A 72089-nucleotide genomic window follows, 5' to 3' on the forward strand; every position below is an offset into this window, starting at 1 on the left:
GTCGATGTCGGTAATCAGGCCTACCACTGTTGTGTCGTCTGGAAACTTAATGATGGTGTTGGAGTTGTGCCTAGCCATGCAGTCGTGGGTGAACAGGGAGTACAGGAGGGGACTGAGCACGCACCCCTGGGGAGCTCCAGTGTTGAGGGTCAGCATGGCAGCTGTGTTGCTACCTACCCTCACCACCTGGGGGGCGGCCCGTCAGGAAATCCAGGATCCAGCTGCAGAGTGAGGTGTTTAGTCCCAGGTTCCTTAGCTTAAATCAAATCAAATCAAATTTTATTTGTCACATACACATGGTTAGCAGATGTTAATGCGAGTGTAGCGAAATGCTTGTGCTTCTAGTTCCGACAATGCAGTAATAACCAACAAGTAATCTAACTAACAATTCCAAAACTACTGTCTTATACACAGTGTAAGGGGATAAAGAATATGTACATAAAGATATATGAATGAGTGATGGTACAGAGTAGCATAGGCAAGATACATTAGATGGTATCGAGTACAGTATATACATATGAGATGAGTATGTAAACAAAGTGGCATAGTTAAAGTGGCTAGTAATACATGTATTACATAAGGATGCAGTAGATGATATAGAGTACAGTATATACGTATGCATATGAGATGAATAATGTAGGGTGTGTAACATTATATAAGGTAGCATTGTTTAAAGTGGCTAGTGATATATTTTACATTTCCCATCAATTCCCATTATTTAAGTGGCTGGAGTTGAGTCAGTGTCAGTGTCAGTGTGTTGGCAGCAGCCACTCAATGTTAGTGGTGGCTGTTTAACAGTCTGATGGCCTTGAGATAGAAGCTGTTTTTCAGTGCATCTGTAGAAGTGTGTGAGTGCTTTTGGTGACAAGCCGAATTTCTTCAGCCTCCTGAGGTTGAAGAGGCGCTGCTGCTCCTTCTTCACGATGCTGTCTGTGTGAGTGGACCAATTCAGTTTGTCTGTGATGTGTATGCCGAGGAACTTAAAACTTGCTACCCTCTCCACTACTGTTCCATCAATGTGGATAGGGGGGTGTTCCCTCTGCTGTTTCCTGAAGTCCACAATCATCTCCTTAGTTTTGTTGACGTTGAGTGTGAGGTTATTCTCCTGACACCACACTTACTCACATCGGCTACAGAGAGTGTGATCACACAGTCGTCTGGAACAGCTGATGCTCTCATGCATGCCTCAGTGTTGCTTGCCTCGAAGCGAGCATAGAAGTGATTTAGCTCGTCTGGTAGGCTCGTGTCACTGGGCAGCTCGTGGCTGTGCTTCCCTTTGTAGTCTGTAATAGTTTGCAAGCCCTGCCATATCCAATGAGCATCGGAGCCGGTGTAGTATGATTCAATCTTAGCCCTGTATTGACGCTTTGCCTGTTTGATGGTTTGTCGCAGCGGGATTTCTTGTACGCTTCCGGGTTAGAGTCCCGCACCTTGAAAGCAGCAGCTCTACCCTTTAGCTCAGTGCGAATGTTGCCTGTAATCCATGGCTTCTGGTTGGGGTATGTATGTACAATCACTGTGGGGACGACGTCCTCAATGCACTTATTGATAAAGCCAGTGACTGGTGTGGTGTATTCCTCCACATCAATATCGCAACTAAAATCTTGAGGAGTCAAATTTGATGTCTAACAAATAAGTCCCGTATTCTATTATATATTATTATATTCATGTAGACTGTGGTCATATACCATACAAACTCTTCATAATTTAGTGGATTTGAGCAGTGAACTCTTGCCAAGATCACAAAAGAAAATTGCTTTGGTATCCCTTTGGCTGTGATGCCATATGTGAGAATAGGTAATACTTATTATTTTACAAAGACAATAAAACAAAACAAACAGCATTATGGCCTCTCTCTGTGCTTGATGAAATGCTCTCATAATCTCTGTCTTTGGGACCAGAGACACTTTTTAGTCTAGCCCAGAAGCTCTATAAACCAAGATTTGTGGCGAGTACCATGCACAGACAAATTCACAATCGTGTATACAAACAAACAAGAAGCAGAGTATTCCATGCTCTCCATGTTTGACATGACGCTAGCGCTAGCCACACCCAATAGCCAGTGTAGTAGGATTCAATCTTAGTCCTTTATTGACACTTTGCCTGTTCGGAGGGCGTAGCGGGATTTCTTATAAGCGTCCGGTTTAGTGTTAGGCTCTTTGAAAGCGTCAGCTCTAGCTTTTAGCTCTGTGCCGATGTTGCCTGTAATCCATTGCTTCTGGTTGGGATACGTACATACAGTCACTGTAGGGACAACATTGTCGATGCACTTAAGTCAGTGATTGATGTGGTAAACTTCTCAATGTCATCGGATGAATCCCGGAACATATTCCAGTCTGTGCTAGAGAAACAGTCCTGTAGCTTAGCATCCTCTTCGTTGGACCTCTTCCATGTTGAGCGTATCAGTGGTACTTCCTGGTTGAGTTTTTGCTTGTTAACAGGAAGGATAGAGTTATGGTCAGAGTTGCCAAATGGAGGGCAAGGGAGAGTTTTGTGTGCTTTTCTGTGTGTGGAATAAAGGTGATCTAGAATAATTTTGCCTGTAGTTGCACAGGTGACATGCTGGTAGAAATGAGGTAAAAACGGATTTAAGTTAACCTGCATTAAAATCACCGGCTACTAGGAACGCCACCTTTTGGATGAGCATTTTCTTATATGCTTATGAGCATAGGCAGGAGAGCGGTAGTGAATGGGGATCTGGGCTATTTTCTACATGTAAACACAAAAACACAACCCCCTTATATTGGAACAACGCACTGAGATACCTTGTTAGATTCAACCCTGCAGCTGTTTACAGTCTGCATATTTCTGAAGGATAATTTAGGGAAACAAAAAAAAAAGCCTGTGAACCCTAAATGAAAGTGTTACTCCAAGAAAAGTGTTACAGAACACAAAGCCACTCCCCTTGCAGTTTGCTTAACTAAGGGAGTATTGAAAGAATGTGGCAAAACATGGCATTTGAAGAAGCTGGCTGAAAAGAAAACTTGGAAGAAGGAGGACACAGTCTCTTCAGCCCTTGCAAGGGGGTGTTTTTGGACTGGCCAACACATCTGCAGCTTTTTAGTCTGGTGGGGAAAAACACTGAGTGGGCGCCCTTGATGTCACTCTCCCTATATCCGAACACTCCAAACAAACCCATGAGGTTCAGCTTTCACTCCCTCGGAGAGAGAAATGTGCACATATTATGTTTGAATTGATGAATTAAGCATGAGCTGTGCTTCACTCAACCTGCAGTGAGGGCCTATCCGCTCAGCAAGTGTGTTTTGAATTTTTTATTTAACTAGGCAAGTCAGTTAAGAACAAATTCTTATTTACAATGACAAGTGTGTGACAAAGAGGGAAATTGTTTGTGGCTGGTGCGATGTGCCGCACGGAGCGCCGAGCTGCAATTACATATTCATCGATGATAAACTCTAATTACACAGAGATCATAAAAACAATCTGTGCATTAGCATATGAAACCCAACTGCATTTGACATGTCTATGAAGAGCCTAATATAAACTATAACTTGGCAAGGAAGTCGTGTGTTGCAAATGTGCAGGCTATAGCCTTTTGTGTTGCAAATCCAACAAAGACATTCACAGTGCGAGTGCTCTGGTTGTATCAATGAACGCATACTTCTATTTCTGGGTTGTCAGTTAATGTGTTCAAAACCCAGTGTTATCAAGCTCACAGAATGGACGCGAAAAAAAGGTACTACCTGATGTGAGGCAAGGGTTACGAATATATACGGGGGTGGTTTGAAACCAAGCTCTCGTAATGAGTAACCTTGCCTGAGACTTGGAAGGCTCCCTAAAGCTAATGTTTTGGATTTAGCTCAGTGAGACCGAGCAGAGCTAACAGTCTTGTGAGACCAAGTAGACCTGGGTTCAAATCCCAGTCAGTCAGTCACAAATGCAGGCTAATCCAAGGGCATTTACCATTGTATGTGTTTTGTATTTTTGAGTGCAATCAATGAAATCTAATGAAATAACGATTGATTATACCAGTTCAGTTCTTAGTCTGTGTAATAATCCAAAGGAAAATAATCAGTGAGAAATGGTGTTCTGGTGCCCTTACCTGTCCAGTGATGCATCCTAGAGTGACAGGGAGTGAGTGAGGCACTCCATCGTGACAGTGCCTTAGCGGCCCCACACCCACCGCTCAGTGAGACTGAAGTTGGAGAGCCACCATGAATGTTTCAGAGGGAAACTTACACAGGTGAAATAGGGTCATCAGACAGCTTTGGGTGTGTTTCAATAGTCCAAATCCTTGGATTGTCTCCCACATCTACACTGATCTGATAACACAAATGGAAGTAATATGACAGCAGTGGTAGGCCACACAAGCTCAAAGAACGGAACCGCCGAGTGCTGAAGCGTGTAGCAAGTAAATATCGTCTGTCCTCGGTTGCAACACTCACTACCTAGTTCCAAACGGCCTCTGGAACCAACGTCAGTGCAAGAACTGTTCATCGGGAGCTTCATGAAATGGGCTTCCTTGGCTGAGAAGCTGCACACAAACCTAAGATCACCATGGGCAATGCCAAGCGTCGGTTGGAGTGGTGTAAAGCTCGCCGCCATTGACTGTTGCCGAATGCCAGGAGTACGCTACCTGCCCGAATGCATAGTGCCAACTGTAAAGTTTGGTGGAGGAGGAATAATGGTCTGGGGCTGTTTTCATGCTTCTGGCTAGGCACCTTAGTTCCAGTGAAGGGAAATCTTAACTCTACAGCATACAATTACATTCTAGATGATTGTGTGCTCCCAACTTTGTGGCAACAGTTTGGGGAAGGTCCTTTCCTGTTTCAGCATTGTTTTTATGTGTATGTGAATAACTCACTTAAAGTTCAAGCATAATCCTTTACTCAGGTATAACATGTTACAGGTCACAACATCCTAATAAGACACTCATAATGCACCTGTTTATCCTATATCCTAGATAGGTGCCCCACTAGTGCCATCTCTGTGTTGGCATTATGCCCATTATCATAATAAGCATATGACAATGCCCCCGTGCACAAAGCGAGGTCCATACCGAAATGGTTTGTCAAGATCGATGTGGAAGAACTTGACTAGCCTGCACAGAGCCCCGACCTCAACCCCATTGAACACCTTTGGGATGAATTGGAAAGTCGACTGCGGGCCTAATCACCCAATCTCACTAATGCTCTTGTGGCTGAATGGAAGCAAGTCCGCTAGCGGAACCCCTCGACAACATCCGCTGAAAAGGCAGAGTGTGAAATTCAAAAATATTTTGGGTAAATATTTAACTGTCATACATTCACCAGTGCAATACACCAAATTAAAGCTTAACTTCTTGTTAATCTACCCATCGTGTCCGATTTCAAAAAGGCTTTACAGCGAAAGCACACCACACGATTATGTTAGGTCAGAGCCGAGTCACAAAAACACATACAGCCATTTTATAGCCAAAGAGAGGAGTCACAAAAAGCAGAAATAGACATAAAATGAATCACTAACCTTTGATGATATTCATCAGATGGCACTCATAGGACTTCATGTTACACAATACATGTGTGTTTTGTTCGATAAAGTTCATATTTATATCCAAAAATCTCAGTTTACATTGGCGCGTTATGTTTAGTAATGTTGTGCCTCGAAAACATCCACATCAATTTACAGAAATACTCATCATAAATTTTAATAAAAGATACAAGTGTTATGCATGGAACTTTAGAAAAACTTCTCCTTAATGCAACCATTGTGTCAGATTTCAAAAAAGCTTTACGGAAAAAGCAAACCATGCGATAATCTGAGTACAGAGCTCAGAGACCAAAACAAGCCATACAGATACCCGCCATGTTGTGGAGTCAATAAAAGTCAGAAATAGCGTTATAAATATTAACTTACCATTGATGATCTTCATCAGAATGCACTCCCAGGAATCCCAGTTCCACAATAAATGTTTGTTTGTTCGATAAAGTCCATCATTTATGTCCAAATACCTCCTTTTGTTAGCACGTTTAGTTCACAAATCCAAACTCACGAGGCGGGGCAAGTCCAGTGAAAGTTCAGACGAACAGTTCAAAAAGTTATATTACGGTGCGTAGAAACATGTTAAATGATGTATAGAATCAATCTTTAGGATGTTTTTAACATAAATCTTCAATAATGTTTCAACCGGAGAATTCCCTTGTCTTTAGAAATGCAATGGAACGCAGCTACCTCTCACAGGCATACACGTGATCAGCTCATGGCCTTCTGCCAGACCTCTCTCAAACAGTTCTCATTCTCTTCTCCTTCACGGTAGAAGCCTCAAACAAGGTTCTAAAGACTGTTAACATCTAGTGGAAGCCTTAGGAAGTGCAATATGACCCCATAGACACTGTATATTCGATTGGCAATGAGTTGAAAAACTACAAACCTCCAGTTCTGAGGATTTTTATTTTCAATCAACAGCATACAACACCTTTTATAAACATATTTTATTAAGTATTTATTTGAGAATTGATAAGAATCAATTAAAAAGCATAGTATAATGCAGAATGCAACCTTTAACTGGTAAAAGATAAATGTTTATAGCCAAAATGGTCAACGTTATCGGATTTAAGAGCCGTGTCAATGTTTCTCAGCAGCCATAGATTGATCACCAAAGGCTAATCAGTGGTTATATTTTCAACATGGAGTGTGTGTGTGTGTGTGTGTGTGTGTGTGTGTGTGTGTGTGTGTGTGTGTGTGTGTGTGTGTGTGTGTGTGTGTGTGTGTGTGTGTGTGTGTGTGTGTGTGTGTGTGTGTGTGTGTGTGTGTGTGTGTGTGTGTGTGCAGTGTCATTAATGAAGTCTACTAAGTCCCGTTAAATGAAGACACATGATTGTACTTTCATCTTTTAATCTCACAAAGATAGTTAGGATGGCAGTGAAAACACAAATCAGATAAATCAACCAGCTCTGCTTTTAAGCAGCATGATTTTTTTTTATTTTAGATGAGAAAAAGCACTGTTGGCAAAGAGATTCTCCCAGAATAGCTTAAAGGGGAATTCTTTGAAGAGTCAATAGATTGGACCCTAATTACTAAAGTATAGCAGCTTGACTCCACTCGTACTAGAATGAATAAACCTCTGCACTTGTCTAATAATGGTTCATATGAGTTCTATCATTTAATTGTTTCTTGAAAAGGTTGTTGTAGTGACATACAACCACACAAAGTTGACTTCCTTATAATGAATGAAGTCTAATCATAAACAACGGGCGCAGAAAATTCAGTGTAAATAAATCACAGCATGTCAGGTTAAGTGTATTTTTAGAAAACACCATCCACCCCATAGAATCCAGAAGTGCAGAAGTACAACATCCTTACGTATATTGTATACCCTCATCAACGATTGAAGATGTTTCACTCAAACATGCATAGCTAGGCTAACAACACACAAATAACTCCCTCCCTCACGCACACACACACAGAGGGAGAGAGAGAGACACACACACAGACAGAGAGACACATGATCAGACTCAAGAGCACTTCATCTGAGAGTTCGCAGTGAGGGAGATGGTGGGTTCTTCTATATAAAGGATGCCATCAATCATTATGAATTCTATTGAAGTTGGCATCTTAGTGAGATGGATTTCCACAGCTGTAGATGCATATTCAGGGATGTTCATAGCTGACGAACAGTAAATACAGCTTTGGTGCTATTTTCTCAAGAATGTGGTGAATTTTCAAAAGTACAACACTCCAAACTGGTAACACGTGTAACACAGCAAGTCTTATATACAAAAGCATTTATTGTGCATTCATTTAGTATGGAAACGTCTTTCACCACACAACCATTGATCCAAAACTGTGAAATACCATGAGAATATTGATTTAATCACCAAAACACAACATCACATTTTCTCAATGTAATTGTTTTAACAACCGGTTAATCCAATAGCACAGAAATGCAAGATACATGTTTCAAAATTGCTCTTTGAATGTAATATACTAGAGTACTGTAAGTTACAGTACATTACCCTGTTTTTTACGTTAGGCAATACACTTCCATTACACATCAGAATTGACAAAAATGTCAAATAAAATGTCAATTTCTATCCAATGTGTGATCAAAGGTCATTGAGGATATCTTTCACAATCATTGATGCAAAAAAATATATTGTGCAGATATAATTACAACATACAGTACCAGTCAAAAGTTTGGACACACCTACTCATTCAAAGGTTTTTCTTTATATTTTACTATTTTCTACATATAATAATAGTGAAGACATCAAAACTATGAAATAATACATATGGAATCATGCAGTAACCAAAAATAATATATTTTATATTTGAAATTCTTCAAAGTAGCAACTCTTTGCCTTAATGACAGCTTTGCACACACTTGGCATTCTCTCAAACAGCTTCATGATGAATGCTTTTCCAACAGTCTTGAAGGAGTTCCCACATATTCTGAGCACTTGTTGGCTGCTTTTCCTTCACTTTGCAGTCCAACTCATCCCAAACCATCTCAATTGGGTTGAGGTTGGATGATTGTGGAGGCCAGGTCATCTGATGCAGCACTCCATTACCCTCCTTCTTGGTCAAATAGCCCTTACACAGCCTGGAGGTATGTTTTGGTTCATTTTCCTGTTGAAAAACAAATGTTAGTCCCACTAAGCGCAAACCAGATGGGATGGCGTATCACTGAAGAATGCTGTGGTAGCCATGCTGTTTAAGTGTGCCTTAAATTCTAAATAAATCACAGACAGTGTCACCAGGAAGGACCCCCACACCATCACACCTCCTCCATGCTTCCCGGTGGCTACCACACATGCAGAGATCATCGGTTTACCTATCTGAGTCTCACAAAGACATGGCAGTTGGAACCAAAAATCTCAAATTTGGACTCATCAGACCAAAGGACAGATTTCCACCGGTCAAGTGTCCATTGCTCGTGTGTCTTGGCCCAAGCAAGTTTTGGGCGAAGTAGTGGTTTCTCGACCATGAAGGACTGATTCATGCAGTCTCATCTGAACAGTTGATGTTGAGATGTGTCTGTTACTTGAACTCTGGGAAGCATTTATTTGGGCTGTAATTTCTGAGGCTGGGAAACTCTAATGAACTTATCAATCAAATGTATTTATATAGCCCTTCTTACATCAGCTGATGTCTCAAAGTGCTGTACAGAAACTCAGCCTAAAACCCCAAACAGCAAGCAATGCAGGTGTAGAAGCACGGTGGCTAGTAAAAAACTCCCTAGAAAGGCCAAAACCTAGGAAGAAACCTAGAGAGGAACCAGGCTATGAGGGGTGGGCCAGTCCTCTTCTGGCTGTGCCGGGTGGAGACTATAAACCTAGAGAGGAACCAGACTATGTGGGGTGGCCAGTCCTCTTCTGGCCGTGGACCGGTGGACTTCTGAGCGGACGCCCGAGGGAGATGACACATCAACAGAAATACGAAATAATGAGAAAAAGTTACAAAAACGAAGCTTCGGATGAACATCATTGACTGTTGCAGTTGAGACTATAAGAGGGGCGAGTTTGTTGTAAATGAGTTTGTTCTTTAAACTATCAGTCAACTGGAACTGATGCCTAAAACACGTTTCACCAACAAACAAAAAAAGTTCCAAATGGTAGAAAGAGCTTTCACCCCCCCAAAAAATAAATAAATAAATAAATCCCTCTCCTCCACAGTTGTTCCTTTAGTTGCTTATTCAAGATGCTGAGAGAATATTTACACTATATTCACATAGTGCCGCAGGTATAATGGACTTTTATGCGCTGACGGTCACCATAGTGACAGATTTGATCCACAGCGCGCTGACCAGCTGATCATCCTGATGTGTAGACTACAGGTTAAATTTATCCTCTGCAGCAGAGGTAATTCTGGGTCTTCCTTTCCTGTGGTGGTCCTCATGAGAGACAGTTTCATCATAGCGCTTGATGGTTTTTGAGACTGCACTTGAAGAAACCTTCAGAGTTCTTTAAGACCTTCATGTCTTAAAGTAATGATGGACTGTCATTTCTCTTTGCTTATTTGAGCTGTTCTTGCCATAAGATGGACTTGGTCTTTTACCAAATAGGGCTATCTTCTGTATATCACCCCTACATTGTTACAATACAACTGACTGGCTCAAACGGATTGAGAAGTAAAGAAATTCCACAAATCAACTTTTAACATGGCACACCTGTTAATGGAAATGCATTCCATGTGACTACCGCATGAAGCTGGTTGAGAGAATTCCAAGAGTGTGCAAATCTGTCATCAAGGCAAAGGATGGCTACTTTGAAGAATGTCAAGTATAAAATATATTTTGATTTGTTTAACACTTTCTTGGTTTCTACATGATTTCATATGTGTTACTTCATAGTTGTGATGACTTCACTAGTATTCGAGGTTATAGAAAATAGTACAAATAAAGAAAACCCTTGAATGAGTGTCCAAACTTTTGACAGGTCACTGTAATAAAATGCAGAAAATGAAAGAAATGAAAGAAACAACGATTTGCAGGCAATAGTTTGCATCAAGCCTGTCTAGAGCATGTTTCCCTAGGTTCTCATCAACGTGGCAGTAAATGTCCTCATTGTTCATGCACCTGGGGAAAAACCTTTTCGCTTGCAAATCCAAGCCTCACATAGGTTTAGATTGATGTCATTGCGTGGCCTGGCCACAACCATGGCCCGGAGAAGGGTGGCACACTAATGGGGATGGCAATCATACACCTTCCACCTGTTGTCGTGACGTGACTATAATTAATCTGATGACTGTTATTTATTTGAGCAACTAACTATGTTTACTTGTGTCCTGACTCTCTGAGGTCATTAAAGATGCCATGGCACTTAATTGTGAGAGTAGGGGTGTTAACCCCGGTGTCCTGGCTAAATTCCCAATCTGGCCCTCAAACCATCACGGTCACCTAATAATCCCCAGTTTACAATTGGCTCATTCATCCCCCTCCTCTCCACTGTAACTATTCCCCAGGTCGTTGCTGCAAATGAGAACGTGTTCTCAGTCAACTTACCTGGTAAAATAATTAATAAATAAAACATAAAAATAAATTGTTACTCTATTAAATTAATCATATAACAATTAACTCATTGGGAATTTGGGGCACCACGGAAGAAGTTGTTTAACGAGTTACCATCACCTGAATTAAACTCAAAATATATATAGAGATCTCTTACATCAATAACAGTCAATTATTCATTATTACCGCATCAGTCTCATTCTGAATGTCGCATTTCCTTGGATCTGCAAGAACCCTAGCCCTTATTGATGATTCGCCCAATACACAAGTTGGTTTAATTATGTATTTACTAACTAAATAAATAATAACACAGAATACCCATACACACTTACATGAGATAAAAGTCCCTAGGTGACTGACATGATATGGCGGCTTGTTACACAATGGAAAGGGGTGGGGAAAGATAAAGAGAGGGAGAGACAAACAAGAGTCAACTTATCATACATACATTTGGAAACTACGCTCACAGTAACCAGAATACTTAGCACCCTAACCACCGCTCATTCGGATTTGAAATGGAATATATATTTACACGCAGATGTCTTTCACTGTCGTCTCTCTTGAAACCAATTGATCCGTCTATGGGTAGTGGCTCGATGTAAGGCTCTGATTGTCCACCAGAGGTCACAATGTCCTTCTTAGTAGTAGAGTTTATCTGGTCTTGGACTGTTCGTTAGAGTAGATACTTCAGATGTACCAATAGTTGTATCAGAGGGGATTGTCTTCCTTCCCCCCTTGTGTTTTTAGGCAAAGTTCTAGGAACACTTTTTCACAACATTTAGATGTAAACCTGATACATAGGACGCGTAACCTTTCAGAGTTACCTTGATATACCATCCTTAATGTCATCACAAAATAAAAAACAATGTGACAGGATTGTTCTTTAAGTTTCCAGTGATCATTTTCCACATAAAAGGGATTTTTACCTTCCCATACTAGAGAGCCAGAGGGAGTTTCTGCAAACTATTTATGACCGGCTGTTAAGTCATAAAACCAGCCCAACTCCCTGATCTGGCACCTTTGATTCTCACCAAGGAAAGGCCTAGTGTCTAGTGCCTAGTGTCACGCCCTGTGATTTGGGTGGACATTCTGTGTTTTCTTGTCAGGAACATCGTCAGGGAAATGATGGCCGAGTGTGGTTCCCAATCAGAGGCAGCTGTCTATCGTTGTCTCTGACTGGGGATCATACTTAGGCAGCCCTTTTTCCCACATTTAGGTTGTGGGATCTAGTCTTTGTTTGTTGCATGTGTTGCACTCCGAAGCTTTACGTTCGTTGTGTTTTTTTTTTGTGGAACATTTAATAAAGAAAATGTACGCCTACCACGCGGCACCTTGGTCCGGTCATTCTACCACTACCGACGGACTTAACACCTAGGCACCATACCCCATAATGTCAAAGTAAAATTATGGATTTACAAATTAATAAATAAACAATGAAAAGATGAAATGCCTTCATTCAATAAGTATTCAAACCCTTTGTTATGTCATAGCTAAGTAAGTTCAGGAGAAACAATTTGCTTAACAAGTCACATAATAATTTGCATGGACTCACTGTGTGAAATAAGTGTTTAAGATTGACATTATTTTTGAATGACTACCTCATCTCTGTACTCCACAAATACAATTATATATAAGATCCCTTAGTCGAGCAGTGAATTTCAAACACAGATTCAACCACAAAGACCAGGGAGGCTTTCCAATGCCTTGCAAAGAAGGGCACCTATTGGTAGATGGGTAAAAAAAGCAGACAATGAATATCCCTTTGAGCATAGTTATTCATTAAACTTTGTATGGTGTATAAATACACCCAGTGTCACGTTCGTTGAATGGATGAGACCAAGGCGCAGCGTGAGATGAATACATCTTATTTGAATGAAGAAACACTTAAACAAACTACAAAAACAACGTGAAGCTAAATATAGTGCTGACACAGGCAACTAACCATAGACAATGACCCACGAAATAACCCAAGGAATATGGCTGCCTAAATATGGTTCCCAATGAGAGACAACGATAAACAGCTGCCTCTAATTGATAACCAATATTGGCAACCATAGACATATAAATACCTAGACTAGTGAAAACCCACAGACTTACAAAATACCCTAGACAATATAAAAACACAACCTGACCTAACCAAAATAATAAATAAAACAAAGCAAACTAAGGTCAGGGCGTGACACCCAGTCACGACAAATATACAAGCGTCCTTCCTAACACAGTTGCCGGAGAGGAAGGAAACTGCTAAGGGATTTCACCATGAGATCAATGGTGACTTTAAAGCAGTTACAGAGGCTGTGATATGACAAAAACTGAGGATGGACCAACAATGGATGAAATAGTGAAAAGAAGAAAGCCTGTACAGAATACAAATATTCCAAAACATGCATCCTATTTGCAGTAAGACAATAAAATAAAACATAAATTAAAATGTGCCAAAGAAGTTAACTTTATATCCTGAATACAAAGTGTGATGTTTGGGCCAAATCCTACACAACACTAGTACCATTCTTCATATTTTCAAGCATATTTTCAAGCATGGTTGGTGACTGAATCATGTTATGAGCTTGCTTGTCATCGGCAAGGACTATGGAGTTTTTTATGATAAAAAGAAAATAAATAGAGCTTAGCGCAGGCAAAATCCTAGAGGAATACCTGGTTCAGTCTGCTTTCCACCAGACACTGGGAGAAAATTCCCCTTTCAGCTGGACAATAACCTAAAACACTAGGCCAAATATACACTGGAGTTGCTTACCAACACAACATTGAATGTTGGCTTGGTTACAGTTTTGACTTAAATCAGCTTGAAAATATGTGGCAAGACTTGAAAATGACTGTTGAGCAATGACCATCAACCGACTTGACAGAGCTTTTTTTAACTTCTCTAGGATAGGGGGCAGCATTTGGAATTTTGGATGAAATGCATTCCCAAATTCAACTGCCTGCTACTCATCCCCAGAAGATAAGATTGAATCATGTCTGTGAGTATAACATAACTTATGTAGCAGGCGAAACCCAGATGACGAACCATTCAGATTTTTTTTTTGAGGTCACTCTCTTTTCAATGGGTTTTCATTGGGAATCCAGATTTCTAATGGACTTGCTTGCAGTTCCTACCTCTTCCACTGGATGTCACCAGTCTTTAGAAATTGATTGAGGTTATTCCTTTGTGTTATGAAGAAGTACAGCCATCTTGAACGAGGGTCACTTCATGTGTACTGTTTGATAGAGGCGCATGACCAGAAAGCTAGAATCAGTTTGTTTTCTTCCTGTATTGAACACAGATCATCCAGTCTTCAATTTTATCCATCATTTACTTTAAAAAAATACCTAAAGTTGTATTTCAAAAGTAGTTTCAAATTTTTTGGCAAAGTTTACAGGTAACTTTTGAGATATTTTGTAGTCAAGTTGCGCAAGTTGGAACCGGTGTTATTCTGGATCAAACGCGCCAAATAAATGGACATTTTGGATATATATGGACGTAATTAATCGAACAAAAGGAGCATTTGTGATGTTTATGAGACATATTGGAGTGCCAACAGAAGAAGCTTGTTAAATGTAAGGCATGATTTATCTGTTTATTTCTGCGTTTTGTGTCGCGCCTGCAGGGTTGAAATATGTTCTCTCTTTTGTTTATTGAAGGTGCTATCCTCAGATAATAGCATCGTTTGCTTTCGCCGAAAAGCCTTTTTGAAATCTGACATGTTGGCTGAATTCACAACATGTATAGCTTTAATTTGCTACACATGTATGATTTCATGAAAGTTAGATTTTTATAGGAATTTATTTGAATTTGGCGCTCTGCATTTTCTCTGGCTTTTGGCCAAGTGGGACGCTATCGTCCCACATATCCCAGAGAATAATATTGTACAATCCAGGTGTGGTAAGCTCTTAGTCTTACCCAGAAAGACTCACAGCTGTAATCGCTGTGTGAATAATTATGTAAATTAGGCATTTCTGTATTTCATTTTTTGTAAATTAGCTAAATGTTCTAAAAACCTGTTTTCACTTTGCCTTCATGGGGTATTTTGTATAGATGGGTGTGAGAAAATTATCTATTTAATACATTTTGAATTCAGGCTGTAACACAACAAAATGTGTAGTACGTCAATGGGAATTAATCATTTCTGAAGGCACTGTACAGTACATTATTTATGTATATTATATTAATTTGGGGTATAATTAAGCAATAAGGAACCTCGGGATTTGTGGTATATGGCCAATATACCACGGCCAATGGCTGTGTCCAGGCACTCAATGCATTGTGAATAAGAACAGCCCTTAACCGTAATATATTGGCCATATACCACACCCCCTCGTGCCTTTGCTTAATTATACCCCAAATGATTTCCTGAGTATTATAACGAACAGGGACACGTATAAATAAAGTAACACATTAAGATCAGAAATCTTGCCTCAGTAATTGCTTAGCACATCTGTTTACAGCCTCCAGTATTTTGTAATAGCAGGTATTTGTTCAAATAATTTAGAATTATTCCATTGTCATTGTATTTTTCTTATATTATTCCTTCCTTTCTTCCACAAGATAACATGTAATTGGATAGGTGCAAAGTAGAATGGTGGAAAATGTGAATTCTCCCTCCCAAATCAGTCAGTGATCCTTTCAATGTTCCATGGTAAGGAGAATGCATTTCACTGGCCAACTCCCCGACAATAAAGGTTTGCTGCCCCCATGTGTTTGTTGAACTGAAGTAGATAGGCATTGGGCAAGCACAAAATGTTTGCAATGTGGTGGTAATATTACTAAAGCTCTTAATAAATAGTAACTATGAACATTTCATTGTATGAAAACAAAAAACGGATATTTCCCAGTAGTGTACTGTAATTAAATCCTCCAGGACCTTCATTGGCTCCCAATGAAGGAGAGGATAAACTTCAAAGTTCTACTTTACACTTTCAAGGCCCTACATGACTCTGCCCCCCTCCTACCTCCCACAGCTACCACTGCCCTGGCTGCTCCCTACGCTCCTCTAACTCTGGCCTCCTCCTTCTGTTCCCAAAGACCAGGCTTCACACAAGACCCCCTCAAACCAGAGAAACAAACTCGTAAAAACATTCAGCTAACTTCAATAAACAACCAGAAATAACTGTTGATGTTTTTGTTTGTTGAGTGAATTAAACCATGCCCATTTTAAGCTTATCTTTCTGAAAAACTAAAACTTATGCTAACACTTTAAAATAACACCTTGTAATAAAGCATTATAATGAATTAGTAAATAGTTTATTCATAATGTATTAATCATTATTCCCACATTTGTAAACGTTAGTAAGATAGTTATTCACAAATGTATAACCCCTTTTAAAGTATGTAATAATGATTCATAAAATGTTGAATATATATCCTTATAAACCATTTACTAATCATTAGTTAAGTATTTTTGCAGGGTTTCATCTAAATTGAGGACTATTTATACATTATAAATATTTTGACCAGTGGAATTTTTCAAAAAAAGATGGCCATACCATTGGTAGACAAACATTTCAGCATTACCTGAGGTAGAACAGCCTTTGTCAAAAGTCTCCTCGGGGATCCCCAGCCATTCCAGAGATAGCACACCTGATTCAACTTGTCAACTAATCATCAAGCCCTTGACGAGGTGAATCAGGTGTGCTTGTTCAGAGCAACAACAAAATTGTGAAACATCTCGGGGTCCCCAAGGAGAGGTTTGAAAAACAATGCAGTCGAACATATCAATGGTTAAACAATAATCATAGAACACAGATTGTTTAAAGGCCAAATGCAATCAAAAAAATGTTTTTCACGTATTTTATATCATATTGTACAACCGATTGTGGCTGTGTTATCTAGTGGAAACCCAGTGCACACAATTTTGACTTTGTGGCTGTGGTAATTGAAGATAACTCGATTCCATCTGAACATGTACTAAAAATGTTATAAACTCAGCAAAAAATGAATCGTCCCTTTTTCAGGGCCCTGTCTTTCAAAGATGATTCGTAAAGATCCAAATAACTTCAGATCTTCATTGTAAAGGGTTTATGTGTTTTTGCTTGACTGCAAAAAGAGAGGCTGGCCTAGATGAAGGTTATAATACGAATCTTTCACCTGGACTCACTCTTCACCTGTTATTACCTCCCCTATATTTGTCAGTTCCTCAGCTCTGTTCTCCGCTTCCTGCATTGATTGTCTTTTGTTTGTGTTTCCTGTTTGCGGACGCTGCTCCTGTCTCGGTCCATGTGCGTTATTTATTCAATGTTTTACTCCCCGTACCTGCTTAGTCTCTCCAGCATCATTCAATGTGACAGAGAGGTGCTGGAGCTGGCCGCTTCCCATCTACCTGGAGTTATTTTTTACATCATGGAGTACCAAAGAGCTATCCCAGGGTCTCTGGATAAACTTGCTGGTGCACCTGCATGAATTGCAGGGAGATTCCTGAACTTTACAAACACACTCAGTGGCTCAGTTGGTAGAGCATGGCACTTGCAATGCCAGCCCTCCCCAGTACAAAAAAAACAATAATATGAAAATGTATACACTCCCTACTGTAAATCGCCAAGTATGTTTACATAACAGTTTAACACTTTCCACGACTACACTGTGCTTTATTTTTTATTTGGATCCCAATTAAGAAAAATACTCAATTTGGTGATAACTTCGTGTCATTTTCTGTTCATTTTTCCTTGGTCTGGATGGGATCAGGTCGGGACTTAATCAGAATGTTTCCCTTACACTGTGCTTTTGTTATTTTGAGGTAGGTTACAGAGACTACCTTGATTCTTGTTTATCTCCCTAATAAATCTATTTGACCTGATCTGTGTAATGGGAGTGACTGTATTAACACCAGGGTAGTCCATCCATCTTTCTGGATATCTACCCACCTGTTGGTCTGCTAATTTGAAGTGTAAACCATCAGGACCAATGTTATCTAGTAAGAAGATTTGTATTCATTTTTTAGGGGGTAGATCAGCTTTAATATTGAAGATAGATTGTAGCTTCGATCGATGTAATAGTCTGCATCACTTCCAATCCGCCACATACGTTTTTTGTTGTAATGCCGCAATTGGTTGGTTGTAATTTTGGGTAGAGCAGACATTTCCATATGTTTTAGTTAGCTGCATGTATGACATAACTCCACCAGTCGCATTTATGATATCATTTACAGAGATTATACCTTTGTTAAACTACATGTGTGTTTATATATACAGTTGAAGTCAGAAGTTTACATACAATTAGGTTGGAGTCATTAAAACTCGTTTTTCTACCACTAAACTATAGTTTTGGCAAGTCGGTTTGGACGGACAAATTATTTCACTTATAATTCTAATGCAATTCCTCTTCTTCAGAGGAGGAGTAGCAAGGATCATACCAATGTGCGGCGTGGTAAGTGTCCATAATGATATATTTAATAAATTAACAGAACACTGAACAAAATAAACAAAAGTACAAACAACCGAAACAGTCCCGTATGGTGAAAACACTAACACAGGATACAACCACCCACAAAACACAATAGAAAACAGGCTACCAAAATATGGCTCCCAATCAGAGACAACGACTGACACCTGCCTCTGATTGAGAACCATACTAGGCCAAACAGATAGAAATATAACAGAATAAAACATAGAAAAACATAGAATGCCCACCCCAACTCACGCCCTGACCAACTAAAATAAAGACATAAAAAAGGAACTAAGGTCAGAACGTGACAATAATTCACTGTATCACAATTCCAGTGGGTCAGAAGTTTACATACACTAAGTTGACTGTGCCTTTAAACAGCTTGTAAAGTTCCAGAAAATGATGTCATGGCTTTAGAAGCTTCTGATAGGCTAAATGACATAATTTGTATCAATTGGAGGTGTACCTGTGAATGTATTTCAAGGACTACCTTCAAACTCAGTGCCTCTTTGCTTAACGTCATTCGAAAATCCAAAGAAATAAGTCAACACCTCAGCAAAAAAAAATAATAATAATTTTTAAAAAAATCGAAGACCTCCGCAAGTCTGGTTCATCCTTGGGAGCAATTTCCAAAGGCCTGACGGACCTTCCAAAGGATCTTGTTAAGATGCTGGAGGAAACAGGTACAAAAGTATCTATATCCACAGTAAAACGAGTTCTATATCACATAACCTGAAAGTCAGCTCAGCAAGGAAGAAGCCACTGATCAAATCCGCCATAAAAAAGTCAGACTACGGTTTGCAACTGTTTGGAGGAAAAGGGGGAGGCTTACAAGCCGAAGAACACATCCCAACCGTGAAGCACAAGGGTGGCACCATCATGTTGTGGGTGTGCTTTGCTGCAGGAGGGACTGGTTCAATTCACAAAATAGATGGCATCATGAGAAGGGGAAATTATGTGGATGTATTGACGCAACATCTCAAAACATCAGTTTAGGAAGTTAAAGCTTGGTCGCAAATGGGTCTTCCAAATGGATAAAGACCCCAAGCATACTTCCAAAGTTATGGCAAAAGGGCTTAAGGACAACAAAGTCAAGGTATTGGAGTGGCCATCACAAAGCCCTGACCTCAATCCTATAGAACATTTGTGGGCAGAACTGAAAAAGTGTGTGCGAGCAAGGAGGCCTACAAACCTGACTGTCATTTTTGTCAGGAGGGATGGGCCAAAATTCATCCAACTTATTGTGGGAAGCTTGTGGAAGGCTACCGAAACGTATGACCCAAGTTAAACAATTTAAAAGGCAATGCTACCAAATACTAATTGAGTGTATGTAAATCTCAACAAGCAAGCAAGTCGCAGCAATGAAGAATTGAGTATGTGGCACATTCACGCGACAGGAGGGGAATTCTGGCAGGGGGAGATTTCCGGCACAACAATGGCATCGTTTTGCGTATCAGTTCATAAACCATGTGCAATGGAATCGGTACATCAAAAATCTCTTCCCAATTATTTTACAATCTATATGACACAGCTGTCAATTGTTTTGTCCGTAAATAAAACTGCTATACTTTATCACAATTTTCTTCAACCATTAATGCAGGCCTAACAGACAAGTTCCTTACTTACTCCCCCTTCCCTCTTACATTTTTGTGGTAGTGCCACAATTGGTTGGTTGTCATTTTGGGTAGAGCAGACATTTCCATATGTTCTAGTTAGCTGCATGATGACATATCATAAATACGATTGGTGCAGTTATCATTTACGAAGACTATACCTTTGTTAAAAAATAAATAGAATGGTTTATTTATCATTTAGTATTTGAGTTTAACCACAATATTTGTTGTATTATTTGTTCTGTCTTTTCTGGTAGATTAAATTGAAATTGCAACGAACTTTCTATGGCTTGTTTTGAAAATATAAATATTTGGGAGATGATTTCCTTTTCAAATAACTGAAAGTGAGAGGTTGTGATCTGAAAAGGGAAAACTGCCTTTCTTGAACACAGGGTGAGACATTCTTACTAATTTGCTAGAGAACTCGTTTGGATTCAAGTATAACTTTTGTATGACAAGCCTTTAGTGAGAGGTCTAATGCTTTAATATTTAATCATTTCTGCCCTCTGAATTCATATTATAAATAGGCCCATTTAATTTTGTCTGTCGAGAGAACAGTTTAGTAAATCATTTAAAAACCATTCCAAAAGTACAATAATGAAAATAAATTCACAAGTATTGTTGCCCACACAAACTTCCCTGATTTATATCCTCGGCTGTAGGCCCGCCTCTTTCATCAATTCTGAGTACTCTGTAGGTTCTCACTTCCCAGGAATGACCACGTCTGACAACAAGGAAAGCTCAGGTCCTTCCCAGCTCAACTATGTGCTTACTGCACCCTGTGTTGCATGGCGAAGTCTCCTCGAAGTTGTAGCTGCTCAGCCGTTGTTGGTGGTGGCACTTCAGGAAGTCTTGGGACATCTGCTGTCAGGATCAATCTCTTTGGTAGTCCGATTTGAGAACCGAGTCTTCTAAACACTGCTCTCCTGAAGTTCTGGGATTTCGGTGTAGACCTTTGCAGTTTTCAATGCGTTGATACTTCACCTTCGACATTGTTATTGTAATCTCCTTTCGCTGAAAGATAGAATACTATTTCATAAGAATTTTGTCTATAGAATTAACTATCACACCTGATTAAACTAATTGCATTCTAAACTGAAAATCATGATTAGTTGATTACTGAAGTCGTGTTAGCTGGGGCAAAGGTGTGGCACCAATCAAGCCCCCGAGGACTGGAGTTGACCATTCCTGACCTAGATCAGAGATAAAAACTACCTAGTTTTAGAATGTGTTGTACAACAGCTGACTTAAGACGAGATATTAAGATCACGTGATGTGCAGTTGAAAACGTTTCCATGATAATGGTGCCGCTTAACAATTCCATGACGAAACTTTGAAACAAAGTTGCCAATTGTTGTAGCAAACGAGTGTCATGAAATACATGCACCAGAAACAAGGTACAATTTTTGACTTGTCCGAATTGTCAGCAAGCCAGGCAGGTTGCAGTAACTTCAAAAGTATTGACACCGCTTGATTTCCCCCACATTTTGTTGTGTTACAGCCTGAATTTAAAATGTATTAAATTCAGATTGTTTTGTCACTGGCCTACACACAGTACCCCATAATGTCAAAGTGGAATTATGTTTGTCAAATCTTTAATGAATTAATAAAAAATGAAAAGCTAAAATGTCTTGAGTCAGTAAGTATTAAACCCCTTAAGTTCAGGAGTAACAATTTGCTTAACAAGTAACATAAGTTTAATGGACTCACTCCGTGTTCAATAATAGTGTTTAACATGATTTTTGAATGACTACCTCATCTCTGTAACCCACACATATAGTTAGTTATCTGTAAGGTCCCTCAGTTGAGCAGTGAATTTCAAACACAGATTCATCCACAAAGACCAGGGAGGTTTTCCATTGCCTCGCAAAGAAGGGCACCTGTTGGTGATGGGCAAGACTTAAAAATGGTTGTCTAGCAATAATCAACAACCAATTTTGACAGACCTTGAAGAATTGTTTAAATATGAATGGGAACATGTTGCACAATCCCGGTGTTGAAAGCTCTTAGAGACTTACCCAGGTGCTTCTACAAAATATTGTGTGAATACTCATGTAAATAAGATGTTTCTGTATTTCATTTTCAATAAATTTGCAAACATTTCTAAAAACATTTTCACTGTCTTTATGGGGTATTGTGTATTAATGGCTGAGAAAAACCTATATTAATTCAATTTTGAATTCAGGCTGTAGCGCAACAAAATTGTGGAATGAGTCAAGGGGTAACTTTTGTTCTCTTTTTTAATTAAGAGCAACGGGTCTGGCGGGTAAAATTGATTTCATCCCTGGCCCAGACTCCAGTACAGTAGGTGGCGGTAATGCACCTTAACGTTGGATGCCAATCACCGATAAACGCCACCGAAGAAGAAGAGTTCCACGTGTGTGAGTGCTCAGCTGCCATCATGGCAGATCTTCAGATGAGGCTTCTTCGGCAGAAAATCCAGAAAAGAAGCGTAAAGAACAAAGAGCGAAAGCTACTTCAGAAACGGAAACAGGAGGAAGATAATGGTAACTGTTTTTCCAGTACTGAAATCATTGTCGACAAGTTGTATTGACACTTTATCGCGCTAGGCCACCTCGAAGCAAGGCTAGGTAGCTATTACCCTTGTTAGCTACCCTAACTAGCTAGTATGTCTCTGATGGATGTTTCTATATCGGAAATCACGCATTAAAGACAGTATTTTCGTTCATACACGTAGCTAAATCAACGATCGTAAAGAAAATGATCCCCATTCCGTTAGCTTGTGGTGTTTTTATAGCTAGCTACTTACTACACTACTGCTTTTGAAAAAAAGCTAACCTTAGACATAAGCGAAACATTGTAGTACATTGTTGGCTTTGATACGTTGATCTCTTCCCGTTATTGATATCTGCCAGATTTGAATGAAGTTCCCAAAACAGTCAGTCAGGTAGCTAAGGTTTGCTGCCACCTAGCTAGTTCGTTGAATGATAGCCTAGTTGGTTTTTTAAAATCACATATATATATATATATATAATTATTCTGTGTAACGTACGTTGTTCACAGACGACGCAAACGGACTTCCAGAGGAGTGTTGTGATGAAAGGAGTCAGGTGGCCACAGCAACGTCAAAGCCACAGAATGCCAAACCCACGAATAAGCAGCAAAAAGAGAAGAATGGGAAGGCAGAGGTGGACACAGAACATTTTGTCAAGAAGAAAAATAAAAGAAAGCTCAACACCACTGAACAGCCAGGTAATGTTGTGTACCACTCAGTCATTTATTAGAATGGTTGTTGGACCGTTCACAGGTAAATGGCTATAAGTGTCAATTTCCCAAGTTAGTGAATCTTGTCCATGTCAATGAATATTTAATGTTTCTAATGTAGGTGTGAAAAAAGCTAAGAAGGAGCAGGAGGATGTGACAGAGGAGGAGGAGGATGCGACAGAGGAGGATGCTGATCAGACCACAGACAAACCCACACAGCCTCTTGAACAGGGAGATGAGGGGGGTGATGATGAAGAGGGAAGTGAGGATGGGGCAGAGATGGGGGAAGGAGAGAAGTTTGAGGATACTGAGGAGGAAGATGAACCGAAGCTCCCATCTGGCTTGACAGGTATTCCATGTTTAATGATATAGAAGCCTTTGCACAACCAAACGTTAGCCTTGTCAGTTGTGCATGTTATGTGTAGCAATCATTTCTCAGTCTTAGATATGGGCCAGGAACTATTTACAATTGAGCTTCTGCCAGCATACAAATATGTATAATAGTCTGTGTTTTATCTTCCTGGTAACCATGGTCCTTTACTGTAGGTAATCCCCAGTCAGTCTACTTGCTGTGTTCTGTGTTAGTAGGGATGGGCATTTAAAATGATTTCACTATTTATAATAACAGAAGTTAGTTTAAAAAAACAACTTTTAAACAAGTTGGGCAGGGGCCAGCGGTGTGTGAGACACCAGAGGGAGAGGCAAAAAAGTAGCCACTGACTCACGCTAGTTAGACAAACGTGTAAATGGCATAGGTTATCTATCATCCCATCTGGCAGTGCCTGTCTCTACTGTATCAAAATGATGTAAATAAGCTAGCTAAGATAGTTAGATGTTAGCCAGCCAGCTAGAATAGTTGAGGCTATTTCACTGCACTCCCCGTTCCTTGTCTATAACATTCCATTCAGAATCAACCACAGCCTACCTGTCGGTTGCTCATTGTGGCCTGCGCCTTCTCATTTATCTAACTTAATTCTGGAATTTTACGTCCATTTTTCATTGATTAGTGATCTCCCACTTCACATGGTGTCTCTGACTGTAGTGCGAACAACAACAAGCTACACGCAACGTGTGAAACTTGTGTAGGCTATACGGAAGCCTGTCTTTTTATTGGGCGCATGTCTTGAAAATTACTTTCAAGCGTTTGTTTTATTAAATTAAGCATTTCAAATGTCATTGTATATCTGTGTTTGTGTAGCAATGTCACATAGATAATTTTATTTAATTGAGACGAAACCTTTTCATTGTTAAAATAGGCCTATGATTTTAATTTTTTTATGAATAGACCTGCTCTCGCAAGTAGGCCTATTCAAATACCAATGTCAGTTTGGATATTAGAATAACCGTGCCCATCCCTATGTGTTAGTGCTAGACTAGAGCCTTTCCATGCCAAAACCCACAGAGGTGTGGGAACTGTTAACTGTGGTTTCTGTATCTCAGGTGCGTTTGAGGACACGTCGTTTGCCTCTCTAGCGCCTCTGGTGAGTGAGAACACTCTAAAGGGTGTGAAGGAGATGGGCTTTGAGCACATGACTGAGATCCAACACAAAAGCATACAGCCCCTATTGGAGGGAAGGTACGCCTACAGTTTATCTCCAAGTTTCATGTTAGGCAGAATCGCCACCTGTTCACGTATCCCTGCATCTCTAAAGCAGAGCTCTGTAAAATCCATCCAGAACCACCAAAAGTTGGTGACTTGCATCCTAGAATCAGCCCTACAGGACTGATAAAGGACTATGTAGGCTAATATTGTTTTGACTTGATGGATGACTCCCCCTTTTTATATATATATATATCTTTTGACTCTTCTAGAGATATCCTGGCTGCTGCTAAGACTGGCAGTGGTAAAACCCTGGCCTTCCTCATCCCTTCCATCGAGCTCATCTACAAACTTAAGTTCATGCCCAGAAATGGTAAGATTAGTAGATTACTTCAACCGTCTATATTGGTTCAATGTTATGAACATTGTGCATCATAATGCTACAAGCTTCGCGTGCATATCTATGGATTTTTAGAGCAGTGGACACATTTTGGTAACATGATACCTCGCCGGTCCATGCATTTCTCCCAGATAGCAAAGTTCACAAGGGGGTGATGGCAGAGATTTTTCTGTTGAAAACATCATCACAACTGTAAGCTAATTCAAGAGAACTAACTGCATATTTAAATAATAGCTAGGCCTACATGTAATGAAAGTTAATGTTTGATTTACATGACCATGTTTTGTGCCTGCTAGTAAGGTGTAGGTTACTTAGCATCCCACATGTCACCCATGTGAAATAATTTAATAATAATAATCTTCAATTTATTCGCTCCCATATCAGCTAAAAATAGAGAAGGCACGTGGCTACCCGCTGTTTTTACCGTTTAGCTGTAGTTATTACTTCACAACAAAATGCCTTTTTGGGTGGATTCCAGTAAGGCTACAATGTTTGGTTTATTGTTTGAATAGTTGCTGAGGTTATATTTGGTTATCAATGCTACTTTCATGCGCAGCCTGTTGATCAGATCAAGGAACCAAGTGACACCACTGCCCCCCCCCCCCGAAGCATATTACAAGGAGCCGCCCCTTTTTGTGACTAAAAACGACATTTCAACACTGCGCTATGCTCTGTCTCTATTGTCTCCGTAGAGTGTGTAGGCATTCACAGATATGAAAGGACTGGGTAGGAGTAAGAAATATGGCAATGTTTTGACTTAACTCTCCTGTAGACTAGGCACAATGTCCCTCATTCCCTTTCACCCATCCAGTCTTACTAGCTCTGCTAACATCAAAGGTGTAGGATCTAAAGAAAGGGCCTAGGAACTGAACTGAAATGTGCCTGAGACGCGGCCCTGCTCCCCACTATCCTAAGGTACAGGCGTGGTGATCTTGTCCCCAACGCGCGAGTTGGCCATGCAGACGTACGGCGTAATGAAGGAGCTGATGACCCATCACGTGCACACCTTCGGCCTGATCATGGGCGGCAGCAACCGCACGGCCGAGGCCCAGAGGCTGGCCAATGGCGTCAACATCCTGGTGGCCACGCCCGGCAGACTGCTTGACCACCTCCAGGTAACCATGGTGATAAGAACCGTAACTGTATTCATTTATATCTAAGTTGGGACCAGGTAACCTCTGAGCACCGCAATGTTGACTAAGGATCAGATTGAACACTGAAAAAATATATATATAAACGCAACCCATTCAAGGTTTTACTGTGTGTTAGTTCATATAAGGAAATCGGATGACTGGGAATACAGATATGCCTCTGGGAATACAGATATGCATCTGTTGATCGGACCCCCCCACACACACACAAAAAAAAAGGGTTAGGGAGTGGATCAGAAAGCCAGTCAGTATCTATCTGGTGTGACCATTTGCCTCATGCAGCGCATAGAGATGGCAATAGCAATATAAGTTACTTTAAGATGGAATTTTGATGAACCACATGACATTGATTTTTAGATATGAAGGCTTTATTATAAATTAAACTGTTCCATGAAAATCGTAACTGGCACGCAGATTAGTAGAAATGGTACGATAACTTGGCACTCCAATTGGAAAAGGTTGGTGGAAACTTCAGAAGCGTAATGGCAGAATCTGCGAAGGCCAGCCGCAGGGGGAGGATGGTCAGGAACAGTTTTTCTTTCCCCTTTCTGATTAGGCTATATTGATCTCTGCTCCCTCTTCAATAATTTCTTACTTTAAGCACTGCAATTAAAAGTTATCAGCCAAACATATCGTTTATTTTATATTCAAACAAAGTTATGAAACAATGAATGTGCAAAAATTGGCAGGAGAGCACATTCTGGGGAGAGACGCGCCTTGTGCATCTTAGCCACACAGCCCCTCCTTGACTCAACTTTTTTTTATTATACCAAAGACACGTCTTCACATACTTTAGACCTTAGGAATACTCTCAAACAGTGTCATTTCCAAAGCAGTAGCCATTTATGGAAAACCAATGCAATTTTGAAACCAATGCAATTTCACTTGTTTCCAAAATGTTATCAAATTGCTTGGCATGCCAAAGCAAATACCCTTGCTTGCGGTGCCTGTGCTAGACTGTGCCATCCCCGCAGCCTCCACAATGGATCAGTCCACTGAGACTGGTGTGAATCAGACAAGTGTGTCTGCCATAAAATAAATACAATTAATTTGCGACCACTCAACAAAACAAATCTGGCGACCAAATAATGGACCAGTCGACTAAATGGGACCTGGATTTTTGCACACATTCAGTCCTGGACTCCTTTTCATTTGTTTCTCTCCACCCCCTTGCTCTCTGTAGAATACTGCTGGCTTCATGTATAAGAACCTCCAGTGTCTGATTATTGACGAAGCTGACCGTATCCTGGAGGTCGGCTTCGAGGAGGAGCTGAAGCAGATCATCAAACTCCTGCCAAGTATGTACCCACCTCATGGCTATAACCGTCCATGCACATACTGTACCATGGAGTTTGATGATGCTATTTGTCTGTATGTGTAACTCCCAGTGTTTAACATGTTCAACGTGCATTCCTCCTCAGAGCGGAGGCAGACAATGCTGTTCTCGGCCACCCAGACCCGTAAGGTGGAGGACCTGGCCCGTATCTCCCTGAAGAAGGAGCCCCTCTACGTGGGTGTGGACGACAACAAGGACAACGCAACCGTGGACGGCCTGGAGCAGGTAAACAAAACGACAAACTGCTGCAGAGTGACGATACTCATGCATGATGTGCCAGGGGGTCAGCTTGTTGTAGCTAGTTAAGTGGATAGTCGTCACTTGTCCCAAGACTCAAAGTATCTGAAAGTAGCAAAGCTTTAATGTTTTTGGTTTGAGTATTGGGTCGTTTGAGACCTTGCCGTGTCTCATCCACGGCAAGGTTATAGGTAAACCTCACATCAGTTAGAATGTGTACATCAGACAGGGATGTGGTTCTCTGGTTGTCTCTGGTGCTTCAGGGATGCGTGGTCTGATATATAAACATTGTCTTGGTTTTCAGGGCTATGTGGTGTGTCCTTCAGAGAAGCGCTTCATGCTGCTCTTCACCTTCCTGAAGAAGAACCGCAAGAAGAAGCTTATGGTGTTCTTCTCATCCTGCATGTCGGTCAAGTTTCACTACGAGCTGCTCAACTACATTGACCTGCCTGTCATGGCCATCCACGTGAGTTGTCACCTCTGTCATTAAGAAAGCTAAACTATTATGCGTGTTGGGTTCTTGAGTCTATTAAACCATGCTCATTTCATGCTTATCTTTATATTATAAAAATAAATTTAAAAAACATGTGTTTTATAACATTTAGGCAAGTTATCTGGCTAACTCCTTTGTAGTATACTGGTCAGGGTTGTAAACATTAGGGCACACCATAGCAAAGCGTTTTGCAAAAGTAAACAAAATTGTGTGTTCTATAGGACAAGTTCAGATAGTACCTTCCCGTTTCTGGCGGTTTATCTGTTTAGTGCCTGCTGAACATGACACAACTCACTTTATTCACTTGTCTCAGGAAGTTATTCTGGGCCCTTTGAGTCTAAAAGACACTCAAGCCATATACACCACAGGTGATAATTACGCCAAAACTAAAATATGATTAATCTGTGTCTCGGGTAACAGCAAGATAGTTCCAAGACTAGCAACATATTGCAGGCTACACTCTGTCATAAGTTTTCAGGCTGTTATCTGACTCAATTTAAGCTTTGCTACAGTGAACCCCAGTCTGACTCCACAAGGCATTCTCTCGCATTTGTCTGCTGCAGAGATGACTGGTACAATCACAATTGGGTCTAAAAGCCTTAAACCATTATAGCACAATCATATGTGCTATGATATGAACAAATATTGTGCTGTGGCATTAAACATTAACATGCTGTAATAAGTTTGGCAAAAATGTCAATCAATGACAGATTTCTTGAGTTAGATTAATTCAGACTATTTTGGCTACGGAGGACAAAGGAGAAAAGGGACAAACATTACTATTACTGCTTTTTCTCATTTTTCAAGCGATGGTCTTTTATTTAATTTTTTTTACCCAATTTCGTGGTATTCAATTGGTAGTTAGTCTTTGTCTCGTCGCTGCAACTCCCGTACGGACTCGGGAGAGGCGAAGGTCGATAGCCATGCATCTTCCCAAACACAACCTAGCCAAGCTCCACTGCTTCTTCACACAATGCCCACTTAACCTGGAAGCCAGCCACACCAATGTGTCGGAGGAAACGCCGTACACCTGGCGACTGTCCGCGTGCGCCCGGCCCGCCGCAAGAGTCGCTAGTGCGTGATGGGGCAAGGCATCCCTGCCGGCCAAACCCTCCCCTAGGCCAATTGTCCCATGGGTCTCCCGGTTGCGGCCGGCTGCAACAGAGCCTGGACTCTAACCCAGAATCTCTAATGGCACAGCTAGCATTGCGAAGGTCTTTTTTAAGGGAGTATGCTAACATGCACGTTCAGTTCGCCTAGCCAACCGAACCATGCGGAAGCCTTCAGCAGGCATCCTCTGTGGTCACTGCTGTCTGTGGCTGACGTCTAATCTCCTTTTGCTTTGATCTCTCAGGGGAAGCAAAAGCAGACCAAGCGTACCACCACCTTCTTCCAGTTCTGTAACGCCGACTCAGGCATCCTGCTGTGTACAGATGTGGCGGCCAGAGGCCTGGACATCCCTGAGGTGGACTGGATTGTCCAATATGACCCCCCAGATGACCCCAAGGTACCTAGTGAAGTTTGATTCACTGTTTCATGCAGCTTTGACATTAGCCATAAATAACACCTAGTCTATAGGCATCTCTAGCCAATGCCTCAGGGAAGCATTCACATTGTTTTCCATCTTCTTTATTTATTCCCTCTTTTCCTAGGAATATATCCACAGGGTGGGCAGAACGGCTCGCGGGATCAACGGCATAGGCCATGCCCTCCTAATCCTCAGGCCAGAGGAGCTGGGCTTCCTGCGCTTCCTCAAACAAGCCAAGGTAAGACTCTAACTCAACCATCTCTCATTACCTCAACCCAGCAAAACCAAGAAAAACATGCAAAAAATGAAGTCTTTCAGCAGCAATATGTTTGTTTTTATCTTGCCACAGGTTCCTTTGAGTGAGTTTGAATTCTCTTGGGCAAAGATCTCTGATATCCAGGGTCAGGTAAGCTATTCATCCACATTTTATTTCTGCATGTGAATCAGAGCTAACTGACATCACATCTGTCACGTGGACTGCAACGGCTAATTCAATATTCAGTTCAAGTCATAAGCAACTTCTTCCTTTTGAATAGGAGTTAACTTCTGTTACATACTCCCCAACGTATTTATTTGGGTAATGAAACTAAAACTTTTTTTAATTTGGCTCTATACTCAAGCATTTTGGATTGGGAGATTAAATGTTTTGAGGTGACAGTAAAGAACATCTTTTATTTGAAGGTATTTTCATATACAGTGCCTTCAAAGTATTCATACCCTTTATTCCACATTTTGTGTTACGGACAGAATTCAAAATTGATTAAATTGATAATCACACTACCAAAACAAACTGCAAATGCATCTAACAAGTTTGTATCCATGCTTGATGTAATCATTGCGTTGCTAGGAATATGGAACCGAATACTAAACTTTTGGCCACTTCAATACACAAATGAGAGGACTAGATACATTGTGCTTTCTTTTCTAAAAGGTTGAACATATACAGTGCCTTCAGAAATTATTCACGCCCCTTTACTTTTTCCACATTTTGTTACAGCCCGAATTTAAAATGATTTACATTTAGATTATCACAGATCTACACACAATATCCAATGACATCAGTGGAAATTTGTTTGTAGAACATTTTTGAAATTCATACATTTACAACAGAAATGTCTTGAGTCAATAAGTATTCAACCCCTTTGGTATGACGAGCAAAATAATTCCAGGAGTAAAAATTTGCTTAACAAATCTCATAATTTGCATGGACTCGTTCTGTGATCAATAATAGTGGTTAACATGATTTTTGAATGACTACCCCATCTCTGCACCCCACGCACATGGAGCATGGTGAAGTTATTAATTACACTTTGGATGGTGTATCAGTACATCCAGTCACTACAAAGATACAGGCGTCTTTAACCCTGTTGCCAGAGAGGAAGGAAACTGCTCAGAGACTTTACCATGAGGCCAGTGGTGATTTTAAAACAGCGTTTAAATGGTTGTGATATGAGAACTGAGATTGGATCAACAATATTTGAGTTACTCCACAATACTAACCTAAAATACAGAGTGAAAAGGAAACCTGTACAGAAAAATAATATTACAAAACATGTATCCTGTTTGCAACAAGGCACTTAAATAGTACTGCAAAAATGTGGCAAAGAAATTCAATACATTTGTCCTGAATACAAGGTGTTGTGTTTGGGGTGAATCTCACACATCACTGAGTACCACTCTTCATATTTTCAAGCTTGGTGGTGGTTGCATCATGTTATGGGTATGCTCGTAATTGGCAAGTACTAGGGAGTTTGTTAGGATAAAAATGCAGCTATAACGGAATGCAGCTATAAGCACAGGCAAAATCCTAGAGGAAAACCATGTTCAGTCTGCTTTCCAACAGCCACTGTGAGACAAATTCACATTTCAGCAGGACAATAACCTTGAACACAAGGCAAAATCTACACTGGAATTGAGGTTATTATTTATAGGGGTGCCAGGTAGGTTGTGCCTACCAGAGAAAACATTGGTTTCTCCTTTTAGTTTGGGTGGGAATGAGTCCCATCTGGTCCGTCAAGTCTACACCAATACAAAGGACGTATGTAAAAGTCAGGATGGAAATAAACTTTTCATAAACCCTTAAAACATTGAAAAGAACTTCAAAAACAACTATATTCTGTTGCGTGGGTTGTATTAGCAACAACAATGATTACACACACACATATAATAATATCACAATGAGTTCTGGTTCCTCCAGAAATGTCCTGTACCTCGGGCCTAAAAAGAGTCCTGCCCGGTAAAGGAGTTCAGTGAACTCAAGTGACTTTTGTCACGCGATGTTTGTCCGTTCATTCCGTGTAGCGTAAACCCAGTATTAAACATACAATCAATATAACAATTACTTTACCACAGAACCTTAAAGCGGATCAACTCTTAATTAAGTCCTCAACTACCACTAACTACACAAATCACAGTATACATCACATCCAAACAAATGAAATACCGTATACAAAAAGGTGGTAGTCAGTCGGTCAGTCAGACAATCCAATCCGCCAATAGATCTCCAGCGGAGAAAGGCCACGAAGAACGGAGAGGTGTAGTCCAGGGACGCAAGAGTGGATCCGATCCTGGGTAAACTCTCTTAGGCTACAAAACACACGTTTAACGGCAACAAAACAAACGGAATAGAGAAGCTTCGGAACTGAGGGTTGAACACATCCTCATGCACGTCTCCATCACAACCCCACTTTCGTGCAGCTGATGCTGGCTATTTAATTGGGAATTAAAGGGAAAGCGCCCTATTGGAAGGAGCTGCACTGAGACGGTTCAGAAAAATTCAGGGCCGTCACACACCCCTCCCCTGGAAAAAGCCGACCATTGCCCTGGAAGGCACATCTTGGTCGGGGAAACCGAGAAAGGTCTCCTCATCACTTTCCTCTACAAAAATATTCATTACTTTTTGGAGCTCACGCTCCTCAGCTGAGGAGTCACAGGCCTTAAGGTGCGAGACTTCTGGGTCTGGGAATCCGAGAAAAGTATCCTCACTATCCTCTTCAAAGATATCCAGGACCTTGCGGCGCTCAATCGCCTCCAATTCCTCAGCCGAGGGGTAACAGGCCTTAAGGCGTGAGACATGGACGATGCGCATATCTTCACCTGTGTCCTCTTTCACCACTCGGTAGTTCAAAGGGCCCATCTGCTCCACAATCCTATATGGTCCTTGCCATTTAGGAGCGAGCTTGGCCGAGAAGAATTGTTCAGCTTTCGAGTAAGGATGAGAGCGAAGCCACACCCGATCACGAAGCTGGAACTGCATGTCTCGTCTGTTCTTATCATAATTTCTCTTCTGCTTGAGTCGAGCCTGGATCATGTTCTTTGAGACAAGAGCTCTCAAGTCATGGAGATGGCCTACCTGGTCATAGCAAGCAGCGTCTGGAGTAAGCTGCTGGGGCTGTAGCACCATATCCAAGGGTCCTCGGAGAGGACGACTTAGGTTCAGCTCTGCAGGTGTGACTCCAGTGGACTCTTGCACAGCAGAATTCAGGGCAAATCGAAACTCGTGAAGGTGCTTGTCCCAGTGTTTGTGCTGGGTCCCTACATAGGAAGCAATCATTGTCTTCAAGGTTCGATTTACTCTCTCAGTGAGATTGGTCTGTGGGTGATAGGCCGTGGTCAACTTCTGCCTCAGGTTCCATCTTTGGCAGGTCTCCTCAAAGAGATCAGAGACAAATTGGGAACCTCGATCAGACAGGATGTAATCAGGCACTCCCCAGCGAGTCAGGATCTCTTTCGTAAGGATGTTAGAGACGGTCCTTGCTGTGGCCTGACGCAGGGAAAAGAGTTCCACCCACTTTGAATAGTAATCAACAAAAACAAGTATGTACACATTCTGATTGGAGCTTCTAGGAAATGGACCCATCAAATCCACTCCTAACATTTCCCAAGGTCGGGTAACCACCGTTTGCTGCAACTTGCCAGCAGGCTTTCTACCTTCTGGTTTGTACATTTGACAAACCTGACAATTTCGGATGTGTGACTTCACATCCATGCTCAGATGTGGCCAGTAGAGTAACGCTTGCAACCGCTTGTAGGTTTTGAACCTGCCCAAATGACCAGCTAATGGGTCTTCATGGAAATGTTGAAGCAGTTGTAGGCGTAGAGTGTCCGGTATGTACATTTGGTAGAGTGTTCTGTGAGGTAGTTGTACGACTCGGTAGACTTTATCTTCAATGATGGTCAGCTTTGTGGTAGGATTGACCATCTTTTCTCCATCTTCCAGGATAGTCTGGTACAAAGCCTGTACTTCTGGATCATCCTGTTGAGCTTTCCATATTGCCTCATCAGAGATGGGAAAGTCTGTTTTGGGCGAGTCTCGACTGCTTGACAGGACAGTAGCACATGTAAGATCAGGGCCACCGTTATCACAAGTAGGAGCTCTGGACAAGGCATCTGGAACAGTGTTGTATTTTCCTTTCCTGTATTCCACTGCAAATGTGAACTCTTGCAACCGTAGAGCCCATCTTATGAGTCTGGTGCTTGGTTTGTTGGTCTTGAACACCCACACAAGGGAGGAATGGTCAGTGACCACAGTGAAGTGTCTTCCCTCCAAGTAGTACCTCCACTTTTCCAAAGCCCAGACCACTGCAAGGCACTCTTGCTCTGTTGTGGAGTAGTTCCGTTCTGCTCCATTCAATGTCCGACTGGCGAACGCTAGCACTTCTTCAGTGCCAAGTCCAGTCTGTTGGACTAGGACAGCACCAAGTCCAACATCACTTGCATCAGTGTAAACAACAAAAGGGCAATCAAAGTTGGGATGACCTAAAATGGGAGGTGTGACGAGATGTCGTTTCAGGGTTTCAAAGGAAGTCTGGCACTCTGCCGTCCATTGGAATTTCGCTCCTTTTCGCTTCATCGCGTTGAGGGGTTCTGCCACCTGGGAGAAGTTCGACACAAACCGATGGTACCATCCAGCCATACCAAGGAACCGTTGAAGGGCCTTGAGTGTGGTTGGCACAGGGAAGTCTTGTACAGCCTTTGTCTTTTCAGGATCCACATGAATGCCGTCGAAAGACACAATATGGCCAAGGAACTTCAGGGAGGTTTGGCAGAAGTTGCTCTTCTTCATATTTAAGGTCAGACCAGCTTCTCTTAGCTTGTCCAACACTGCTTGAAGATCTTGAAAGTGTCTTTCTCTGTTCTGAGAGTAGATAATTATATCGTCCAGGTAGACGAAACAGATCTTCCCTTTGAGCTCACCTAACGCAATCTCCATGAGTCTTTGGAAAGTGGCAGGGGCATTCTTTAATCCAAAGGGCATCACCTTAAAGGAAAACAAGCCCTCGGCACAGACAAACGCAGTCTTGTCCTTGCTTTCCTGGTCCATCTCAACCTGCCAATAACCACTATTGAGGTCAAGGGTAGTGAACACAACAGCGCCAGACAATGACTCCAGGATCTCATGGATGGTGGGAAGAGGATAGGCATCAGTCTGGGAAACATTGTTGGTCTTCCTATAGTCCACACAAAATCTAAGACCACCAGTCTTTTTTGGGATGAGGACAACAGGAGCAGCCCAGGGAGAGGAGGAACGTTCTATTATATCTTGGGTTAACATATCATTTATGAGTCCCTTTTGGATGATTAGCTTCGCTGGGGACAAACGATATGGCTTTTGCTTGATCGGCATTTCCTGTGTAAGGAATATTTTGTGCTTCAGGAGCCTGGTGCGTCCCAGCTTTGAAGTACATACATCAGCATTATTCTGCAGCTGTTCCAACAGCCTTAACTCCTCTGGCTGTTCCAGCTGAGCTCTTCTCACAGCCTGTAAAAGGAGATCGTCAGAAGGATTATCGAGGGTTAGTGGTACCGGAGCAATGGCAGAGAAGACTGCCACATTTGAACCCCAATCATGTAACTTCATAGCTTCTGATTGGAAGAAATGCTTCTCGCTCGGATTGTATGGAAACCAGTAGCAATTGTGTGCGATATCAATCTGGACACCACTGAAGTACATGAAATCAATTCCCAACACGACAGGAAAAGCAAGGTTCCTGGTTTGTAGGATAACAGAAGGAATCATATAGGAGCGGTTACACAGGCGGAACTCTACCTCACTCCATCCAAGTGGTCGTCTAGCCTCACCATCAGCCAGATAGAGTGGACCTTCTGTCCACGGCTTCAAGTTGTATTGTGGACCGTTAACCTCCTTCCACAGTTTCTCATTGAGCAGTGTGTAGGATGACCCGGTATCCAAGATGGCTCTTCCTGTCCATGGGCCTATGGACAGGGGTAACACCAGTTGGTGCGGTATTAACTGAAAGGAAGGGGATGTCGATGGGGGCGTAGGCAGTGACTCTTGGGGTTTCAGCTCTGGTTAAAGCACCCAGAGAAGGATGGTCATTGCTGCGAAGAGAGTTAGGTGTGTTGGCCTGTTGTGATTTGTGGTTTCTGGAAGGGTTTACTTGATACGGTCTTGGACATGTAGCTGAAGAATGTCCCTTTTGGCTACATCTCCAACAAAACATGAGAGGGGTCTTGGCTGGAGACTCTGGCTGTTGTTGATGGTCTGTCTTGGGTAACTGTTTGGGTGTCTGTTTCTTTCTCTGGTCATATTGCTGTTGGCATTCTCTGTCCTTCTCAAACTGCTGTCCCAAGCGAACCAGTCCATCGACAGTGGTGACTCGTTCTCGGAGTTGACTGGCTAGTAGTGGGTTGATGTTCTTCAAGATCAATTTAATGACCTCTTCCTCCTCAATGCCAGGTTTCCACCTTCTGCACAGGGAGTGGTAACCGTATGCAAAGTCACGGATACTCTCTTTCTCTCCTTGTACTCGATTTCTGACTCTGTCTGCCAATTCATCTGTGTAGTCCTCAGATAGAAATGCAGAGGAAAACTTGGCCTCAAAGTCAGCCCAGGAGGTAGTGGTGAGACGTGCCACATCCCACCAGTCTCGAGCTGTTCCATGCAACACATTCCTCAATGTGGCAAGGAGTTCTTCGTCAGCCAGGGGATTGAGGGCAAGAAAGTCACGACATCTTTCTAGATACATTAGCGGATCAGGACTGTCATCTTTTTTCCCAAAGGTGGGAAATTGCAATTTAATGGGCATCGCCCCCACATGAAGTCTACTCAAATCACCATGAACAAACGAGCTAGGAGGGATTGAGGAAGTAGAGGGGAGGGCGTTATCGGACAATGAAAATGAACACCAGGATGCATGGTGGATTGCATCCTGCAAGGGGTGGCTGCAGCATGGCCTGGTCTTGGCTGTTCAGAGGTGCCAGCTTGGCCCTCAGTGGTCTGAACTGAAGTGGACACCAGGGAAACTCTGTGTAAGGAGTTGTGCCTAATGGAGGCCATGTCCACAGACACGTCATCCAACATTTTAACACAATTAGAGAGCTCTGTCTGCAAGTGGTCTACAGTGTTAACCATGGGAGAAAAAACAGAATTAACGTCCTTGAGGACCTCAGTGTGGTGATGTTGCAGGCGCCATTGGAGAGTGGCAGTGAGTTGGTTTCGTTGGTAGTCAAACTGCCTGTCCATGGCACCAGTCATTTCCCGTCTTCCACTCTCACTGAGCTCTGTCAGCGTGTGGGTTAGAGTGCTCAGTGAGTTTCTGAATTCCATGGCACTCTGTTGTTGCTCTTCCCTCAGACATTTGAATTTATGGTGGATAAGAGTTTGGAGATGTTGTTGAGTCCGACGAATATCAAGGATGTCACCTTGAAGTTGTAAGACTACAACCTCTGGAGATAAACCAGACAATGGAGGAAGGTTGGGTGTCAGAGGGAGGACTAGCTCAGTACTTCCACACAGATCCATGTCAATAAGTGAGTAACTGGTTAGACCTCCTGTGGCCTGTGGCTCAGGCCGAGCATTCAGATTCCCAGGGCTCTGGCCCAAATCAACTCCATTATCTCCATTCACATTATGATTTGTATTGTCAGCTTGATGGTCAGAATGGCCCTGTGTATTCCCATTGACAGGTATGACATGGATGAGCACATTATCTTGGGGTGAATCCATTGTTTTAATTCCACACAAAATATTTGCTTTGGTTAGTTCTCAATGTTGAGCTGTCCCATCTGGGGTGCCATTTTTTATGTAACGGTTTTGACTTGAGGTTATTATTTATAGGGGTGCCAGGTAGGTTGTGCCTACCAGAGAAAACATTGGTTTCTCCTTTTAGTTTGGGTGGGAATGAGTCCCATCTGGTCCGTCAAGTCTACACCAATACAAAGGACGTATGTAAAAGTCAGGATGGAAATAAACTTTTCATAAACCCTTAAAACATTGAAAAGAACTTCAAAAACAACTATATTCTGTTGCGTGGGTTGTATTAGCAACAACAATGATTACACACACACATATAATAATATCACAATGAGTTCTGGTTCCTCCAGAAATGTCCTGTACCTCGGGCCTAAAAAGAGTCCTGCCCGGTAAAGGAGTTCAGTGAACTCAAGTGACTTTTGTCACGCGATGTTTGTCCGTTCATTCCGTGTAGCGTAAACCCAGTATTAAACATACAATCAATATAACAATTACTTTACCACAGAACCTTAAAGCGGATCAACTCTTAATTAAGTCCTCAACTACCACTAACTACACAAATCACAGTATACATCACATCCAAACAAATGAAATACCGTATACAAAAAGGTGGTAGTCAGTCGGTCAGTCAGACAATCCAATCCGCCAATAGATCTCCAGCGGAGAAAGGCCACGAAGAACGGAGAGGTGTAGTCCAGGGACGCGAAGAGTGGATCCGATCCTGGGTAAACTCTCTTAGGCTACAAAACACACGTTTAACGGCAACAAAACAAACGGAATAGAGAAGCTTCGGAACTGAGGGTTGAACACATCCTCATGCACGTCTCCATCACAACCCCACTTTCGTGCAGCTGATGCTGGCTATTTAATTGGGAATTAAAGGGAAAGCGCCCTATTGGAAGGAGCTGCACTGAGACGGTTCAGAAAAATTCAGGGCCGTCACACACCCCTCCCTGGAAAAAGCCGACCATTGCCCTGGAAGGCACATCTTGGTCGGGGAAACCGAGAAAGGTCTCCTCATCACTTTCCTCTACAAAAATATTCATTACTTTTTGGAGCTCACGCTCCTCAGCTGAGGAGTCACAGGCCTTAAGGTGCGAGACTTCTGGGTCTGGGAATCCGAGAAAAGTATCCTCACTATCCTCTTCAAAGATATCCAGGACCTTGCGGCGCTCAATCGCCTCCAATTCCTCAGCCGAGGGGTAACAGGCCTTAAGGCGTGAGACATGGACGATGCGCATATCTTCACCTGTGTCCTCTTTCACCACTCGGTAGTTCAAAGGGCCCATCTGCTCCACAATCCTATATGGTCCTTGCCATTTAGGAGCGAGCTTGGCCGAGAAGAATTGTTCAGCTTTCGAGTAAGGATGAGAGCGAAGCCACACCCGATCACGAAGCTGGAACTGCATGTCTCGTCTGTTCTTATCATAATTTCTCTTCTGCTTGAGTCGAGCCTGGATCATGTTCTTTGAGACAAGAGCTCTCAAGTCATGGAGATGGCCTACCTGGTCATAGCAAGCAGCGTCTGGAGTAAGCTGCTGGGGCTGTAGCACCATATCCAAGGGTCCTCGGAGAGGACGACTTAGGTTCAGCTCTGCAGGTGTGACTCCAGTGGACTCTTGCACAGCAGAATTCAGGGCAAATCGAAACTCGTGAAGGTGCTTGTCCCAGTGTTTGTGCTGGGTCCCTACATAGGAAGCAATCATTGTCTTCAAGGTTCGATTTACTCTCTCAGTGAGATTGGTCTGTGGGTGATAGGCCGTGGTCAACTTCTGCCTCAGGTTCCATCTTTGGCAGGTCTCCTCAAAGAGATCAGAGACAAATTGGGAACCTCGATCAGACAGGATGTAATCAGGCACTCCCCAGCGAGTCAGGATCTCTTTCGTAAGGATGTTAGAGACGGTCCTTGCTGTGGCCTGACGCAGGGAAAAGAGTTCCACCCACTTTGAATAGTAATCAACAAAAACAAGTATGTACACATTCTGATTGGAGCTTCTAGGAAATGGACCCATCAAATCCACTCCTAACATTTCCCAAGGTCGGGTAACCACCGTTTGCTGCAACTTGCCAGCAGGCTTTCTACCTTCTGGTTTGTACATTTGACAAACCTGACAATTTCGGATGTGTGACTTCACATCCATGCTCAGATGTGGCCAGTAGAGTAACGCTTGCAACCGCTTGTAGGTTTTGAACCTGCCCAAATGACCAGCTAATGGGTCTTCATGGAAATGTTGAAGCAGTTGTAGGCGTAGAGTGTCCGGTATGTACATTTGGTAGAGTGTTCTGTGAGGTAGTTGTACGACTCGGTAGACTTTATCTTCAATGATGGTCAGCTTTGTGGTAGGATTGACCATCTTTTCTCCATCTTCCAGGATAGTCTGGTACAAAGCCTGTACTTCTGGATCATCCTGTTGAGCTTTCCATATGGCCTCATCAGAGATGGGAAAGTCCGTTTTGGGCGAGTCTCGACTGCTTGACAGGACAGTAGCACATGTAAGATCAGGGCCACCGTTATCACAAGTAGGAGCTCTGGACAAGGCATCTGGAACAGTGTTGTATTTTCCTTTCCTGTATTCCACTGCAAATGTGAACTCTTGCAACCGTAGAGCCCATCTTATGAGTCTGGTGCTTGGTTTGTTGGTCTTGAACACCCACACAAGGGAGGAATGGTCAGTGACCACAGTGAAGTGTCTTCCTCCAAGTAGTACCTCCACTTTTCCAAAGCCCAGACCACTGCAAGGCACTCTTGCTCTGTTGTGGAGTAGTTCCGTTCTGCTCCATTCAATGTCCGACTGGCGAACGCTAGCACTTCTTCAGTGCCAAGTCCAGTCTGTTGGACTAGGACAGCACCAAGTCCAACATCACTTGCATCAGTGTAAACAACAAAAGGGCAATCAAAGTTGGGATGACCTAAAATGGGAGGTGTGACGAGATGTCGTTTCAGGGTTTCAAAGGAAGTCTGGCACTCTGCCGTCCATTGGAATTTCGCTCCTTTTCGCTTCATCGCGTTGAGGGGTTCTGCCACCTGGGAGAAGTTCGACACAAACCGATGGTACCATCCAGCCATACCAAGGAACCGTTGAAGGGCCTTGAGTGTGGTTGGCACAGGGAAGTCTTGTACAGCCTTTGTCTTTTCAGGATCCACATGAATGCCGTCGAAAGACACAATATGGCCAAGGAACTTCAGGGAGGTTTGGCAGAAGTTGCTCTTCTTCATATTTAAGGTCAGACCAGCTTCTCTTAGCTTGTCCAACACTGCTTGAAGATCTTGAAAGTGTCTTTCTCTGTTCTGAGAGTAGATAATTATATCGTCCAGGTAGACGAAACAGATCTTCCCTTTGAGCTCACCTAACGCAATCTCCATGAGTCTTTGGAAAGTGGCAGGGGCATTCTTTAATCCAAAGGGCATCACCTTAAAGGAAAACAAGCCCTCGGCACAGACAAACGCAGTCTTGTCCTTGCTTTCCTGGTCCATCTCAACCTGCCAATAACCACTATTGAGGTCAAGGGTAGTGAACACAACAGCGCCAGACAATGACTCCAGGATCTCATGGATGGTGGGAAGAGGATAGGCATCAGTCTGGGAAACATTGTTGGTCTTCCTATAGTCCACACAAAATCTAAGACCACCAGTCTTTTTTGGGATGAGGACAACAGGAGCAGCCCAGGGAGAGGAGGAACGTTCTATTATATCTTGGGTTAACATATCATTTATGAGTCCCTTTTGGATGATTAGCTTCGCTGGGGACAAACGATATGGCTTTTGCTTGATCGGCATTTCCTGTGTAAGGAATATTTTGTGCTTCAGGAGCCTGGTGCGTCCCAGCTTTGAAGTACATACATCAGCATTATTCTGCAGCTGTTCCAACAGCCTTAACTCCTCTGGCTGTTCCAGCTGAGCTCTTCTCACAGCCTGTAAAAGGAGATCGTCAGAAGGATTATCGAGGGTTAGTGGTACCGGAGCAATGGCAGAGAAGACTGCCACATTTGAACCCCAATCATGTAACTTCATAGCTTCTGATTGGAAGAAATGCTTCTCGCTCGGATTGTATGGAAACCAGTAGCAATTGTGTGCGATATCAATCTGGACACCACTGAAGTACATGAAATCAATTCCCAACACGACAGGAAAAGCAAGGTTCCTGGTTTGTAGGATAACAGAAGGAATCATATAGGAGCGGTTACACAGGCGGAACTCTACCTCACTCCATCCAAGTGGTCGTCTAGCCTCACCATCAGCCAGATAGAGTGGACCTTCTGTCCACGGCTTCAAGTTGTATTGTGGACCGTTAACCTCCTTCCACAGTTTCTCATTGAGCAGTGTGTAGGATGACCCGGTATCCAAGATGGCTCTTCCTGTCCATGGGCCTATGGACAGGGGTAACACCAGTTGGTGCGGTATTAACTGAAAGGAAGGGGATGTCGATGGGGGCGTAGGCAGTGACTCTTGGGGTTTCAGCTCTGGTTAAAGCACCCAGAGAAGGATGGTCATTGCTGCGAAGAGAGTTAGGTGTGTTGGCCTGTTGTGATTTGTGGTTTCTGGAAGGGTTTACTTGATACGGTCTTGGACATGTAGCTGAAGAATGTCCCTTTTGGCTACATCTCCAACAAAACATGAGAGGGGTCTTGGCTGGAGACTCTGGCTGTTGTTGATGGTCTGTCTTGGGTAACTGTTTGGGTGTCTGTTTCTTTCTCTGGTCATATTGCTGTTGGCATTCTCTGTCCTTCTCAAACTGCTGTCCCAAGCGAACCAGTCCATCGACAGTGGTGACTCGTTCTCGGAGTTGACTGGCTAGTAGTGGGTTGATGTTCTTCAAGATCAATTTAATGACCTCTTCCTCCTCAATGCCAGGTTTCCACCTTCTGCACAGGGAGTGGTAACCGTATGCAAAGTCACGGATACTCTCTTTCTCTCCTTGTACTCGATTTCTGACTCTGTCTGCCAATTCATCTGTGTAGTCCTCAGATAGAAATGCAGAGGAAAACTTGGCCTCAAAGTCAGCCCAGGAGGTAGTGGTGAGACGTGCCACATCCCACCAGTCTCGAGCTGTTCCATGCAACACATTCCTCAATGTGGCAAGGAGTTCTTCGTCAGCCAGGGGATTGAGGGCAAGAAAGTCACGACATCTTTCTAGATACATTAGCGGATCAGGACTGTCATCTTTTTTCCCAAAGGTGGGAAATTGCAATTTAATGGGCATCGCCCCCAGATGACGTCTACTCAAATCACCATGAACAAACGAGCTAGGAGGGATTGAGGAAGTAGAGGGGAGGGCGTTATCGGACAATGAAAATGAACACCAGGATGCATGGTGGATTGCATCCTGCAAGGGGTGGCTGCAGCATGGCCTGGTCTTGGCTGTTCAGAGGTGCCAGCTTGGCCCTCAGTGGTCTGAACTGAAGTGGACACCAGGGAAACTCTGTGTAAGGAGTTGTGCCTAATGGAGGCCATGTCCACAGACACGTCATCCAACATTTTAACACAATTAGAGAGCTCTGTCTGCAAGTGGTCTACAGTGTTAACCATGGGAGAAAAAACAGAATTAACGTCCTTGAGGACCTCAGTGTGGTGATGTTGCAGGCGCCATTGGAGAGTGGCAGTGAGTTGGTTTCGTTGGTAGTCAAACTGCCTGTCCATGGCACCAGTCATTTCCCGTCTTCCACTCTCACTGAGCTCTGTCAGCGTGTGGGTTAGAGTGCTCAGTGAGTTTCTGAATTCCATGGCACTCTGTTGTTGCTCTTCCCTCAGACATTTGAATTTATGGTGGATAAGAGTTTGGAGATGTTGTTGAGTCCGACGAATATCAAGGATGTCACCTTGAAGTTGTAAGACTACAACCTCTGGAGATAAACCAGACAATGGAGGAAGGTTGGGTGTCAGAGGGAGGACTAGCTCAGTACTTCCACACAGATCCATGTCAATAAGTGAGTAACTGGTTAGACCTCCTGTGGCCTGTGGCTCAGGCCGAGCATTCAGATTCCCAGGGCTCTGGCCCAAATCAACTCCATTATCTCCATTCACATTATGATTTGTATTGTCAGCTTGATGGTCAGAATGGCCCTGTGTATTCCCATTGACAGGTATGACATGGATGAGCACATTATCTTGGGGTGAATCCATTGTTTTAATTCCACACAAAATATTTGCTTTGGTTAGTTCTCAATGTTGAGCTGTCCCATCTGGGGTGCCATTTTTATGTAACGGTTTTGACTTGAGGTTATTATTTATAGGGGTGCCAGGTAGGTTGTGCCTACCAGAGAAAACATTGGTTTCTCCTTTTAGTTTGGGTGGGAATGAGTCCCATCTGGTCCGTCAAGTCTACACCAATACAAAGGACGTATGTAAAAGTCAGGATGGAAATAAACTTTTCATAAACCCTTAAAACATTGAAAAGAACTTCAAAAACAACTATATTCTGTTGCGTGGGTTGTATTAGCAACAACAATGATTACACACACACATATAATAATATCACAATGAGTTCTGGTTCCTCCAGAAATGTCCTGTACCTCGGGCCTAAAAAGAGTCCTGCCCGGTAAAGGAGTTCAGTGAACTCAAGTGACTTTTGTCACGCGATGTTTGTCCGTTCATTCCGTGTAGCGTAAACCCAGTATTAAACATACAATCAATATAACAATTACTTTACCACAGAACCTTAAAGCGGATCAACTCTTAATTAAGTCCTCAACTACCACTAACTACACAAATCACAGTATACATCACATCCAAACAAATGAAATACCGTATACAAAAAGGTGGTAGTCAGTCGGTCAGTCAGACAATCCAATCCGCCAATAGATCTCCAGCGGAGAAAGGCCACGAAGAACGGAGAGGTGTAGTCCAGGGACGCAAAGAGTGGATCCGATCCTGGGTAAACTCTCTTAGGCTACAAAACACACGTTTAACGGCAACAAAACAAACGGAATAGAGAAGCTTCGGAACTGAGGTTGAACACATCCTCATGCACGTCTCCATCACAACCCCACTTTCGTGCAGCTGATGCTGGCTATTTAATTGGGAATTAAAGGGAAAGCGCCCTATTGGAAGGAGCTGCACTGAGACGGTTCAGAAAAATTCAGGGCCGTCACTCTGAAGGCACTATTTCAAAATGCCCTCAAATAAAAGTTGACATTCTATACTGTCGCCTCAAACATTTGATCTCTATTCCAAAATGCTGTGGTATAGAACCAAATATAAAGTTTTAGCTTCACTGTCCAAATAAATACGCAGTGGAGTGTATGCAATTATCTGACAAGCCTTGAAATCTCAATGACAAATCCACAGAAAGGTTTGTAGTTTTCTCAATTTGTTATTTGCAGCTGAATAAGCTGATTGAGAAGAACTACTACCTGCACAAGTCAGCCCAGGAGGCCTACAAGTCCTATGTGCGGGCGTACGACTCTCATTCCCTCAAAGCGATCTACAGTGTCAACACGCTCAACCTCCCCATGGTTGCACAGTCTTTCGGCTTTACTGTGCCTCCCTACGTCGACCTCAGTATCCTTTTCTACAGCCAAGTGCCTGGGCATATTTTCACCAATGTCGTTTCTGAAGGGTTGCAATCGCCTTACTTTGTTTGTCAATGTCTGTTGTCAAACATCCTTTATTCCATCCCTCTGGCACCCCCCACCCCCTCTCCCAGGTCGTAACGATAAAAGCCTTCTCAATTGGTCAATTCAGTGCAGTACAGTGTTTCCCTTAACCCAGCACTCCTCTCCAGACGTTCACAGCAAAGGAGGACTGAAGATGACGAAGAGGGGTGGAGGTGGCGGCTTCGGCTACCAGAAGGGCAAGCCCGCTCACAAAGCCAAAATCTTCAAGCACGTCAACAAAGGCAAGGGGGACAAGAGGCAATTCTCACGCTGACCTGCGGTCCTTGGGGGGCCACCACAAAATGGCTTCCTGACCTGGACGCACTCCCCTCTCAATCTCTATCTTATCTAGAGACCCTGTAATGGGCGTCATGTCTCGCTCCCTATTTGTATGTGTTAGAACAGTCTCTTGCTACCTGTCGGAGGCCCAATTTCCGCTTCAATGCCTCCACCTGTCTTTCTGGACAGGTATTTTGTATCTAGTGACAGGACTCTCTGTGGGCTAATAACTGTTGAGACAGCCCCTGCAGTCCTTTACTCACAGAAGATGTGGATTTTTAAATATGGACTGTCTTTGATTTAATTATACAGAACTGTACATTGCTAAATGTATTTCCATGATTTTCATCCTTCTACTTTACTGGCTAATTAAAACGTTTATATACACCCACACACTGTTGTTGGCACACAGCATTTCACAGCGTTGCAACCATCGTATTCCCATTTTATAGTATACTTTTATATATATTTTTTAAACGAGCCTTTTCAGTTGTTGATACATTTTGTGGTTAAGAGTTATTACACTTGCATCCTTCATAATTAGAGGTAGGGTATTGCAACCAATTTCCAGAACAAAAGTAATGGCATGCTGTTTTCTCAAATGTCTCATTTGAAAAACTGATCACCATTGAAGAGATCCTGAGCTAGTGGTTGTAGTGACATAAGTTCCACATGGGGGCGGTGTATTCAAGCACAGGTTTAATATAGGTGGTGCAGTGAAGATATGGGTCTGAACCAGTCCGAAGACAGTAGTCCAGTTGTACACAATAATATTGCGAACACTTGACACCCAGTGTCTCAACATGGTTATAACATATAACAGCTTACCTACAGTAACTTGTCAACCTGTTATATGATCGTAATAATGTCATGATGCATGTATTTAGACGTTATGACAGGTATTACATTATTGTATGGCTGGTTATGACACCTACATAAGTGTCAATCCACAAAACCTACCACACACGGCAAAACATTGCATTACACCATAGCCTGAAATGCAATGTTTTTTAGTTGACCATGTTGAAGTCAGTTTAAATACACTTAGGTTGGAGTCATTAAAACTTGTTTTTCAACCACTCCACAAATTTCTTAATAACAAACTATAGTTTTGGCAAGTCTGTTAGGAAATCTACTTCGTGCATGACACATACATTTTCCAATTATTTACAGACAGATTATTTCACTCATAATTCACTGTCGCAATTCCAGTGGGTCAGAAGTTTACATACACTAAATTGACTGCCTTTAAACATCTTGGAAAATTATGTCATGGCTTTAGAAGCTTCTGATATGCTAAATACCATAATTTCAGTTAATTGGAGGTGTACCTTTAAACTCAGTGCCTCTTTGCTTGACATCATGGGAAAATCAAAAGAAATCAGCCAAGACCTCAGAAAAATATTGTCGACCTCCACAAGTCTGCTTCATTCTTGGGAGCAATTTCCAAACGCCTGAAGGTACCACGTTCATCTGTACAAACAATAGTACGCAAGTATAAACACCATGGGACCACGTAGCCGTCATACCGCTCAGGAAGGAGACGCGTTCTGTCTCCTAGAGATGAACGTACTTTGGTGCGAAAAGTGCAAATCAATCCCAGAACAGCAAAGGGCCCTGTGAAGATGCTGGAGGAACAGGTACAAAATTATCTATATCCACAGTTAAATGAGTCCTATATCGACATAACCTGAAAGGTCCTCAGCAAGGAAGAAGCCACTTCTCCAAAAAAGCCAGACTACGGTTCGCAACTGCACATGGGGACAAAGATTGAACTTTTTGGAGAAATGTCCTCTGGTCTGATGAAACCAAAATAGAACTGTTTGGCCATAATGACCATGTTATGTTATGTTTGGAGGAAAAATGGGGAGGCTTGCAAGCTGAAGAACACCATCCCAACCGTGAAGCACGGCGGTGGCAGCATCATGTTGTGGGGGTGCTTTGCTACAGGAGGGACTGGTGCAATTCACAAAATAAGATCGCATCATGAGGACGGACAATTATGTGGATACATTGAAGCAACATCTCAAGACTTCAGTCAGGAAGTTAAAGCCTGGTCGCAAATGGGTCTTCCAAATCGACAATGACCCCAAACATACTTCCAAAGTTGTACCAAAATGGCTTAAGGACAACAAAGTCAAGGTATTGGAGTGGCCATTACAAAGCCCTGACCTCAATCCTATAGAAAACTTGTGGACAGAACTGAAAAAGCATGTGCGAGCAAGGAGGCCTACAAACCTGACTCAGTTACACCAGTTCTGTCAGGAGGAATGGGCCAAAATTCACCCAACTTATTGTGGGAAGCTTGTGGAAGGCTACACGAAACGTTTGACCCAAGTTAAACAATTTGGGGATGTGCGCGGGATCAGATTTCAGGTGCGGGACAAGACACCCTTTTTTTTACTGATATAAATAATGGCATGTACGTGATAGACCTGTCTGACTGACATGATTATGATGGCCATAAAGTTTGACTATTTCATAGTGTATTATCTTAATCCAAGTAAAGTGATACAGGATGGTAATAATGCTTCATGGCAGTGTCATGGAGTGGTTCTTTTCAAAAAGTTATTTAAAATGTGATGGGAAAAAAACATGACTAAATAATTATTTACAACAAAGTATTTAAGAAACAAACTTTCAAACAAAAGGGAACGTCTTGGCAGGGAATTTTTTTTTGACTAAATGTGGGTTTTGACATTTCTGTAGGTGTCAAAACCAGCCATAAAATGTACACAGGTGTAAATGTATGGGTTGTGACCGTGTTATGACCGTATTATGACAGGTTATATGACGCAGGGTGTCAAAGTGTTAGCACAATATTACATGGTCATGATATAGGTAATTAATTATAGTATATGATAGCATAATAGCAAGCAGAGCCGTGATCTCTAACAAAATTTGATGGAGATGCCAGTGCCACACGTCATATCCACAAACAAGTTATATTACACTATTCATGGTAATGTCTGAAAAACATTCAATGAAGAGTTTCCATTGTGCAAGCCTGTTAGTCCAGGACGAAGCTTAATGTGTGTCTGAGTAATATAAGATGTTATGATGACTTGTGCCCTCGCCTCTAACTGGTTGTTCCTGTTTCTTGGCAGAAGATCTGACTTTTCCCCTGGAGGTTACACTCCCATCTCCCTCTACAGTATACTCCTGTCACGGGGCAACTCAATCTTCATCAATGCCATGAACTTCTCATAACCTGTCAAATCATTTGTGTTTGATGGAACATCAGTAATTGTTACATCTTTGTTAGAGTGAGCCTGTGGCATGCACCTGCACAGATAGGAGTAAACCTGTGGCCAGCACATGTCCATTTGCCCTCTCACTTGCCAAGTCCCCGTTTTGGGTGGTGTGTATATGCACATATAAATATATGTGTGTGCATATATGTACAGTTGAAGTCGGAAGTTGAAATACACTTAGGTTGGAGTCATTAAAACTCATTTTTCAACCATTCCTCAAATTTCTTGTTAACAAACTATAGTTTTGGCAAGTCGGTTAGGACATCTACTTTGTGCATGACACAAGTCATTTTTCCAACAACTGTTTACAGACAGATTATTTCACATATAATTTACTGTATCACAAGTCCAGTGGGTCAGAAGTTTACATACACTAAGTTGACTGTGCCTTTAAACCGCCTGGAAATTCCAGAAATGTATGTAATGTTTTAGAATCTTCTGATAGGCTAATTGACATCATTTGAGTCAATTGGAGGTGTACCTGTGGATGTATTTCAAGGCCTACCTTTAAACTCAGTGCCTCTTTGCTTGACATCATGGGAAAATCAAAAGAAACCAGCCAAGCCCTCAGAAAAGAATTGTAGACCTCAAGTCTGGTTCATTCTTGGGAGCAATTTCCAAACGCCTGAAGGTACCACCTTCATCTGTACAAACAATAGTACGCAAGTATAAACACCATGGGACCACGTCATGCCACTCAGGAAGGAGATGCGTTCTGTCTCCTAGAGATGAACGTACTGTGGTGCGAAAAGTGTAAATCAATGCCAGAACAACAGCAAAGGACCTTGTGAAGATGCTGGAAGAAACAGGTACAGAAGTATCAATATCCACAGTAAAACTAATCCTATATCGACATAACCTGAAAGGTCGCTCAGCAAGGAGGAAGCCACTGCTCCAAAACCGCCATAAAAAAGCCAGACTACCGTTTGCAACTGCACATGAGGACAAAGATTGTACTTTTTGGATAAATGTCCTCTGGTCTGATGAAACAATCTATCTGCCAGAATGCATAGTGCCAACTGTAAAGTTGGTGGAGGAGGAATAATGGTCTGGGGCTGTTTTTGTGGTTCGGGCTAGGCTCGTTAGTTCCAGTGAAGGGAAATATTAATGCCCCAGCATACAATGACATTCTATACGATTCTGTGCTTCCAGCTTTGTGGCACAAGTTGGGATGAATTGGAACGCCGACTGCAGGCCTAATCGCCCAACATCAGTGCCCGACCTCACTAATGCTCTTGTGGCTGAATGGAAGCAAGTCCCTGCAGCAATGTTCCACCATCTAGTGGAAAGCCTTCCCAGAAGAGTGGAGAATGTTATAGCAGCTTAGGGGGCATCAACTCCATATTAATGCCCATGATTTTGGAATGAGATGTTCGACGAGCACTTTTGGTCATGTAGCGTATTTTTATTTATTTAAATTGTCTGATTTCCTTATATGAACTGTAACTCAGTAAAATCCTCGAAATTCTTGCATGTTCAGTTTATATTTTGGTTCAGAAAAATAACCCCACCAGACCCTCTGAAAGGTCTGTGCACGGCCCCGGCCTGTGGCATACATGTTTGACATTATACCTACAACATAATTATTTGCAAGTCAGAATGAGTTTCTATTGACTGAGTAGTTGCTGGAAGATAGCATTTTTTAAATAACACTATGTTGCTGTGAGTGGAAAAGCTTAAAGAACATGTTTATTGTGGAGTGCTTTTGAAGACTATGCTATAAAAGCCTTTATAAATTGTAGTTTGTTTAAAGTGGGCCCGATAAGGCTGGTCTGGTTAGTTCAGATTACAGTACCACGGGGGATGCCATTGGGCAGGAAACATAATATTTATAATATTTCTGATAGTGCGCACTCTCTCCACCATGCAGCTGCCAGCCCAATCATGAGATGTCAGCTCAGCCTGTCAGTATCTGGCACACAAGGCTTTCCCAAAAATGCATGCTAAAGTGGATACTGTATCTCAAAAGAACATACTTCAGGCCCAGTCTGTCACAATCACAGATTTTGTTTCATTTCACAATTCTCTCATACTGGCAAAGCCATGTATGGACCTATCTTAAGCCATTGCGACACCACTTAAGTTCAGTTCATGCCAACCAGATTGAAAGATTGAAGAACATTGTGTAATTTGAACACTAAGAAATTCATATAAGGAAGAGTTGGGATGTATTACAAGTAAAACCTTTTACCAAGTGTCATTGTACATACCAGGCCTAGGAACAGTGGGTTAACTGCCTTGTTCAGGGACAGAATGACAGATTTGGACCTTGTCAGCTCGGGGATTCGATCTTGCAACCTTCCAGTTACTAGTCCAATGCTCTAACCACTAGTCTACCTGCCTCCCCACAATACTTTTATATGGGGTGACACATTGCAACCCGTACATTTGTCCTGAGAATGCAAACACCAAGTGAAATCATACGCATATTAGAGCTTATGCATAGGCCTATATATGATCTCAAGCCGGAAAAAAAGCCTGAATTAAAATAATTATTGTGCTGTTATACAATACATACTGTAGCCTAATAGCCTACCACACAGTAAAATATTTTTAAAAACATATTTAATTGGTCTAGCCTATAGGATTCTCCAAAATTAAACATTTACATTACATTTAAGTCATTTAGCAGACGCTCTTATCCAGAGCGACTTACAAATTGGTGCATTCACCTTATGACATCCAGTGGAACAGTCACTTTACAATAGTGCATCTAAATCTTAAAAGGGGGGAGAAAGGATTACTTATCCTATCCTAGGTATTCCTTAAAGAGGTGGGGTTTCAGGTGTCTCCGGAAGGTGGTGATTGACTCCACTGTCCTGGCGTCGTGAGGGAGTTTGTTCCACCATTGGGGGCCAGAGCAGCGAACAGTTTTGACTGGGCTGAGCGGGAACTGTACTTCCTCAGTGGTAGGGAGGCGAGCAGGCCAGAGGTGGATGAACGCAGTGCCCTTGTTTGGGTGTAGGGCCTGATCAGAGCCTGGAGGTACTGAGGTGCCGTTCCCCTCACAGCTCCGTAGGCAAGCACCATGGTCTTGTAGCGGATGCGAGCTTCAACTGGAAGCCAGTGGAGAGAGCGGAGGAGCGGGGTGACGTGAGAGAACTTGGGAAGGTTGAACACCAGACGGGCTGCGGCGTTCTGGATGAGTTGTAGGGGTTTAATGGCACAGGCAGGGAGCTCAGCCAACAGCGAGTTGCAGTAATCCAGACGGGAGATGACAAGTGCCTGGATTAGGACCTGCGCCGCTTCCTGTGTGAGGCAGGGTCGTACTCTGCGGATGTTGTAGAGCATGAACCTACAGGAACGGGCCACCGCCTTGATGTTAGTTGAGAACGACAGGGTGTTGTCCAGGATCACGCCAAGGTTCTTAGCGCTCTGGGAGGAGGACACAATGGAGTTGTCAACCGTGATGGCGAGATCATGGAACGGGCAGTCCTTCCCGGGAGGAAGAGCAGCTCCGTCTTGCCGAGGTTCAGCTTGAGGTGGTGATCCGTCATCCACACTGATATGTCTGCCAGACATGCAGAGATGCGATTCGCCACCTGGTCATCAGAAGGGGGAAAGGAGAAGATTAATTGTGTGTCGTCTGCATAGCAATGATAGGAGAGACCATGTGAGGTTATGACAGAGCCAAGTGACTTGGTGTATAGCGAGAATAGGAGAGGGCCTAGAACAGAGCCCTGAGGGACACCAGTGGTGAGAGCGCGTGGTGAGGAGACAGATTCTCGCCACGCCACCTGGTAGGAGCGACCTGTCAGGTAGGACGCAATCCAAGCGTGGGCCGCGCCGGAGATGCCCAACTCGGAGAGGGTGGAGAGGAGGATCTGATGGTTCACAGTATCGAAGGCAGCCGATAGGTCTAGAAGGATGAGAGCAGAGGAGAGAGAGTTAGCTTTAGCGGTGCGGAGCGCCTCCGTGATACAGAGAAGAGCAGTCTCAGTTGAATGACTAGTCTTGAAACCTGACTGATTTGGATCAAGAAGGTCATTCTGAGAGAGATAGCGGGAGAGCTGGCCAAGGATGGCACGTTCAAGAGTTTTGGAGAGAAAAGAAAGAAGGGATACTGGTCTGTAGTTGTTGACATCGAAGGGATCGAGTGTAGGTTTTTTCAGAAGGGGTGCAACTCTCGCTCTCTTGAAGACGGAAGGGACGTAGCCAGCGGTCAGGGATGAGTTGATGAGCGAGGTGAGGTAAGGGAGAAGGTCTCCGGAAATGGTCTGGAGAAGAGAGGAGGGGATAGGGTCAAGCGGGCAGGTTGTTGGGAGGCCGGCCGTCACAAGACGCAAGATTTCATCTGGAGAGAGAGGGGAGAAAGAGGTCAGAGCACAGGGTAGGGCAGTGTGAGCAGAACCAGCGGTGTCGTTTGACTTAGCAAACGAGGATCGGATGTCGTCGACCTTCTTTTCAAAATGGTTGACGAAGTCATCTGCAGAGAGGGAGGAGGGGGGGAGGGGGAGGAGGATTCAGGAGGGAGGAGAAGGTGGCAAAGAGCTTCCTAGGGTTAGAGACAGAAGCTTGGAATTTAGAGTGGTAGAAAGTGGCTTTAGCAGCAGAGACAGAAGAGGAAAATGTAGAGAGGAGGGAGCGAAAGGATGCCAGGTCCGCAGGGAGGCGAGTTTTCCTTCATTTCCGCTCGGCTGCCCGGAGCCCTGTTCAAACTCTAGTAATCACCTTTGAGGGTGGACTGTATTATGATGCATACTGGGTGGACTGGTTACCTTATGCTACTGCTCTAAACTTTATATACATGAGTCTGGGAGAGAACGTATAGGCCAGGGATCATCAACTAGATTCAGCTGTGGATGGTGGATCATAATTACAAATCATTTGTAGACTGCAAATTTGTCCTGAGAGTGCAAACACCAAGTGAAATCATGTTCTTGGCTAATTCAAGTCACCAGCTGTTCCACAAAGAGCTGAAAAGTAAAGTTCCTCTTCCCTTTGTGCCAGTTTTTATAACAGGTGGCGTAGACAATTCTGCAGTTGCTGCACCAGTTCTGCAGAGGCAGCCAGTAGAGAACAACCACAAGGGCACAGGCATTCAGCTCCATCAGCACAATCCATCTGTTCCAGTCAGTTGTAACAATCATTTTCAATCCTTGTTATATGAAGATAAATAAATAAGAGACATTTTAGATAAAACTTCTAAACATTACACAACAAGAAGGAAATCACAAATTCAACAATGAGTGGTTTGGAAGGAATTAGTGGCTAACTGCAAGCATTTCAAAGCAATCGCTAGCCTGCTATTCAGTGGAGTGGGTGTGTGGTCCAAGTCTGGGTTTAAGGGTTTCTTTTCCAAGCTTAAAAGGATAAACATTCAACAGGGGCCATGCTGTCAATCCAGCAAGACTTCTGCCGCACTAAAAACATCTGGAAATCGCAGTTTGTGGGCACCGTTTGTCACTGTTATGGTGCAATGAATGTATTGTTTAGTGTTGTGTAGTGGCTTTGCTGGCATGCATACCGCCACTGATCTCATTGTGCTGTTGTAAATGGTGCTGTGAAGTCGCCCGCAATGATAGGGGTTTAGGGCTGTATGGAGAGGTTGACCTCCATGGAAGGCTTTGTTGGGTGTAAAGTTAGGGCTGTTGCAGTGACTGTGTTACTGCCATACCGGCAGTCACGACCACAGTCAAATTCCATGTGCCAGATGAGTCACCGTAATCTCCTCCAATCTCCTCGCTCTGTACACGAATGGCGCTGATGTGTTGATAGTAGACCTACCCTACTCGCTCCATTGTCCCTCGAATCACTCTGACATCACTGCAATTGAAAATCACATCAAACACTTATCATCAAAACAGTATTGGTGCTTTCCAAACTCACCATTAGGCTACAATGTTTGACCTCACTGCGTTTGATTAATTTGAGGAAAGAAAGTTCAACAACAGGTTGAAACTGAGTGGAAAACATTGTTGTTGTGGATCTTGTTTCAAAGGCAAACACAACGAAATAGATTAAGGTGATGATTAATTCAAAGCATTTAGGACGTTGCAGGTACAGTGGAAGACTCATACGCATATTAGAGCTTATGCATAGGCCTATATATGATCTAAAGCCTCCATTTGCTATTCAAGTGCATACGGATTACATGTCGTTTTTCCCCCTGCCCCTGTTTCTGCCCATGTGATTATGGCCCATTCTAAATTTAAACTCATTTCACTTATTTGTAAAGACGAGATTCAACTGAGAATAGTCTGATGGGCGAGAATATTATAACTTGAGAGAACAGCACAGCATGTGAAGCCTGAGACAAGGAACCGAGTGATAGTTTCTTTTGCGACTTTTTCCAAATAATGAATATAGCAAAATCATGCAGCCCATATATGTTTTTATTTCTAAGACATTCTAAGGTTTGTATCATTCCAACTAAACTTGCCTAATAAATCTAAATCTAGTGGAAAGGTCGCTCAATTTAGCTCATATGCGCACTTGCTTAGGAATGTGAAAAATATCCTTTCTATTTTTTTTCAGCTAAGTTCAATTATTTTCTTCTTACTCTAAAATCATATAATTAAGCAATAAGGCCTGGGGGGCGGGCGTGTGGTATATGACCAATATACCACGTCTAAGGACTGTTCTTTCGCACAACGCAACGCGGAGTGCCTGGATCCAGCCCTTAGTCGTGGTATATTGGCCATATATATTCCATTTGATTATTTATACTTTTTTTAAATGTAGATGTTCCAAAGTCGCCCATCAGTGGCTTGTAGGCCTATGCGTGGAGCCCTGGAGATGCTATAGTGTTTATGTTCATTAACGGTCAATTACATTGAGACCGGTCATCATTTGCATGACAGTTACCTTCTGACAACATTTCATGACAGCCACAGCCCTAGGTCAGGTCCCCCCTCTCACTGCCCAAATTTGATTTGATGACCTGCCCTAGGGACCCTGGGTCCTATTTGTCAACCATACCACACTCTTTCTTGTTATGTTAAAGCCCCCTCCTCTCTAATAGGATAGGGTGACATGGAATCAGTGGTGTAAAGTACATACGTGTGTTTTTGTGGGTATCTGTACTTTACTATTTATATTTTTGACAACTTTTAATTTTACTTCACTACATTCCTAAAGAAAATCATGTACTTCTTATTCCATACATTTTCCCAGAAAGCCCAAATACTCATTACATTTGGACAGGAAAATGGTCCAATTCACGCACTTATCAAGAGAACATCCCTGGTCATCCATACTACCTCTGATCTGGCAGACTCACTAAACATAAATGCTTTGTTTTTAAATGATGTCTGAGTGTTGGAGTGTGCCCCTGGCTATCCGTAAATAAATAAAAACTTGAAAATTGTGACGTCTGGTTTGCTTAATATAAGGAAAATGAAATTATTTATACTTTTACTTTTGATACTTAAGTATATTTAGCAATTACATTTACTTTCAATACTTAAGTATATTTCAAACCAAACACTTTTACTCAAGTAGTATTTTACTGGGTGACTTTCCCTTTTACTTGAGTAATTTTAAGTGTAGTCTGGTCCAGGGGTGCGAAGATGAATGGCAAGGCACTGGAGTGATGAACCGCCCTTGCTGTCTCTGCCTGGCCTGCTCCCCTCTCTCCACTGGGATTCTCTGCCTCTAACCCTATTACTGAGTCACTGGCTTACTGGTGCTCTTCCATGCCTTCCCTAGGAGGGGTGCGTCACTTGAGTGGGTTGAGTCAATGACATGATCTTCCTGTCCTCCTCCTGAGGTGGAGGATATCTTCATGGGCTATGCTCAGCCCATGGTGGTCTGTTGATATCCCTCTTGTGGTGGGGGCTGTGCTTTGGCAAAATGGGTGGGGTTATATCCTGCCTGGTTGGCCCTGTCTGGGGGTATCGTTGGACGGGGCCACAGTCTCGATGCAACAAATAACGATGCACAAATAGTAACGATGCACAAATAGTTAATGTACAAAAGGGAAAATAAATCAACACAAATATGGGTTGTATTTACAATGGTGTTTGTTCTTCACTGATTTCCCAAATCTTGCTGCTGTCATGGCACAATGTGGTATTTCACACAGTAGATATGGGAGTTTATCAAAATTGGGTTTGTTTTCGAATTCGTTGTGGATCTGTGTAATCTGAGGGAAATATGTGTCTCTAATATGGTCATACATTTGGCAGGAGGCTAGGAAGTGAAGCTCAGTTTCCACCTCGTTTTGTGGTCAGTGAGTACATAGCCTGTCTTCTCTTGAGAGCCGGGTCTGCCTACGGCAACCTTGCTCACTGAGTCTGTACATAGTCAAAGCTTTCCATAAGTTTGGGTCAGTCACAGTGGTCAGGTGTACTCTCTGCTTAGGGCCAAATAGCTTTTTTGTTTGCACAGTGTGGAAGGGTGAATACGTGGTCTGTCTTACGGTAATTTGATAAAAAGCCAATTTGACATTTGCACATTGTTTTCAATGAGGAAATGTATGAGTCTGCTGTTAATGATAATGCAGAGTATTTTCCCAAGGTTGCTTTTGATACCCTATTCCACGGTAATTATTGGGGTGAAATGTGTCTTCACTTTTGTGGATTGGGGTGATCAGTCCTTGGTTCCAAATATTGGGGAAGATGCCAGAGCTAAGAATGACGTTAAAGAGTTTAAGTATAGCCAATTAGAATTTGTTGTCTGTATATTTTATCATTTCACACAATACCACAGGCCTTTTTGGGTTATGTAAAAAGTGCTGTATAAATACTGTACATTTGATTTCATTTTCTATTATGGTGTCATTACTTTTACTCAAGTATGGCAATTCAGTACTTTTTCCATCACTGCATGGAATAGGGGGTAGCGGTCCTGAGTGGAACCCCTCGAACACAAAAGCCCGGCACTGACATTATTTATGGATTTCTCATGACGAATGTCAGTGAGCACGTTTGGGTTCTAAGAATGGACAGAATGGCTGCCTTCTGTCAGATAAGCACTGTGAAAAGGGAGTCTTGCACAATGTGACCAAAGTCAGAAAAAGGCAGAAACTTTAGCACAATAAACAAGTTATCACTTGCAAGGGCAGTGTACAAGCAACCTCTAAATGTACGAGTGCTTTTCACATTCAAACCAGTTGATGATGAGCAGCTATCGTGAGATCTGTTTGTTCAACCTTTCATGATATGCGTGACAACAAACAGATCAAATTTAACCACACGACAGGTTCCCATATAATATTAATGAATGCTGTATTTGAAGTACAGGTGTGGTTTTGCATCAATATCCAATTACAATATTTGTGAAAGAAACAGCTGGCGGGGTCAGATAGGGCTGGTTAAACCCCAGTGTGGGTTACCTTCATCAACAATTGATTGACTTGGGGCCAACACATTTTATTGCAAAACAATATGCAGGAAATATAGTTGATGCACCACAATGGTGTTAGCTGATGAGGTGAGAAATCAAGGAGCTTTTAAGAAAGCGCAATAGACAGTATATTTTGATTCAATCCATATTGCATTGTCAAAGTTCTTACTTACTTATAATTTTAAGTCAAATATAACCATTTTTGTTTGTTATAAAATATAAAACAGAAGTTGATACAGACGCTAATTGCTGTCTACGTCCTCATTTTGTATTTACACTGCTAAACCGCCCTTCTAAAATGGCACTAGTAAGTTTCAACCCCAGCCCAAACGCCCCCTCCCACACACCCTGTCATGGGCCAGATAGAAACCATCAATGTTTCCACACAAACACAGCTAGTCATGCTCTCTCTTTCCAAGGCATTTTAGCATTCTGAGACAATTCCTACTCCGAGCTACACATCAACAACGCATGACTAATATTGCTGTCTCATTTGTTAGGGAAGACATTGCTACCACTGTAGGTTGACTCACACCAAAATAACGGTTGTAAACTGATTTTATGAGTATTGTGTTTTTGGAGCTTCTGGGGCAAAGGTTTACCTGACCTACTGTATGCACTGTGATGTAACTATAAGCTTCTCTGAGCCACTCTGAGCCCCTCCGTTAACAATACCACTGCCTAGGTATGAGGGGAGAGCCGGATGGAATAGACACATGCCAGATGCAGGAGAGAACATCCCCTCTAAACATTCGACCACTCGCAGGTAGCCTAGCGGATGGAGCTTTGGGCCAGTAACCGAAAGGTTTCTAGTTCAAATCCCTGTGCCAACAAGGTAAAAAAATATGCTGATCTGACCTTAGCCTTTATTGCTCCAGGGTCACAGTCAAAAATGGCTGATCCCTCACCATAATCCCACTCTCCGAGGGTGATGGGATATGGATTGCCTAAATTGCTTAGACACACAGAGAGATTAACTACAAGTCAGAAGTTTTAGAACACCAACTCATTCAAGGGTTTTTCTTTATTTGTACTATTTTCTACATTGTAGAATAATAGCGAAGAAATAAAAACTATGAAAAAACATACAGTTGAAGTCGGAAGTTTACATAAACATTAGTCAAATACATTTAAACTCAGTTTTTCGCAATACAAGTAAAAATTTCGGGTTTAGGTCAGTTAGGATCACCAATTTATTTTAAGAATGTGAAATGTCGGAATAAAAGGAAGAGAAGGATTCAGCTTTGATTTATTCTGTCATATTCCCAGTGGGTCAGAAGTTTACATACACTCAATTAGTATATGGTAGCATTTCCTTTCAATTGTTTAATTTGGGTCAAATGTTTCGGGTAGCCTTCCACAAGCTTCCCACAATAAGTTAGGTGAATTTCTCCCACTCCTCCTGACAGAGCTGGTGTAACTGAGTCAGGTTTATAGGCCTCCTTGCTTGCACACACTTTTTCTGTTCTGCCCACAAATGTTCTATAGGATTGAGGTCAGGGCTTTGCGATGGCCACTCCAATACCTTGACTTTGTTGTCCTTAAGCCATTTTGGTACAACTTTGGAAGTATGCTTGGGGTCAATGTCCATTTGGAAGAACCATTTGCGACCAAGCTTTAACTTCCTGACTGATGTCTTGAGATGTTGCTTCAATATATCCACATAATTGTCCGTCCTCATGAAGCTTGCAAGCATCAAAAGCCTCCCCCTTTTTCCTCCAAACATAACGATGGTCATTATGGCCAAACAGTTCATTTTTGTTTCAACAGACCACAACCCACATTCATAAGGAGGGACTGAAGGACCTAGAATTACATTTCTCCAAAGGTATGATCTTTGTCCCCACGTGCAGTTGCAAACCGTAGTCTAGATTTTTTGCTGAACTTGCTGACCGGCCTTTCAGGTTATGTCGATATAGGACTAGTTTTACTGTGGATATAGATACTTCTGTACCTGTTTCCTCCAGCATCTTCATAAGTTCCTTTGCTGTTGTTTGGGATTGATTTGCACTTTTCACACCAAAGTACGCTCATCTCTAGGAGACAGAACGCGTCTCCTTCCTGAGTGGTATGACGGCTGCGTGATCCCATGGTGTTTATACTTGCGTACTATTGTTTGTACAGATGAATGTGGTACCTTCAGGGGGTTGGAAATTGTTCCCAAGGATGAACCAGGTCTTGGCTGATTTCTTTTGATTTTCCCATGATGTCAAGCAAAGAGGCACTGAGTTTGAAGGTAGGCCTTGAGATACATCCACAGGTACACCTGCAATTGACTAAAATTCTGTAAATTAGCCTATCAGAAACATCTAAAGAAATGTAATTTTCTGGAATTTTCCAAGCGGTTTAAAGGCACAGTCAACTTAGTGAAATAATATAAGTGAAATAATCTGTCTGTAAACAATTGTTGGAAAAATGACTTGTGTCATGCACAAAGTAGATGTCCTAACCGACTTGCCAAAACTATATTTTGTTCACAAGATATTTGTGGATTGGTTGAAAAACAAGTTTTAATGACTCCAACTTAAGTGTATGTAAACTTCCGACTCTATGGAATCATGTAGTAACCAAAAAAGTGTTAAACAAATCAAAATATATTTTATGTTTTAGATTGTTCAAAGTGGCTAAATGGACAATGACCCAACAAACCTCCAGGCTGTGTAAGGGCTATTTGACCAAGAAGGATGGAGATGGAGTGCTGCATCAGATGACCTGGCCTCCACAATCACCCAACCACAACCCAATTGAGATGGTTTGGGATGAGTTGGATCGCAGAGTGGAGGAAAGCACCCAGCCACATAATAATACACACAGGCACAAACGACCTGAGAGCACAGCAGGAAAGGGTGGCAACAGCACTGAAGGGAGTGATTGAAAAGGCTTCTTCTACTTTCCCCAACGCACAAGTGGTTATCTCCACCCTGCTACCACGAAAAGACTTCCACCCTGCCACAATACAGCGGGTAAACGCAAGTATTTCCCGTGACTGTGCCTCAAAACCAAATGTTTTCCTGGCCCACCACTCCACCCTGGACTTGAACAGCCTCTATGACCAGGTCCACCTCTACAAGGCAGCAGTGCCCACCTTTGCCAGGACCCTAAAGGACATCGCTCTCAAACGTATCCCCAACACTTCACACAGGAGCAACAGATCAATAGACTCTCCACCCAGACCAGCGAGACACCCTCCCAGACCTGCAGGACCCCCTGGACCTACACATAGAGGACCCACGCCAAGAGGAATTACATCCAGACCACAGTACACCCAGACACATCCACACCCCCACCCCAACCAATCAACACCCCCACGTCAACCATGCCCACACCCCATTTAGGCCCCCTCAGATCAGACCTATGCCACTCCTGCCCACCCCATGCACCCCACCCCCGCAAAGAGGGCCTCAACATGGAAGCCACACATACGCCCAGGTAGTGAGCGGGCAAACAGTCCCAACCCCCACTCTCACACTCGCCCAAGCCAATAGCATGTACCAGATGCTCAGCAGGCTCTGCTCACACTTACTGGCCTGAGGCCAAACCACACGACCAACAACATTGGACATTCTATGGAACAAAAAGCCTTCACTATATCATCCTGGAATATCCAAGGCCTGAGGTCATCTGCCTTTGGCCTAAAGAGCAGAAACCCGGACTTCACCAAAGAAATCGGTAACACAGACATTGTCATCCTGCAAGAAACCTGGTATAGAGGAGACGGACCCACTGGTTGCCCTCTAGGTTACAGAGAGCTGGTAGTCCCATCCACCAAACTACCAGGTGTGAAACAGGGAAGGGACTCAGGGGTATGCTAATTTGGTATAGAGCAGACCTAACTCACTCCATTAAATTAATCAAAACAGGAACATTCTACATTTGGCTAGAAATTCAAAAGGAAATTATCCTAACAGAGAAAAATGTCCTCCTGTGTGCTACCTATATCCCCCCACTAGAATCCCCATATTTTAATGAAGACAGCTTCTCCATCCTGGAGGGCGAAATCAATCATTTCCAGGCCCAGGGACATGTACTAGTCTGTGGCGACCTAAATGCCAGAACCGGACAAGAACCTGACACCCTCAGCACACAGGGGGACAAACATCTGCCTGGAGGTGACAGCATCCCCTCCCACATATGCCCCCCTAGGCACAACTATGACAACATAACCAACAAAAACGGGTCACAACTCCTGCAGCTCTGTCGCACGCTGGGTATGTACATAGTCAACGGTAGGCTTCGAGGGGACTCCTATGGTAGATACACCTATAGCTCATCTCTTGGCAGTAGTACTGTAGACTACTTTATCACTGACCTCAACCCAGAATCTCTCAGAGCGTTCACAGTCAGTCCACTAACACCCCTATCAGACCACAGCAAAATCACAGTCTACTTAAACAGAGCAATACTCAACCACGAGGCATCAAAGCCAAAGGAACTGAGTAACATTAAGAAATGCTATAGGTGGAAGGAATGCAGTTTGGAAACCTACCAAAAAACAATTAGGCAACAACAAATTCAATCCCTTTTAGACAATTTCCTGGGTAAAACATTCCACTGTAATAGTGAAGGTGTAAACTTGGCAGTAGAAAATCTTAACAGTATATTTGACCTCTCAGCTTCCCTATCAAATCTAAAAATCTCAAATAGAAAACCGAAGAAAATTAACAATAATGACAAATGGTTTGATGAGGAATGCAAAAATCTAAGAAAGAAATTGAGAAACCTGTCCAACCAAAAACATAGAGACCCGGAAAACCTGAGTCTACGCCTTCACTATGGTGAATCACTAAAACAATACAGAAACACACTACGGAAAAAGAAGGAACAGCATGTCAGAAATCAGCTCAATGCAATTGAAGAATCCATAGACTCTAACCACTTCTGGGAAAATTGGAAAACACTAAACAAACAACAACACGAAGAATTATCTATCCAAAATGGAGATGTCTGGGTAAACCACTTCTCCAATCTTTTTGGTTCTATAACAAAGAACAAAGAGCAAAAACATATACATGATCAACTACAGATCTTAGAATCAACTATTAAAGACTACCAGAACCCACTGGATTCTCCAATTACATTGAATGAGTTACAGGACAAAATAAAAACCCTCCAACCCAAAAAGGCCTGTGGTGTCGATGGTATCCTCAATGAAATGATCAAATATACAGACAACAAATTCCAACTGGCTATACTAAAACTCTTTAACATCATACTTAGCTCTGGCATCTTCCCCAATATTTGGAACCAAGGACTGATCACCCCAATCCACAAAAGTGGAGACAAATTTGACCCCAATAACTACCGTGGAATATGTGTCAACAGTAACCTTGGGAAAATCCTCTGCATTATTATTAACAGCAGACTCGTACATTTCCTCAATGAAAACAATGTACTGAGCAAATGTCAAATTGGCTTTTTACCAAATTACCGTACAACAGACCATGTATTCACCCTGCACACCTTAATTGACAACCAAACAAACCAAAACAAAGGCAAAGTCTTCTCATGCTTTGTTGATTTCAAAAAAAACCTTCGACTCAATTTGGCATGAGGGTCTGCTATACAAACTGATGGAAAGTGGTGTTGGGGGTAAAACATATGACATTATAAAATCCATGTACACAAACAACAAGTGTGCGGTTAAAATTGGCAAAAAACACACACATTTCTTCACACAGGGTCGTGGGGTTAGACAGGGATGCAGCTTAAGCCCCACCCTCTTCAACATATATATCAACGAACTGGCGCGGGCACTAGAAAAGTCTGCAGCACCCGGCCTCCCCCTGCTAGAATCCGAAGTCAAATGTCTGCTGTTTGCTGATGATCTGGTGCTTCTGTCACCAACCAAGGAGGGCCTACAGCAGCACCTAGATCTTATGCACAGATTCTGTCAGACCTGGGCCCTGACAGTAAATCTCAGTAAGACCAAAATAATAGTGTTCCAAAAAGGTCGAGTCACCAGGACCACAAATACAAATTCCATCTCGACACTGTTGCCCTAGAGCACACAAAAAACTATACATACCTTGGCCTAAACATCAGCGCCACAGGTAACTTCCACAAAGGTGTGAACGATCTGAGAGACAAGGCAAGAAGGGCATTCTATGCCATCAAAAGAAACATAAATTTCAACATACCAATTAGGATTTGGCTAAAAATACTTGAATCAGTCATAGAGCCCATTGCCCTTTATGGTTGTGAGGTCTGGGGTCCGCTCACCAACCAAGACTTCACAAAATGGGACAAACACCAAATTGAGACTCTGCACGCAGAATTCTGCAAAAATATCCTCCGTGTACAACGTAAAACACCAAATAATGCATGCAGAGCAGAATTAGGCCGATACCCACTAATTATCAAAATCCAGAAAAGAGCCATTAAATTCTACAACCACCTAAAAGGAAGCGATTCACAAACCTTCCATAACAAAGCCATCACAAACAGAGAGATGAACCTGGAGAAGAGTCCCCTAAGCAAACTGGTCCTGGGGCTCTGTTCACAAACACAAACACACCCTACAGAGCCCCAGGACAACAGCACAATTAGACCCAACCAAATCATGAGAAAACAAAAAGATAATTACTTAACACATTGGAAAGAATTAACAAAAAACAGAGCAAACTAGAATGCTATTTGGCCCTACACAGAGAGTACACAGCGGCAGAATACCTGACCACTGTGACTGACCCAAAATTAAGGAAAGCTTTGACTATGTACAGACTCAGTGAGCATAGCCTTGCTATTGAGAAAGGCCGCCGTAGGCAGACATGGCTCTCAAGAGAAGACAGGCTATGTGCTCACTGCCCACAAAATGAGGTGGAAACTGAGCTGCACTTCCTAACCTCCTGCCCAATGTATGACCATATTAGAGAGACATATTTCCCCCAGATCACACAGATCCACAAAGAATTCGAAAACATATCCAATTTTGAAAAACTCCCATACCTACTGGGTGAAATTCCACAGTGTGCCATCACAGCAGCAATATTTGTGACCTGTTGCCACGAGAAAAGGGCAACCAGTGAAGAACAAACACCATTGTAAATACAACCCATATTTATGCTTATTTATTTTATCTTGTGTCCTTTAATTATTTGTACATTGTGTATGTATATATGTATATATGTGTATATATATATATATATATATATATATATATATATATATATATATATATATATATATATATATATATATATATGTATATATGTATATATGTATATATATATATATATATATAATATGACATTTGTAATGTCTTTACTGTTTTGAAACTGTTGTATGTGTAATGTTTACTGTTAATTTTTGTTGTTTTTCACTTTATATATTCACTTTGTATGTTGTCTACCTCACTTGCTTTGGCAATGTTAACACATGTTTCCCATGCCAATAAAGCCCTTGAATTGAATTGAATTGAATTGAAAGCAGCCAACAAGTGCTCAGAATATGTGGGAACTCCTTCAAGACTGTTGGAAAAGCATTCAAGGTGAAGCTGGTTGAGAGAATGCCAAGCATGTGCAAAGCTGTCATCAAGGCAAAGGGTACTAATAATAATAATAAGTATACATCCCAAATTACACCTTATTCCCAAAGGTTTTGCACTATATAGGGAATAGGATGCCATTTTTGACTAAGTGTGTCACATTCATAAGGAAGGACTACTGAAGGACCTAGAACGTGTGGTGGTTGTTATCTCTCCAGGAGTCTGGGGAAAACATCTCCGCCAAGCCAGGCAATGCAAAGCTCCTAAATGATGATGGACAGAGAAGCAGGCAGAAGCAGGAACATTCTAACAAAGGAATATTGCGCTGCATTCCTGAGGTGGCAATAGAAATTACATTCAGACTATACTGTGATTATTATATCTAATCACAACCGCAACTATTGTCTCTGAGCACGTCTAACTACTTCATTGGAACCATGAGACAACATGTCGAAGCAGCCTTTACCTTTATGGTGGGAAATACACGTGCAGAGATCATCCGTTCACCCACACCGCATCTCACAAAGACACGGCGGGTTGGAACCAAAAATCTCACATTTGGACTGCAGACCAAAGGACAAATTTCCACTGGTGTTTCTTGGTCCAAGCAAGTCTCTTCTTATTATTGGTGTCCTTTAGTAGTGGATTCTTTGCAGCAATTCGACCAGTCTCCTCTGAACAGTTGATTTTGAGATGTGTTTGTTAATCAAATGAACTTATCCTCTGCAGCAGAGGTAACTCTGGGTCTTCCATTCCTGTGGTGGTCCTCATGAGAGCCAGTTTCATCATAGCGCTTCATGGTTTTTGTGACTGCACTTGAATAAACTTTCAAAGTTCTTGAAATGTTCCATATTGACTGACTTTCATGTCTTAAAGTAATGATGGACTGTCATTTCTATTTGCTTATTTGAGCTGTTCTTGCCATAATATGCACTTGGTCTTTTACCAAATAGGGCTATCTTCTGTATACCCCCTCTACCTTGTCACAACAACTGATTGGCTCAAATGCATTAACTTCTTAAGGATGATGCAGAACACAGTTCCCATGCAGGAACATCACTCAGTGGAATTTCAGAGCGCCACCTATAGTTTTTGATAAAACTCAAACTTTCATTACACTTCATTAAAATACACATTCAAGGTAGTGAATTAAAGCTACACTCGTTGTGAATCTATCCACCAAGTCAGATTTGTAAAATGCTTTTCGGCGAAAGCATGAGAAGCTATTATCTGATAGCATGTACCCCCAAAATACTGCAACGTCACCTAACACGACAGATTTTGCGTTAGCCGGCGCTACCCAAAACGCAGAAATAAAATATAAAACATTCATTACCTTTGACGAGCTTCTTTCTTGGCACTCCTAGATGTCCCATAAACATTTATTTGGGTCTTTTTTTCGATTAAATCGGTCCATATATAGCCTAGATATCGATCTATGAAGACTGTGTAATCAAGGAAAAAACTGAGTTTGATAACGCAACGTCATTTTTTAAAATTAAAAAAGTTGACGATAAACTTTCACAAAACACTTCGAAATACTTTTGTAATGCAACTTTAGGTATTAGTAAACGTTAATAATCTATCAAAATGATCACGGGGCGATGTATATTCTTTAGCTCCACGTCTTGAAATCATGTCCGGATATTTCTCAACCAAAACATCCTGTCGGAGACCGGAAGAAATCGGCTCCCTTGTTTCGGTTTAACCAAGAAACAAATCCGAGACAAATGACAAGACTGTTGACATCGTGTGGAAGCTGTAGGTATTGCAACCTCAACCCCATTTAATGTGGGTCACTTTTAACAATTGGTTGAAGCCGCATGTATATATTTTCCCATTTTCAGTGATCAGATTTTCCTGCACTTTTCGATGAAACGCACATTCTGTTATAGTCACAGCCGTGATTTAACCAGTTTTAGAAACGTCTGAGTGTTTTCTATCCACACATACTAATCATATGCATATACTATATTCCTGGCATGAATAGCAGGGCGCTGAAATGTTGCGCAATTTTTAACAAAAAGCTGAGAAAATTCGCAGCCTCCCTAAGATTAAGAAGGAAAGAAATTACACAAATGAACTTTTAAGAAGGCACACCTGTGAATCGAAATGCTTTCCAGGTGACTGAAATGCTTTTCATGAAGCTGGTTGAGAGAATGCCAAGAGTGTGCAAATCTGTCACCAAGGCAAAGGGTGGCTATTTGAAGAATCTCAAATATATTTTTATTTGTTTAACACTTCTTTGTTTACTACATGATTCCATGTGTTTTTTCATAGTTTTGACGTTTGTTCAACAATGTAGAGAACAGTAAAAATAAAGAAAAACCCTTGAATGAGGAGGTGTTCTAAAACTTTTGACTGGTACTGTATAAATAACCACATAACCAAAGCTTAAAGTTAATTAATTTCACACTTTCACCCCTGTCCTCTCCTCAGCATGTAAAAAAAAGTGAGTGATTGCCCATCTGTGAGTTTCCTCATTATTCACTATTCTGAGAACAGATGTGATGTGTTCACCCATTCTCGCTTAATTGGGTTTTTCGACCATCTCATTGTTTTTCGACCATCTCATTGTTCATTGTGAAATGTAATTCCAACATACGTGGGCTGATGTAGCTCTTTGGCACAATTCACCACTATCTGTCCCAGTACACCAAGGCAGCCAAGCCTCACATTATTTTTATGTCTCTGTCATGCTGACGTTTTTCTCCAACGCTCGAGCACATTTCTCAAAACTTTACTCACTTCTTCAAAACTATTTAGACTGACCCAACCTCAATCATGTTCAGCAAAACAAAACATTTATTTAGCTAAAAATACACCAAGGCTCTGAAAAGGTAGAATACAAGGTCACAAAAACAAGTATATATTTGTCATCTGCTGAAAATGTTAAATCATGAATTTAATAAGCTGCCCGAGCACATGGTTATAAAAAAATGTTGAATTAGCAACCTCATTGTGATATTAATCTCTACTCATATTGAAATTGGAGATACACTACATGATCAAAAGTATGCTCGTCAAACACCTCATTCCAAAATCATGGGCTGGTCCCCCCTTAGCTGCTATAACAGCCTTCACTCTTCTGGGAAGGCTTTCCACTAGATGTTGGAACGTTGCTGCGGGGACTTACTTCCATTCAGCGACAAGAGCATTAGTGAGGTCAGGCACTGATGTTGGGCGTTTAGGCCTGGCTCGCAGTCGGCATTCCAATTCATCTCCTGGCATGCGCCAAACCCACTGCCAGATAGTGAACCGTGATTCATAACTCCAGAGAACGCGTTTCCACATCTCCAGACTCCAATGGAGGCGAGCTTTACAGCACTCCACCCGACGCCTGGCATTGCTCATGGTGACCATAGGCTTGTGTGTGGCTGCTTGTCCATGGACACCCATTTCAAGAAGCTCCCGACTAACAGTTCTTGTCCTGACGTTGCTTCCAGAGGCAGTTTGGAAGTCGGTAGAGAGTGTTGCAACCAAGGACAGACAATTTTTACGTACCACGCGCTTCAGCGGTCCTGTTCTGTGAGCTTGTGCAGCCTACCACTTAGCAGCTGAGCCATTGTTGCTCCTAGAATTATCCACTTCACATTAACAGCACTTACAGTTGACCGGAGCAGCTCTAGCATGGCAGAAATGTGACAAACTGACTTGTTGGAAAGGTGGCATACTATGACGGTGCCACGTTGAAAGTCACTGAGCTCTTCACTAAGGCCATTATACTGCCAATGTTTGTCTATGGCGATTGCATGGCTGTGTGCTCAATTTGATACACCTGTCAGCAACGGGTGTGGTTGACATAGCCAAATCCAGTCATTTGAAGGGGTGTCCACATACTTTTGCATATATAGTGTACTTTTGCATATATAGTGTATATATACGTTAAACACAGGTTTAAAGTTATGTTTCCACCCTATGAAGGGTGACCGTGTTGAGGGAGTTAGCCAACATTAGAAAGTACACAAACTAGCTTCTGTAGGAGTAGCTACTGGGGGAGTGCTGTTTGCAAAGCAGTGATTCTACAAAGCTCATCTGAGGCCAGATGGGATCTAGAGGGGGATCTAGTGGGTGAGGGTGTCCCAAGTTTTCGGATCCTTGAAGCGTAGGCTACTCCATTCCAATAGTAGCTGTCCTTGTTCTTCACAACCATGTTTGTGTTGTGTGAGGGTGATCTGAAGTAAAGACACAATAGGTTAAAGAAAAAACAAGTAACCGTTACTAAATCTATAAATAACATACAGTTCATTAGGGGGGCCTATATGTCAGAGCAGAGGGTAGGGCAACTAAAGCAGAGGTCTAAGGCACTCCGTCTCAGTGTCAGAGTTGTCACTACAGAACCTGGTTCGATTCCAGGCTGTATCACAACCGGCTGTGATTGGGAGCCCCATAGGGCAGCGCACAATTGGCACAACGTCGTCCGGGTTAAGGTTTGGCCGAGGTAGGCCGTCATTGTAAATAAGAATTTGTTCTTAACTGACTTGCCTAGTTAAATAAAGGTTAAATAACAAATACAAATTGCCAAGTGTGTAATGAATTTCCTCCTCTTCTGAGGAGAGGAGAGGCGAAACGGATCAGAGGACCAATACACGGCGTGGTAATTGTCCATGGTTCTTTTTAATGCGTTAAGGTACACATGAACTGACTACAAAAAAAAACAAGAAATGTGAAAACTCAAAACAGTCCTATCTGGTGCAAAGACAGAGACAGGAACAATCACCCACAAACACACAGTGAAACCCAGGCTACCTAAGTATGATTCTCAATCAGAGACAACTAATGACACCTGCCTCTGATTGAGAACCATACTAGGCCGAAACATAGAAATTCCCAAAACCTAGAAAAACAAACATAGACTGCCCACCCAACTCACGCCCTGACCATACTAACTAAATACAAAACACAGGAAATAAAGGTCAGAACGTGACAAAGTGTCCATGTCGCAGGCAATACTTTCATATTGGGGTCAGGACAAATCATTCTCAAGTCTCTTGTTCCAGTTCCAGTCTCTTGTTCCAGGTCAGAGTGACATATGCACTGAAAAGCTGCCTGGGTCAATCAACAACATTATTGTCAATTAGGATTATCATGTATTATCAACAGCAAATTAGGATCCTCTTGTAATTTCAGTGAACTACTGTATGGCTACCGTATGTTTTTGGCAGGCACACTTTAAAGAAATTCCAACTTAGAAGCTCAAGATTAGGGAGAAAATAATCATCTTTAGCTGCCGCCACTTTAACCAACCTGATCCCCCTCACCTCCTACCATCTGCTCCGGGGTAGAGCCGTCTGTTTCCATGGCAACCCAGTACCCCTCTTTCCTATATGGGTTGTGTGTTCTTTTGTGTGCCCCACCATGCACTATTCCGAGTGTAACCGTACAATGGTTGGAAAGGAGCCTGGACTGAAATAGGAGAAACATCACCCCCCTCCCCCCGCTGACTACCACCAACACCCCCATCCCCCCTCACAAAGCCTGCCTAGGTGCCCACCCAACTCCCTAAAGGTGTCTGCATACTTCCCAGCCGAAACAGTTTGTGCATATATTATGATGACATTTTGTGATGTTTTTGTTCGTTTTGGACTTCGGTATGGGTTTTTTCAGCTGTTCGGGCACACAAAAAAATGTCTGAAGCAAGCCGAAGTTCGGAGTCGAAGTCTACACCCCTTCTTCGGTGATTGGTCAACAGTAGGGACATTCAATGAGAGGGGACACGTTTTCATGCACATTTTTTCTTTGAAAATTAAATATAAAATTGCGTGACTAAGATCTCTGGCAAAAACATCAAAATAAATTACTATTTTTTGGCTACGGCGTCTCAAAATGGACAAACAGGACTATTGCCGCTTTTTCTAGTTTTTCAAGCGAAGGTTAGCCAAGTTTGGCTATGCGCCAGCCGAACTGAAGCATGCTGATGATGTCTTAAACCCTCAAAAGCCCACCAGGCCAACCTGTGTGTCCCGACCCCCCTGACACAATACACTGAGCTGAGGTGCTACTAGTAATGGGAATCGGTTACCTTGTCTCCTCAGTAGCGGGGTGTGCATGACTGCAGGGCAGTGTCCCCATTTGCATCCTATTGCGTTCTAAAGTTTGTTTCACCAAACAAACTACACTATCCACCAAACAAACTACACTATTTACTCTATAATCATAGAAAGATAAAATACCTCAGATTTCAACAAAAAGGAGATTACTGTACAGCATGCAAAAAGTTACAAAAACTTACCAAAATGACCATTTCAGTGCAAGATGTCCGTTTGTATTCCTACGACACTGCCTTCAGCTCAGCCACTGTTCCTCCCAACAGTCAATGCAATTATTGTTTTACATATGTAAATGTGCCA

At 42.4% G+C, this 72089-nt stretch overlaps 1 protein-coding gene across 1 annotated transcript; it reads left to right on the forward strand.

Moving 5' to 3' along the window:
• Positions 1 to 22238: 22238 nt before the first annotated feature.
• On the forward strand, positions 22239 to 46107 carry LOC118385917 (ATP-dependent RNA helicase DDX18-like). Its single transcript, XM_035773159.2, has 14 exons — positions 22239 to 22443; positions 22961 to 23149; positions 23283 to 23510; positions 24602 to 24737; positions 24974 to 25074; positions 26017 to 26216; positions 27436 to 27550; positions 27674 to 27813; positions 28130 to 28291; positions 29673 to 29825; positions 29971 to 30084; positions 30196 to 30252; positions 45163 to 45340; positions 45564 to 46107. Exons 1-14 carry the CDS (start codon positions 22254 to 22256, stop codon positions 45707 to 45709), a joined length of 2109 nt encoding a protein of 702 aa, XP_035629052.1. The 5' UTR covers positions 22239 to 22253; the 3' UTR covers positions 45710 to 46107.
• Positions 46108 to 72089: the final 25982 nt, after the last annotated feature.

This window comes from Oncorhynchus keta, chromosome 7, assembly GCF_023373465.1.
Source record: "Oncorhynchus keta strain PuntledgeMale-10-30-2019 chromosome 7, Oket_V2, whole genome shotgun sequence".
In the NCBI taxonomy this organism is placed as follows: domain Eukaryota; kingdom Metazoa; phylum Chordata; class Actinopteri; order Salmoniformes; family Salmonidae; genus Oncorhynchus; species Oncorhynchus keta.

What these genes read in the sequence shown, in the direction of transcription:
- LOC118385917 (XM_035773159.2), top strand. Translation starts at nt 22,254, where the DNA reads ATGCACCTTAACGTTGGATGCCAATCACCGATAAACGCCACCGAAGAA. An exon ending in CAACACCACTGAACAGCCAG is followed by an intron (nt 23,150 to 23,282) that starts GTAATGTTGTGT and finishes TTTCTAATGTAG; the next exon opens with GTGTGAAAAAAGCTAAGAAG. An exon ending in TAAGTTCATGCCCAGAAATG is followed by an intron (nt 25,075 to 26,016) that starts GTAAGATTAGTA and finishes CACTATCCTAAG; the next exon opens with GTACAGGCGTGGTGATCTTG.